Source organism: Acinonyx jubatus, chromosome C2, assembly GCF_027475565.1.
Source record: "Acinonyx jubatus isolate Ajub_Pintada_27869175 chromosome C2, VMU_Ajub_asm_v1.0, whole genome shotgun sequence".
Taxonomy (NCBI): domain Eukaryota; kingdom Metazoa; phylum Chordata; class Mammalia; order Carnivora; family Felidae; genus Acinonyx; species Acinonyx jubatus.
Window position 1 is genome coordinate 63,108,784 of NC_069384.1, and position 72,089 is coordinate 63,180,872.

Consider the following 72,089-nt stretch of genomic DNA (forward strand, 5'->3'; position numbering starts at 1 on the left):
AGGCCAATTAGAGATTCAGAGAACAGAAAACTGTCCACAGCACGCCAATCTCCCCTTGTCCAACACGTTTGTCTTATACTCTAAACACAATGTAGAAGCATAAAAAGGAGTGAATTTATATAAACCATTAGAAAGCAGTTTGAAACAGACCACACAGAGATCACAAAGCCATCATCTGCTGGTGTTGGAATGTCTGGGTGTGTGTGATGAATGCATTTGCAAATATTGCTGTGAAGTAATTTCCTTCCATTTCTGGAGTACTCTAGATAAATTAGATTTCCCTCTAATCACATCTGCTGTCTGTGTAGGAGAAAAGATAGTTTGTCTGCATAAGACACATAATATGTACTTGGAGGGTAGAGGGCAAAGAGGCTTGGTGGAGAGTTACCACATATAATCATAATGGGGCAGAGTACAAACAAATAAAAAGTCATAGGACATTTCTCAAGCAGCTCCTATGCAAAATGACATCCTAAATGTTGCTATGAGAATATTACAGGGTGTGTGCACAATTCACCTGTTGGATGTAAAGGAGACCTTCCTCAAATGGGGCACCATGTTGAAAACTGGCTAACTTAGGTTGAATACTTTAAAGGAACAAATCTGATTTACCATGGTATTAACCCAATATATCCACACTGAAACCAGAAAACAAATGAAGCATTAAGATAGAAGAAAATTTAAACTGAAATGGGATTAATAAAGTAAGCACACATAGCCATAGCCTAAGAAACAGAGCTTGTCTGGACAGTTTAAAAAACTATCTAATCATGGAGAATGATAGAATTTAAAAAAGAGGTATTAAATACAGTGGCCCCTCATGGAGTCAAAAGTTCCTTAATGCAATGTGCTGATAGCAGGTGCTGTTAGTGAACTGCCCAAATCCACTTTGACATGTACCATTTCGGAAAATGTCCACCATGTCCTACTGCAAGCTTTTGTGACTTTCTAAGGGCTTTATGAGGCAGGCTAGAGTTACTGGGGAGTTAACATCAGGGAACAGCTCCCAGTTAATGACAGAACTTATTTGGAAAACAAATACTCTCCTTGACTTTAGGGGGAATGACTCTGAGACTTGTTCCTCACAATGCCCCAACATTCCCAATGGGGCTAAGCTACAGTGACACATCAACACCCTTTATTGGCTTCCCTCCACCCTGGTCATATTTCCATACTCCATTACCCCTTTTTCCTGAAATGATCTACCACCAAACAAATTACCTGAACTCTAATCTTAAGTCTGCTTCAAGAGAAACCTAACTAAAAGCAGGACCTGTTCAGAACTCTGCCAAAAATAGATGATTAAACTACAGAAAGGTCTAAGAATATCCAAAACAATGGTTATAAATCCCAAGCACCAAAGTTCATGCATTTAATTTACAATGAGAACGGCGAGAAATACTAGGGAAACTGAGGAAAATGACAGAAAAACTACCAAAATAGATATGATAATGTATGAGGCATTTAGAACAGAGAAGATCAGGCTTTAGGAACCTAGTAAGATCTGAAGGCATCAGCATAGCATCTCAGAGTACAGTTCCTATCTGCAATGATAGCCTAAGTCCCTGATCATTAAAAAGGTGAACGGCAATTTATGTGCTTGAATACACAGTACAGTTTCTAAAAACATACCTTAAAAATTATTAAAAATGAATAGGTTTATTTAAAAATTAAATTTCAATTGGAGCGCCTGAGTGGCTCAGTCGGTTAAGCATCTGACTTCAGCTCAGGTAATGACCTTGAGGTTCATGAGATCGAGCCCCATGTCAGGCTCTGTGCTGACAGCTTGGGAGTCTGGGGCCTGCTTTGGATTCTGTGTCTCCCTCTCTGCCTGCTTGTGCGCATGCTCTCTCTCTAAAATAAACATTTAAATAAAAATTTTAATTAAATTTCAATTACCTGAAAAACATATTAATGCAGAATATACCACTTTCCTATGACCGGAAAAAAAACTAGACTACATTTAATACAAGTGTGGTATAATTTAGTTAATAGAGTTCAACAAATATAACTCATGCCAACACTCCACCTATAGAGTTTTCACAGAGCTGGAAAGCTGAGGCATAAAATAAAAATAGGAAGCATATTCATCTAATGTTTGAATTCAGTACATATCGAACTGATTTTTCATATTTAAAGAATGATACCATCCACTTCAGCATAAATCTGTGCTTACATTTTTGTTATTGTTGTTTTGGGTTATTTTTAAGAAAAAAATTTTTATTTGATTATAATTGACATACAATATTAGTTTCAGATGTACAACAGTGATTCAATATCCTGTATACATTACAAAATAATCACCTCAATAGGTCTAGTTACCATCTGTCACTATACAAAAGTTATTACAATATTATTGACTATATTCCCTATGTTGTACATCACATCCCATGACTTATTTAAAACAGGAAGTTTATACCTCTTAATCCCCTTCACCTATTTCTCTCGTCTCCCCCCATCTCTCCTCCTGGTAACGACCAGTTTATTCTATGGGTCTGTTTCAGTTTTGTTTTCTTTGGTTTTTTAGATTCCACATGTAAGTCAAATTATACAGTTTTGTTTTTCTCTGACTTATTTCACTTGGCATAATAGCCATTAGGTCCATCCATGTTGTCAGAAATGACAAGGTTTCTTTTTTAGGGCTTAGTAATATTCCCTTGTATCTGTATACTACATCACCTTTATCCATCCATCTATTGATGGATAGTTCAGTTGCTTCCATATCTTGAATACTGTAAATAATGCTGCAATGAATGTATATATCTTTATGAATTAGTATTTTTGTTTTCCTTGAATTAAAAATCCAGAAATAGAATTTCTGGATCATATGGTAATTCTACTTTTAATTTTTTGAGGACCCTTCATACTGTTTTCCATAGTGCCTGCACCAATTTACATTCCTACCAATAGCGCATGATGGTTCCATTTTCTCCACATCCTTGCCAACACTTATTTCTTGTCTTTTTGATGTTAGTTATTCTGATAGATGTAAGATGATATTTCATTGTGGTTTTTATTTGCATTTCCTAGATGATTAGTGATGTTCAACATCTTTTCATGTGCCTGTTGAGTATCTATCTGTTTCAACTGGAGAAAGGTCTACTCAGATACCCACACTTTTAATATGATTTTTTTTGTTATTGAGTTGTAGGAATTCTTCATATATTTTGGCTATCAACCCCTTACTGGATCTATCATTTGAAAGTACCTTCTCCCATTCAGAAGGTTGCCTTTTCATTTTGTTGGTTTCCTTCAGTGTCCAAAAGCTTCTTAGTTTGATGTAATCCATTTATTTTTGCTTTTGTTGCTATTTCCTGAAGAGATTGGTCCAAAGCAAACAAAGCAAACAAAACAATAAACATTGCTAAGACCAATGTCAATGTGGTTACTGGCCAGGTTCTTCTAGGAGTTTCATGGTTTCAGATCCTACATTGAAACCTATAATCCATTTTGAGTTTATTTTTGTATGTGGTGTAATAAAGTGGTTCAGTTTCATTCTTTTGTGTGTATCTAGTTTTCCCAACACTGTTGAATAAACAGACTGTCTTTTCCCCAATGCATGTTTTGCTTCCTTAATCAGATTAATTGAATTTGTAAGTGTAGGTTTATTTCTGGAGTCTCTAGTCTGTTCCACTGATCTATGTATCTGTTTTTGTACAAATACCACACTGTTTTGATTACTACAGCTTTGCAGTATAGTTTGAAATTAGGGCATTTGCTACCTCCAGGTTTGTTCTTTCTCAAGATTTTGTTGGCTATTCAGGGTCTTTTTTGGTTGTATACAACTTAGAATTATTTGTTCTGGTTATGCTTGTACCTTTTGTTTTATGTATTACGTACAACTGAAGTGTATTCATATGTTAGCAGAATAACCATGAGAGTTGAGTATTCTGAAAGGGCCCAGGATATCTCCACACTGATCAATAGTTGACACATTAATTTCTGCCACTAGCAGCCTAGATCTCCGTTTTAATCACTGTTGTATTTCATCTTGCCAGATGAAAATACACCTAAGAGGAGTATCACTTCCGGAAACTTATGCCTTAATGTAAAACAAATAATACTGAATCCTTTGTTTAGTGTCAAAAGGAACCCAATTACAGAAATTAGGGCTCTAACAAAATGGTGATACGGTAATGGGAATTTTCATTAAAAAATTCTTGAAATTGGTTTCCTTATAAACACAGCGTAAGATCATACTAGTGTATACAATTCTGGCTAAAATTCCGAAGTACAGATGCAGAGAAACTTTTCATTAAAATAAAACACCAGATACTTAACCATAGAGGCTGAAAGTGTCTAACAAAGTGTTATCTGTTTATTTCTGTAACAAATGCTAGGATTCCTTTTTGATCTATGTATAGCTGTGTATCTTCATCTCCAATTTGCTCAACGTCTTTGCCCCATTTGCCACTCCTAGTACCTATATTCTAGAAAATATTCTACACTGATTGACTTCCCCCAGTTCCTCAGAGCTTGTCCTACAACAGTTGACCTTATTCATTCTGTGACTATGACACAGGGAAAATCTCTGATGCCACAATACATGACTGGCCTACTCAGACAGATGGCCTGGAATTTTACCAATAACCAAGCACAGGAGAAAGCAAGAAAAAAGAAAAAGACCAAAAGGGAAACCAGTCCATTAAAATCAAACAGTATATAGCAGTACTGAAATCAAGACAGAAAGTAAATCTCAGGTGTCCATCTTATTTGCATTTTTGCAGTGTTAACTTAGGCATTCCTGATGTAATTTACATTTTTCTGAATTAAAAAAAATCCATTCAGTTCAATCATTTTGAAGTATTTATCTGTAACAAACCCTACGTCAGGCAAAAAGGATAGAGCGATAAACAGGTCACAATCTCCACCTCTAAAATGCAGAGGATCTCCTCATATAATATTGTAGAACCAGAAGCAAGTGGCCTGTCCCCCATGCTGAGAGAGGCAGTGTCACCTGAGTAATGGCAGCTCCTTTAGAGTTCACCCTGTGGCTTTCTCACTGCCATAGTAGTGATCCGAACTGCCAGTCAGTCAGAGTGTTTTCTGACTTGTTTCCACAAACTCTGACCTAAAAGACTAGAAATCCTGCCAATAATTCACTAAGTAGGAAAAAAAAATGTAAGACCTGTCCGTGCTCCTTTTAATTAGCTTGGAAATCTGGCAACCAGAAACTCTGTGTTTGACACAGAAAAACAAAGTCTTACTTAAAATACTGTGGGATGCTATGAAACACTGACCAGTCCCTGGTTGGGACGAGGGAGAAAGCTGGGACAAACTATAGCAAAAAGAGGATGAGCCTGTGGGTCCTCTTTAAATTCCTGTGTGCATCTTCCATCAACCTGCACTGATTTGCATGGAGGCCAAAGGCCCCAGAATGGGCAGGCTGACAGGCATCCGAACCACTAGTGCATCTTCTGGTAATCTCAGCAGTCCGTTCTTCTTCAGGTGTGACAAACATCACTCCTCAGAGGCTCTGATGGGCTTCTAGGTTATGTTCTGCATGTGTGTTGAAGAGAATGACAGAAATTACAATAACACACCGTGTCAGCACACTTTCAGGACACTGGTTTCTATTTAATTTTTATTAATCCACATTTCTCTCACTTGTCAAAGAAATGAATGGGTTAAATATTGCATAATGTCCCCTCTACAGGTTCAAACTCTTTATTCCCCTTTTCAATCTATTGACCCACCACCAGCTCAAAGACTGAAAGCCTTCATTAAAATCTCACACATGGTTGCAGAAAGGGGGCTTTTTCTCATACCCAGAATTCAAAGACTCAGGAGGAAAGAGTATCAGGGTTTCTTTTCTAACCTTCAAACCTAGCCTTAAAATTATACATGACCAGCTGCTGTGCTAGATGTGAATGAGAATATAAATAAATACATAATACCTCAGAGACAATGTTTTAAGTAGCAAGACAAAATAGAAATATTTACAAGAATAGTGATGCAAGATTCCAATACCAACTTACATAGGTGCTACACACACACAGGGTATCAATAGTGTGGTTGTTCATTCATGGAGACAGTAAAGTAATTGAAGTTTTTAGGGCACTGACCTTTGTTTTCAGGAAGAGATACGCATAAATAGAGCAGTAATGAGGCAAAGGGCATTTTAGATGGTTTATTTTACTGAAGAAAATCCAAACAGGTTAGAATCCATTCGCAAAATTAGCTAGTATTTTCAATCTGTGTGTTGTGTTTTTTGTTTTTTTTGTTTTTTTTTTTTTTTTAATTTCTTAAAATCTCACCACTCTTCCCTAGAGGTTAGACTGATTACATAGTCCTCTCCACCAGAGCATCCAGGCAGAGCTGTCATGGACGCCTCCCTCCCACTCCACCTCCTCCACTTTGGAAAGAACTGCCTGTGTGTTCCCTGGGTGACAGAAAGGATGGCTGAGATGTCACCCATGACAGGCCTAAGTGGATAGTTTCGGACATCAGTCGCTAATACTGATTTCAGCGTCCCACAATTTGATTGCCTGGATGATTAATGGGATTCTCATGACAGTTTTGTAGCACATTTCTTCTTTTTTTCTTTCACTTTAATAAAAATGGGATTACCCATTGTTAGCATGCTGGGTCTGAAGAGGTAGTCAAGTTGACGACCAAAAAAAAAAAATCCCACAGGTGAAACATTTTGAAAACGGGGAAGGCAGAAAAGCCTGAATCAGCTTCATTTTTTAAGGTGCCAAAGTATAGGGTTCTTCCACTGCTTTGTCTAAGGCCTTTAATTACCTGTCTGCATATGGATTCTGAATGGCTCTGTGCATCAGCCTTCTTTTCCACGAAATGAGGCTAATAATACAGATGTAGCCCAGAGCAAAGCTGTAAGGATTAATTAATAAACCATGATTGTTAAGCCCACTGCAAACACAAAGCATGGTATGAAGATACTTGGTTAGGAAGTAACAAAGTGAGGGCTCCGAAGTACTGGGCAGGGATGCTGCAAGCTTAGAGTCCTAACCACTTCTCCTTTAGAGCACTCAGGTCAATGCAGCCTTCTTTGTTCCTTCACCATGGGAATCTCTCCCTAAGCCCAGACCAGGAGTGCCTCCCCTCAGAGGCTCAATATGCTCACATGCTTCTCTATTCTTCCACCTGCACCTGCTGTTTCTCTGTATTTTGGTTCATCTCGGTTGCTAGCTTTTATTCCACCTTTCTTATATTGATATTCCTCTCCCAACGGTTTCAAAAGAGAAAATCTGCTTTCTACAGTAGGAAGAATTCTCCAATCATGCTCCTCACCTAGTCAGGTGACAGGACTTGAGGGGGTTTCTCTCTTATCTCCCCTGTGGCCTGTGTATGTATGTGTGGTCTCTCGTTCACTCTCTCTCTCTCTCTCTCTCTCTCTCTCTCTCTCTCTCTCACACACACACACACACACACACACACACACACACATACACACACACACGAGCCTGTGGTGAGATTACAAAGATTAACGGGGTAATCTGAGAGACGAGAGAATACCTTCCCTGGGAAGTCATTAATTTGACTCAATCACAAATTCAATCCAATTAAAACAAGTATTTATCATGCAGGTTTTTCCGAAAAGCAGCCACAGTGCAGTACAAGGCAATAAGTCAAGTCCCTTGTCCTCAAGAGAGATACGTACATAGTAACCCTAACATAAACAGAGCCATGGTGCTTTAAACAAGATATAACCAAAAAGAATGAAAGATTTCAGGTTGATAAAAAGAAGGATGGGTAGATGGAAAGAACAGACAGGAGTGAAAAACATTAGGTCTACAGAGAAACTGGTCTGTTACCATCAGGATACTAAATGCTTCCATATTAAGTTATCCATTTTAAAATTTCTCTATGGGTTAATATTTTTCCAGATGCTAAAACTGGCAATCAGGCAGGTAACTTTCCCAAGTTGTCACCGTCAGTGGTACAGCATGAAGTGAAGACCATAGTCACAATATCAAATCTGGGAGTTCTAAACACACTACTCCTTGCAATTATGTAAGAAATGCCACATTACATAAATAGCCATATACAGTATAAATCTTTGAGTGGACTGAGGTGAATACCTTTAGATTAAGTACATTAACTTCATATATGTAGTTGTGTGGTCACAATGGTTACTTGGAAACATGTACGAATAGTGCGACATGAATCAGAGTCATAATACATATCAGAACCAGTAGTTTAGTATGGCAGCATCCACGAACCAACAATAAAGGCAAGTGGCAAAGTCTCAGTGAAAAACCTTGACCTGTCACTGAAAGCCATTGTCAACATCTAAATGTCAGAACACAACTTTTAAAAGGATTTGAAACTAGAATGCATTAGGAGAATCAGTACAACATAGACAATTTATAAGGTAGGACTCAAAGGTAAAGACAACCTGTTATAAGATATAAGGTCAAGATGTTTGCCTGTTTTCAAAGTATTGTTTAGTTAGCTTAATTTTCCATTAAATGTCAAATCAGCAGCCTACTATCTATTTTATAGCAGACAGGGCATCTGAGGTTCTTACCAGCTGTGATTTTCCCTAAGGGTTTAATGGGTTTGTATATTTGTACAAAGTAATATTATCATTATCATAAATGTTTTCTAATTATTTCTTGATATTAATGAAAGCATGTTGTATTATTGATGGATTAAGTACAATATTTATAAAACAGTGATAGGATTAAAGGGAAATAAATATGTATATCTTTCTGCATGTGTAAACAATAAATATGAATTCCCATCATCAATTTTGTGCAAAGTGACTTAGTACATACTAAAAACTTACTAAATACTTTGGTTAACTATTGTGTATTTGGGTATAGCTATAGTGTTTGCTTATCTGTAAGGTGAAGGACTAGGGTCAATCAGGTAGGGCCTGAGGCCTGCAGGAAGGACAAGGATCCAGAAAATGGGCCCAAGAACACTGAATTTTCAGGAAATAAGCAAGATGTACCTAATAAGCTTTAAGATGAAAGGAACATAAACTTTTATCAAGAACAAAAATAAAGAGAGGTGCCTGGGTGACTCAGATGGTAAAGTGTCTGACTCAGTCTTAGCTCTTGATCTCGGGTCATGAGTTCAAGCCACACACTGGGCTCCTCACTGGGCATGAAGCCTACTTTAAACAACAACAACAACAACAAACTTCTATCAAAAATAAAAGAAAAAAAAAACCAAAAAGAAGCCTCATGGGGTGTCATAAATCCACACAGTAAACACTTGTGCACACACATATACATAATTTATATTGCAGTGGCTCTCTAGCAACATTCTTTTGATTTTTGATGGGTGTAGGTTTTTTTCTCTGTCGCATTTGTTGTGTAAGCTCCCTGAAGACAGCAATAAAGCATCCACGTGACAAAGTGTAAAACAACCACGATTTGAAGATAGAAGAATGTGGCTTGGAATTTGGACTCTCCAACTCTCTGCTGAGAGGTATTGGGAGACAGTAATGGTGTGTGTCATTAGCTCATTCTCTTGCCATCATTTTCAATAACTAGGTCAATCTTTTACTGCAACCCAGGACTTGGTTTTGATATAAATGCAAAGCAATTTCTCCTCCCAAACTGAAAAGTATAATACATTTTAAGGCTATGATATGAACCATTCAAGAAACATGTGTCTGCTGATGAGATTTTAAAGAAATTACATCAGTCAACTGATGGAAGTCACTTAAGCAAATAGATTCATAAGACACAACTGAAGTGATGATACAGTTTTAAATCGCAATACTATTTTCAGTCGGCATAGAAAGTTTTTTCTTTGGATTAATGTATTTTAAGTTAAGGGATAACAAGTTGAGAATTGAGAAAATAGGAAAGCTCTCATCTTTCCATTCTACTCTATGAATAAATAGGAGTGTGAGTAGCATAAACTTCTGAATTTCTCATTTGATTAACTTCATCAATTTGATTTCTATTTTAAATAAGGCTGTTTCTAACATACTATCCCCTTTTCCTAAGGGCAAAATTATTGTCAATAACACTCATGGTTCATTATCCTAGTCCTAATAGATTTGTCAAGAACAGAATAACATCAGATAAGGAAAAATAATTTACAGAATTAAATTGGGGAAGTCTTAGCCTCAGTATCAAGGTTGATTTTTTACCAGAAAGTAATCCAAATAGTGTGGACTTTTCAGAAGTTTGCCAGGGTGACAGGTGGCTGTGTAATGAAATGCACAGATGTTATGAGTACAGGAGGCATCTCTGGGTCACCCCCACAAGTCTGAGCCTTCACCTCAGGCCTCCCTAATGTGCAAGCAGCCTTTTCAAACCATCACATATCCCAGAGGATCCAGAATGCCCGTGATCTCAAGTTTGCTAAAGCATCTGTTGTTACTATATTGCACCAGAGCTAGCTTAATGAAAACTGATATGTTGCCAGAACAACATGACAATAAATACTGTTTCTTAACGTAAATGATTTGTTAAAGCCTGTCCGAGCAAGAAATGACCACACAGTGTATTTTTGTAATCACTTATGCTTTTTGCTGTTTCTAGGAAATATAGTTCAGGTTAGTGTCCTATTTCTCTTAAGTAATTTTAGGCCCTGTACATGTTTCCAATCTAATTCAGTCCACAGAACTTATTTCTAATCAGCTTATTTGTGTTCCATAGTGCCTTTATTCTCCATTTGAGTGACTAAGCACACAGAATTCCTGCTTAACAGGTACCCAGGCAACAGGAGTGATGAAAACAGGCACAAATCAAATTCAAGAGGCAGAAAATAGAGCAATCTGGGCTGCAGAAGATAGTCAGATAACCTGTGTGCAAGTTGCTTTTGAAAACTTTACTCAACACCAGACTCAACCTATAAATTTAATCATGATTGGTCAAATTTAGAGAAAAATAGTTAGACTTTACCGTCTAGAGGCTGGGTCCTTTATTCCCCAAATTTAATGAAATCTTAGCCACCTGACAGTCCATGTTAGCTTCACAGAGACCAATATTAGGAAAGGAATAGGATCATAAAAATAAATTACTATAAAGATCTCTAAATAGATCTGCAAATATATTATTGTATTAAAACAACACACTGAAAAAAATGCCCATACAGCTGCTGTAGAACAGTGGTTCTCTGAGTGTAGTCCTCTAACTGGTACCATCAGCATCACCTGGAACTTGTTAGAAGTGAAAATTCTTGGACTCCACCTCATGCTTATTTAATCTAAAGCACAAGGGATGGAGCCCAGAAAACCATGCTTGAATGAGGAGCATCACAGAGGAAAGCATGTCCCTAAATTCTATTCAGAGGCACATTTATCCCAGACTATTTTCACATAGTAATCAATCAAACCTAAGGTTCACTGGAAAATTAAACTATAATGTTCTCATCCTTGATCATATTTGATTAAAATAATAGTTATTTTCTCCACTACAATATTTAAACATTTTATTGACATTAATATTTAGAAAAGCAAAGATTTGGAGTCAGTGGTTTAATTGTGATTACAACGGTAGCAAAATATTTTTCTGAAGTTTATTTATCTATTTTGAGAGACAGAGAGAGAAAGAGAGCGTGAGCAAGCAAGCAGGGGCAAGGGAGGAACAGAGAGGGAGGAAGAGCGAATCCTAAGCAGGCTCTGCACTGTCAGCACAGAGACAGATACAGGGTTCGAGCTCACAAACTGTGAGATCACGACCTGGGCTGAAATCCAGAGTTGGTCGTTTAACCAACTGAGACACCCAGGCACACTGGTAGCAAAATATTTTAAATAGCAAGCATATAAGGCAGGAGCTTTAATGTTTCTATGTAGCTAAGCCAAAACCACCATATCTTTGTTTTTACATACATATCCAGTTTTATATCAAAGAACAGAACAAAAATTACAATGTCAAGATTTTGCAATAACAGATTAACTATCCAGGAATATTGAGGGTCTGGTGTGACTTGATAATAAAATAGGGTGTCATTGTTTTTATAAGTCTCCAGTGGAGTTGAGGTGGAAAGCTACAAGGCAGAATAATATTCTCACTTCTCTTGGGTGTTTTAATTCTTCAGAGCTGCTGAAAACTAGCGTAGAGGCCTCCTGACACTTGCACATTCCCTCCCATCTTTCTCTTCTAATTGCCCTTGGCCAAATGAATAACCACTGGGGCATAAAAAGGAGTCCCACCCTCTCCAAGAATGAATGATTTCCAAATCATAGATAACTGTATTCTGAATTTCACAGTGCTGGAGCAGAAAATTGCAGAAGGTGGAAAGTGCAGGATGAAAAGGGTTCATTCAGAAGCTGACAGTTGGTAAAGAACAGAGATGAGACAATCAGGAACAAGCTAGTCAGATTTGGGAGTAAAGGATGTAGAGAAATAGGCAAGCAATATCAAGGTAGTCAGGGTTGGTGAGGTCAGGAGCCAAGGGAAATGAAAACTGGGAAGGACAAGCACTGATAAAGGAGGGAGAAACTAATGCCACTTCCTTTAAATTCCACTCTAAGTTTATTCTCAAGATTCTAAGTTTAGGTCACTTATAAGATTCTGGTAAGTTAATGAATTTATACTGTAATTCATGTATTAACCTTTATGATCCATGGTACTACCTGGTATGAAGCATTTAGCTACTTTATACCTTTTAGAATACTGGTGTTTACCTGGAACTCATTTTGGCTAGATCACTTGTCTTCCTCCTCCTATCCAGGATGCAAATGAAAGAGGTCAGCTCATAACTTTGGGCCTGAAGGGAAAGCCACACTGGTTTGCTGTGGACAAGATTATGAGTTGCCATACCGAAGAAGCTTAATGGTATGGTCTCTTCTTCCTTCCCCTACACATCCTGGATAACCTGGAAGGAGTCCAGGCCATCAGGGCTGGTTCTGCTTAGCCCTCTGTCAAAACAGTATAGTCTTGTGATAAGCAGTAGATCAGCTATCCAATGGGCAATCTCATCTAGTTATCTTGATGACCAAAACAAAGACGCATTTAGTTCTTTTAGTTACTAAGATCACAAAATCAGATTACTCATTCTAGAAGTGATAGATGGATTCTGTGATTCCCTAAATCAACTTAATAACAAATATGGGGGAAAGGACAACACAAAACTTACCATTTTAACTATTTTTAAGTTTAACATTCAATCAAATGTGTGTGTGAGTGTGTGTGTGTGTGTGTGTGTGTGTGTATCAGGGTATATATATTAAGTATATTTTAAGTGTATTATATATACATATATATTTTAAGTATACCATTCAATTAAATACGATGAGTGTGTGTATATATATACACACACATATATATGCATATATAAACATATATGTATACCATATGTATTTTTATATATATGTATACCTTATATATATTTTTTATACATATAACGAAACCAAATAGTTGCAGCAATGTAACCCTAATCCAGCCCTAGAATACAATCAGATTGAAGGCAGCCTCAGATATGACCCTTTGCAGGACCAGATCCAGAAAGAAAACTCCAGAGATGATAAACACTTTGCCCAAAGGTCTCACAAACACTAGACCCAAGGCTCCTCAATCTCAAACCAATCCTCCTTCCTTTTTAACCAACCTGAGTCAGGATAACACAAAATGAAGCTATAAGGCAATTATCTGATAAATTTGATGGATGTATGAGAACAAACAGGGATAATTATGGCCAGAAAATCCAATTTAGGTCCTCAATTACCTAGACTGTCTACATTGACCAAATAAACTGGATAATGGCCAAAAATGCACTCTACATTGTGTTGTACACCCGGAGCCTAAGAAGCACTTCATTGTGCTTTTGTGATTAATAGGAAGACCCACACCACTGAGAGAACTATAAAGTACAAATCTAAATGGATGCCTCTTACATCAATGAAACATATTTGAAAATTATCCCAAATCTTTTATTTATTGGTAAGTGGAGTGAAAATGCTATAGGAACTAAACATATACACATTATAGAATTTCTCTGAGGTAATCACACTGCCTCTGTCCAGGTCCTTTGTTTCATCAAACATATTATTCCTCCAAATGAGTCAACTATAATTAGGCCAAAGTTGTAAAATGAAAAGAGGACAAAGCCCTCATACTAAAAGCCTCATTCTTGACTTCATTCTAAAAATTATGTAGGTCTCAGTCGTAAACTTAAGATAAACATCAGACTTAGGATGTTTGGTAATGAATGGAAAGCATTAAAGGAAAGGGGCTTTCAGGCAATCCTTGCAAAAACTTTCCTACAAGATTTCATGTGTTGCTTTTTTTTAATGTTTATTTATTTTTGAGAGAGAGACACACAGAGTGTGAGCAGGGGAGGGATAGAGAGAGAGAGGGAGACGCAGAATCTGAAATAGGCTCCAGGCTCTGAGCTGTCAGCACAGAGCCCAACGCAAGGCTCAGACTCACAAACCATGAGATCATGACCTGAGCCAAAGTCAACACTCAATTGATGGAGCCACCCAGGTGCCCAAGACTTCATGTTTTAAAGTAAAAATTATGCCACTCAAATTTAGAGTGGTTTTCCCATGCAGTTTCAACAAGAATAGTGTATTTCAAAATTAAGGTGTTTCTGTTTTTAAAAATAATTAGATTCAGAATGTCCTATGCCAGTATCAGGATCAGAAATGACTATGTGTCATGATTAAAGGCTGAGAAGATGGGCCCAGGGTAAGATTAATTAAAAAGCAAGACACAGAATGGTATAAAGGAGAGCCTATTGTAAGGGGACTCAAAAATTGGGTTCTAACTCCCTATCTAGCTATTTGATTCACCTTCTCTCTGGACTTCAGTTCCCTTATCTCTAAATGAGAAGGTTGACTGGATCAGTTTCCTGCTCCACCTCTGACTTTAAGCCAGGGATCAGCAAACTAAGGATGATAAGCAAAATGTATTCCCCCACTGCCTTTTGTAAATAGTTTAATTGGAACACAGCCACACTCAATCATTTACATATTGTCTGTGGCAGCTTTCATGCTTCAAAAGCAGAGCTGGATAATTGCAACAGAATCTGTATGGCCCACAAAGCCTAAAAGACTTACTCTCTAGCCCTTTACATAAAAAGTTGGCTGACCCTTGCTCTAAGCCATTGACGAGTTTCTGACAAAAGAGAACACCTTGGCATCACTGCTTAACCAAAGTCTAGCTTTTAATGGATTATAACAATTTCATAGGACACTCATAGATTTTCACTAATCCTGTGCCCAATGCCATGCCAAGTAACAGTTCTTGAGGGATGATACTTCACTGTCCTTTTTCAGTCATTCTGGTCATTGATGTTCTGGTCCTTCACTGTAACTTCAATAATAAGCGATGGCAATTAGTAGGGGCACCATCTGGAGGTTTTGCTGATCATTGATAGGGCTGGTGAAGATGGCTTCAGTTTATTCAAAATGGGCCAGTTCCCCAGTTTCAGGGTCAGGCAAAATCCCTTCTCTGTCTCAGAAAGGTGGGCGAGCCAAGAGATTGATACTAGATGAGGAAAAGAGGAAAAGCTGTTGAAAGTCTGTAAAACTGAAAAAGAGAATTGAAGACAGGAGCCGTGGAGCTCATGTATCTTTCATCTTTTTGAGAAGCACAATTGATGTTGAAGCTAAAAATCTATACCCAAATTAGTAGGTATAGGATTGCCTCAGACTGAAATTACATAAATGCCTTAAAACTCAAGTGATGCAAGGGAAGGAAATTCATATATGCTCCTTATTATCCAATATTCCTCCTCACCAAACCTCACTATTAATGTGAAGACCTCTCAGAGCGAGAGAGACCTCTAGGGCAACCTTATCTGTATGCTATACTTCTCTGTCATCCAAGGACTCTGCTAGCTATTCATGCACACAGCCATTTCAGAGTTTGCTTCCTCAATGATCTTTCTACTCGCCAAGATACTAAGACCCTGGGAATACTTCCCCTGCAAAACTCAAGCAGTTGGCATAGATATTCAAGAGTAAAATCTCCACTAAATTGTTACTTGTACAATTTTTTTTTAAGAAACTCAGTAGAAGCTGCATACCATCTTAAAACATACCCCCATTTCTGGCGCTCTCAAAGCCAACATAAAAAAACAAATGGGGTCAAAAATGTCTCCCTTTAAATTAGTATTCAGCTCAGTTAGAACTGTATGCAGCTATATTAAAGAATATCTGTTGTTATCTTTTGAGTCATCACTAGTAACCTGGTGCAAATATATTATCTCATTTAATCCTCAAAATATCTTTGTCGAAGTCAGAATCATTAATTCCACTTGACGGAAAAGGAAACTAAAGGCTGAATGAGTTAAGGGACTTGTCAACTGTCACACAACTATTAAACGATATAATAGGTGGTTGAGTCTGAATCCAGTCTATATTCTTTCCTCAAATCCACACTGTCTTCCACTGATGATTTCTTCTGTCCAAAAAGGTTTACTCTAGTTCCTGAGCTGTAATGCTAACTGGGGACAAAGGTATGGAGCACCTCGGCCTCACCATTCAGCAATCATTCATACTCAGTAAGATCCAGAAGGCAATATCCCAGGGCCCTAACCCCAGTACTCTTTGCCCGCTGCTTGCTTTTGCCCAGGAGCTAGGTCTGGATGTCTGGCTCAGCTTTCTACTTAGTTCAGAGGTCTTCCATGCATCTCCGTTCATTCAGTTGAGTCTATATAATCTACTCAGCTCATGTTATTCATCATCTCCCCCATACTGAAAACAAGCCATGGGGCAAATATCAACGTCTCAACCCTTAGGTGGAACCTGGCCATAACTAAGGAAGTGCTCGTAAGTGCAGAGATGACACCTACACGGGTGAGACACTGGCAGGGCCTCCCCATCCATCAGGTTTCAAGCTGAGATGGCAGCACCTACATGAATCGTGTCCATGCTAAGGTTTAAATCTTGCATGTACATTAAGGACTTAGGGAGCACAAGACTTAGCAAGCAGACACCTCCCTGCCTTTACTTCATCTCCCCCTGGCCAAGCTGCTCACTTTCCCAAGGAGTTTCTCTCTGGTATCTAATCAAGGTCTAGATTGATCTGTCAAAAACTAGGTGTTCTGTTCTAGTTCACTAGAACTAGGCTTGTGAGCTCAGTAACCCAGGAGATGTGGATAACTATGCCTTGGTGAAGGGACTTCTGCACACTTGGTCAAGGCAGGCATCCACCCCAAACCCAGACTGCTGTGGGACTATAGGCCCAAGCTGCTGAATGCATCTGACTAGAAAGAGAATTGAGATTCAAGGGAAAGGAAGAACTGCTGAGTTTGGACCTTTAACAGATTGTGATTTTATATAAGCGCTCTGTTATTTGTCAAAGGGTCTGTTTTCTCTGGCTAAACTGAAATGGGATATGAAAAATCTCTGCTTAAAAAATTTGCATGTTTCCTCTACAAAGCGTATTTCAATCCTTCATTCTAGGATGTTTCTTTATAACTTGGCATAATTTGCTACAGCTCATCATAAATGCTTCTAACATCCCACAGGAAGGACGCAAAGGAGATGCTGGAATTTGTGGAAGAGCTGCGGGGTGATTCTCCTTTCCTTCCCACCAGACTAACTCTCTTTCCTAGGTCTTTAAAGCAGATACAGCAACAGTAAATAAAAAAAATAATAATAATAGGAAAAGATCACCTATTGTTGGCTGTCAACTCCGCCTGCTCGTATTAGAAGACAGTTCTAAGTTTGGATCATAAGTTGTAAATCCCTGTAGTATAAACTCTTAAATGAATTAAGAAACTTCCAAACATGTGGAAAGCATGAATCTATTCCCTTAAATATTAATAAAACTGAGTTTTTCAATCATGATCTTTCAAATATATTAATTTTCTTCTGAATATACTAATTCTTTCACTCTGCATTAGAGCCATTTGTAAACACAGTATCTCATTTATTAGACTGTTGGGTACTTGAGTATAGAATCCATGTCAGATATAGTACCTATATCTACAGTGTTTGATACATAATAGGTTCTAAAGGGGGGGAGGAATTATGAGTGCTCATGATATTTGTATTTACCCTTTCATGGTAGAGATGTCATTTAGGAAATGGCTGTCCATCCAGGTACTACATTCTCAAATATATTCTGAATAAACTTTTATCGTGTTAAGCCATTGACACAGATGTGTCTATTTGCTATTTCATTTAGAGTAACACTAATACAGTGAACACACAATTAACTGGTTAATACCTGAATATTAATATCAGATATTTAAAATTTCTGATTATTCAAATAAAAGAATGGTGACAGAATCAGATTTATCATGAAAGCAAGAAGGCTAAAATTTCAGGGTCCTTCACTAGCACAGCACTGTTCCAAGATCCTGGGGAAATCCCTGCCAATATGTTCAGTTTTTATAAGTGTTTCAAAAGAAAGTTTTTGGTATTTTTTTTTAGGAAAAGACCCTGAAATTATAAAGGCCTCAGGGTCCACAAAAACAGACTTCAGCTCTGGCTCAAGATAAAAGAACATGGTGGTATACAATACATAAAGTATGAAATTTGTACTTGTAATGCACAAAGTATGAAATTTGTACTTGTAATGCACAGAAAGTCGATCTCTTCCACTGAAGTTGACTCTTTTATTAATAACAATGTCACATAATTTAAAGTAGACTGCAATTTATTGTCACATTTTCTCTCATTAGTTTTTCTATGATGCCTTATGCAGAGAGAATTGCCTCATTAATAACTTTGACCAATTGCTTTTGCAAGATGTTGATTATTTTTTCCCTTTGCATTTGACAAAGCTTAGAAATAGGGCAAAATGTCTTTCTTATTATAGTGTTAAGTTAGTTTTAATAATTAGTCAACTATGGATGTTTTAAACATTTCCAATAAGTTCATCTTTGGGCGTAGATAGACACTGCATCATACCCAACTTAAAACACACACACACACACGCACGCACACACGGTTATGAAATGCTCAAAAAAGGGAAAAAGTAATCAAACAATGTTTAATTTAATTCAGCTTTCACATATTTAATATTTTGGTGATTGAGATTATAATCAGAAGGGAGAAATGGTTTAGAAATGGAACAACTCATGCCTGTGGGTAGGAGTTTGAGTTTTGAAGGTGAGCACATACAATGGAATATTTTGCCTGAATCTTTGGTTCTAAACATTTGTGTTTGCTGTATTAAGAAAAGTTTTTCCTAGCAAATTTCTTGAATTTGTTATTATTCAATTTGATTTGCTTCTTCCTTTATCTCTGCCTAAGCTTCTTTCAGACAATCTATAAGGAGAAAGAAAAAAACCATATTTTGCTTCTTTTTGACACAGGTTTTAGTCATTTGTTACCATATTATTGCAAATTCACTTCTCATATCAGAATAAAAAATTAGATTACTATTTAGGAACAAAATTAATCTTGGAATTTTTAAAAGCAGAATTCTTATTACAGGAAATTCAGGACAGCAAAACAAAAACAAATCAAGGAACTAAAGATTAATTCATGGTTGTTTCTAAGACAACATTCATGCAAGTATTTAAATGCACGTAGTAAAAATTGAAGATAGCTCTATGGTTTCTGAAATGAAAGAGTTCCCATAAAAACCAGGAAGCATTCATAGATGTATTCAGAGTACACATTTTAAAGACGGGTTTTTTCAGGAATTGCACAGTAGTGTTGTACTATCCATACATAAGCAACATGGGCAGCAGCTGTAACTTGTTTTCATCCCAAAGAACTCTTTTTAACAGCTGAACATTAAAACATTGAACTTGGCACTGAGGAATCCACACTTACTTTTATTTCCAAGAAATTTCAAGTAAGCTATTACAGAATAAATAATTTGAATCTCTACATTGTGCATCTATGAGTGAAGGTTTTTAATGCTCATACCCATAAAGTACATTTTTATTATGAGTCCAGCACCATTATCTAAATAACAGAAAACATTTCCCCTAAATCTAATTTTGACTCCCTTTCTTTTAGCATAGGCTGTTTGATCATTCAATACTTAACTTTCATCTCAAAGGTGTCTCTTCTTTAATTCTTTACAAGAATACTAAGATACCCTAATTTCACTGGCAGCTTTCAGTTACGTAAACCATTTGATTAAGACCTTAAATGCAATTTAACATTTTCCCTAACTACTTATGAACAGAAGCCAATTGGTGACCATGAACTGTAACATTTACAAGTGCCGCTAGCCTTTTACTGCCCATAGACTCCCCATATCCCTGTAGCCCAGAGATATATCAATTCAAACAGCCAGACAGCGGTCAAGATTGCTTCATAGGCCCCTTGTCTGTAGCACACATTTGTTCTGCGTTCATGAATTTGATGTATAACTGTGGAATCAAAGACGCACATTCATCATAGAAGAAGCCAGTGTTTTATCTAGGAGCTCTAAGTTTGCTGATAAGTACAAAGAAAAGAACAGCACCCGAGAGAAGAAGGGAAAGAAGAAAGATGGCGAGCTAGCAGTGGGTAAAACTGAACAAAGGATTATGGACTGCTACACAGGAGCAATTCATCCAGAATCTGGACTACAACTGTGTTATCTTTCATTATCAAACCTCTCTCCCCTCCTTAGAGGCCTACTGCATGACCTTACAGATAGTAGGTACTCAATCAATATTCACCACCACGAGGTCACACCAACCACCTGTGTCCTTCTCACTTGGGGAATGTGGTGAGAAGAAGGAATGGGTATAAGTGGTCCACATAGGAGAGGCTCTTCCTCTCCACACTGATCTGATTATCTTTCTTGGTGCCCTATCTTCCCTTTGTCCAGACTTTAGTATTTAGCTCAGGCCCATTGAAGTGTCTAGGAAAATTTATTTCCTTTACAGCCCCTGAACAAAACCAGTATTCATTTTCCAAGATGGAATCACAAGAGAAATATGAAAGCTAACTGCACATAGTATAAATAAACATGGTATGGGAACATGAGAGCAGAACACAACGGCCTGACACAGACGAGAGAGACAATCCAGCATAACAAATAGTAAGTTGTGCTTTGCCCGTGGCATTTTCTGGCTCCATCAATAATTATATAATACAACAGTCACTGATTTCTCAGCCCTGGATCAATAATGGGTTTCACATCCCCTCCAGAGCTGGTTGTTGACCAAGGTGCTTGCTCAGACCCCCACCCCATCCATGGCAAAAATCAATTCTTGCCTAACTGCTTGTGTGCTTGGAATGCCAGCGTCGGAGCAATGTTGAGTTTAATAGCAACTGCAGAATTCACAATGATTTCATATCTGGCTACATAAGCCCGTTCAACTCAACAAGTAGTTTCAAAGGAAAGTCCTCAGCCCAAAAGATAGAATACAGTAGAACCTCATAAACATAGCAGCAACCTCAAGTACGTAGCACACTCATAGGCCCAGAACACACTGTGGCTAGATGCCAGAAGTTTTATCTGTCCCATGATTAGCGTATCTCATATATTCTATCAGATGAGCTTGTAATGTAGCATTCTACATACTTAGCACAACAGGATGGTAGTACCACAGTAGTATCTGGGATGCATCCTCTGACTTCTGGTCCCAAAATATTCTACCACATCCCAAAGGACATCAAAAGTCAATTACACCACATGATAAAATGTATTTCTCAAAATGTAAAGAAGCTCCATTTTTTTATGCCTACTAATGTATTTTTAAGCACGGGTATACATGAAGAGCAACACTAGTTGTGTATACTCAACATCGAAAAGAGAGATGTAGTAATCATTTTAATCTCATCAAGACAGATGGTCCAACTTGATAATAGAGATGCCAAAGTAGATTTCCAAAATTCAATTACTCGCTTTGGTTGTCTGCCTTGATTTGGTTAACTAGACAATAGCCCTAACTCGTCAAGTCCTAAAATGGTAGCTTATGAATGAGAGGAAAATTGTGAAATGGTTCATTTTAGCTCTTATTCACACTTCTCTGCAGGGCATCCTGGCATGAAGATGTTAGAGAAACGCATCATACACATTAAGAACCTTCATTTTTCAGTTAAAAAACAAATAAATAAAACCGAAAGAGAATGCGGGGGTAATCCAGGGTCATGAGCAGCCTCAGCATCTCATGGCACAGGGTCTGTATGCTATTCATGGTCCAAGACCTTCTGCTAAGCTGACAAATGTATTCGTGGGTTCTAGAACCATGCCACCAAATTACCCATTCCTTCCCCCTCCCTCCCATTTTTCAAAAGATTTCCCCTTTGTACTTATGAAAATAACTTAAAGAATAAGCCTGATAAATGTATTCACAATATGGGGTTTTCAGGGCAATATCTTCTGATCTTTTCTCCCCTCTCCAACCTCCCCGTCCCCCAAACACTTTCTACCTATAGGTTTATCCTCAACCAGTTAATAGCAACTCCCTTCTTTGAATTCCTCAGACTAAAATCTTTGGACTTCTATTTGACTTCTTCCTTGCCTTAACGGCACATGTACTCCATCATGAAATACTGCCAGCTCTACCTTCAGCCGACATCCGGAACCTGACCATCTCTCACTACTTTCACTCTCGTCCAAGTTACCATCATAACCTACCCCTATCATTGCAACAGTTTCTTCACTATGATTACGGAGGGTGTCAGTGCCTCTACTTTTGCCACTCTCATCCTCCCCCAACAGGTCATTCTCACCACCACAGCCAAAATTATTCCTTTAAAGCCCCCAAAATGAATATGCCACTTTTCTGCTTAGAACTTTCCACCATCTCTGCCTCTCACTAGAAAAACTAAACCCTGACAAGGTCTCTAAGACCCTACACAACCCACTTCTCTAACTTCATCTTCTCTTCACTCCCTTGCCCACTCTGCACCCACCACACTGGCTTCTTATATGTCCCCTGAATGCTCCAGGCATGCCCTGGCCTCACCATTTTTGTAATATCTTTCTCTTCTTTCTGGACCACTTTTTACTCAGATATATCCATGGTTTTCCTTTATCTCCTTCAAGACTCTACCTAAATGGGGGGGCCTGGGTGGCTCAGTCAGCTAGGAGTCCAACTCTTGACTTTGGCCCAGGTCACGAACTCATGATGCATGGGGTGGAGACCTGTGCATTGGGTTCTACGTTGACAGCACAGAGCCTGTTTGGGATTCTCTCTCTCCCTCTCTCTCTGCCCTCCCCAAATTAAATAAACTTAAGGAAAAAAAGACTCTGCCCAAATGTCACCTTCCCTAATCATTTGCATCTCTATACACCAATAATGAAATAGAAAGATATCAAGGAATTGATCCCATTTACAATTGCACCAAGAACCGTTAAATACCTAGGAATAAACCTAACCAAAGAAGTAAAAGATCTGTACACTGAAAATTATACAAAAGTTATGAAAGAAATTGAAGAAGACACAAAGAAATAGAAAAAACATTTCATGCTCATGGATTAGAAGAACAAATATTGTTAAAATGTCAATAGTACCTAAAGCAATCTACACATTCAATGCAATCCCAATCAAGATAGCACCAGCATTCTTCTCAGAGGTAGAACAAACAATCCTAAAATTTGTAAGGAAGCACAAAAGACCCCGAATAGCCAAAGTAATGTTGAAAAAGAAAACCAAAGTGGGAGGCATCACAATCCCGGACTTTAGCCTGTATTACAAAGCTGTAATCATCAAGACAGTATGGTATTGACACAAAAACAGACACATAGACCAATGGGATAGAATAGAGAAACCAGAATTAGACCCATAAATATTTGGCCAACTAATTTGCGACAAAACAGGGAGGAGTATAGAATGGAAAAAAGTCTCTTTAGCAAATGGTGCTGGGAGAACTGGCGAAACATGCAGAAGAATGAACCTGGACCACTTTCTTACACCATACACAAAAATAGACTCAAAATGGAACAAAGACCTAAATGTGAGACAGGAAACCATCAAAATCCTCGAGGAGAAAGTAGGCAACAACCTCTTTGACCTTGGCAGCAGCAGTTTCTTACTTGACAGGTCTCCAAAGGCAACGGGAAACAAAAGCAAAAATGAACTACTGGGACCTCATCAAGATAAAAAGCTTCTGCACAGCAAAGAAAACAATCATCAATACTAAAAGGCAACTGACAGAATGGGAAAAGATATTTGTAAATGACATATTGGATAAAGGGTTAGTATCCAAAATCTGTAAAGAAGTTACCAAACTCAACACCCCAAAGACAAATAATCTGGTGAAGAAATGGGCAGAAAACACGAATAGACACTTTTCCAAAGAAGACATCCAGATGGCTGAGAGACACATGAAAAGGTGCTCAACATCACTCCTCACCAGGAAAATACAAATCAAAACCACACTGAGATACCACCTCACACTGGTCAGAGTGGCTACAATTAACAACTCAGGAAATAACAGATGTTGACAAGGAGGTGGAGAAAGAGGAACCCTCTTGTACTATCGGTGGGAATGCAAACTGGCACAGCCACTCTGGAAAACAGTGTGGAGGTTCCTCAAAAAATTAAAAATAGAATTACCCTACGACTCAGAAATAGCACTACTAGGAACTTATCCAAAGGATACAGGAATGCTGATTCATAGGGGCACATATAACCCAATGTTTATAGCAGCCCTATCAACAGTAGCCAAATTATGGAAAGAGTCCAAATGTCCATCAACTGATGAATGGATAAAGAAGATGTGGTGTGTGTGTGTGTGTGTTGGAATACTACTTGGTGATGAAAAAGAATGAAATCTTTCCATTTGCAATAACATGGATGGAACTGGAGGGTATTATGCTAAGTGAAATAAGTCAGTCAGAAAAAGATATCATATGTTTTCACTCATATGTGGAATTTGAGAAACTTGACAGAAGACCATGGGGAAAGGGAAGGAAAAAAATAGTTACAGAGAGGGAGGCAAACCTTAAGAGACTTTTAAATACAGAGAACTGATGATGGTTGGGGGTGAGGAGCAGGGAAACTGGGTGATGGGCACTGAGGAGAGAACTTGTTGGGACGAGCACTGGGTGTTGTATGTAAGTGATGAATCACAGAAATCTACTCGGGAAGCCAAGAGTACACTGCATACAGTGTATGTTAGCTAGGTTGCCAATCAATTATATAAAACAATGAAAAATAGCCAGCTAGAGACAAGAGAGGAGAAGAGAGGAGAAGAGAGGAGAAGAGAGGAGAAGAGAGAGAAAAGAAAAAAGAAAACAAACTGAAACTTCCCGGGTGCCTGGGTGGCTCAGTCAGCTGAACGTCAGAATTTTGATTTCTGCTCAGGTCATGATCTCACAGTATGTGAATTTGAGCACATACTGGGCTCTGTGCTGACAGTGCAGAGCCTGCTTAGGATTCTCACTCTCCCTCTCTCTGCCCAACCCCTTCTCTCTTGAAATAAATAAATTGTTAAAAATTTTAAAAATATATATGAAACTTCCCCTCACCCCAGTCCAGCATTTCCTAGTTTTTTTCAACACAGTTAACTTCTAATGTACAGTATAACATATTTTTCTATAGTGTACATTCTGTTTTCTCTGATCAGGATGTGAGTTCTAAGAAGTAGTGAGCAGGGGTGTAAGAGAGGTTTGCTTTGTTCACTGCTACAAACCCAGTACCTAGCATAGTGGTACATAGCAAGCATTCAATTCATATTGGTTTGTTAAGTTAATGAATAAGATAAATATCAGGTTCCAGGGCAGGGAGAAGAAGGGGACAACTTGGGGCAAATAAAGCCTTCTTTTATCCTGTTCATCATCTTCAGAGGCACATTCTTTCTGACAGTGCAGAAGGTTGATTCAAGCTACGCAAGTGTTCTAGATAATCTGGCTTCTGTCTTAAATAGATGTTGGAGATGACTGTACACTAAATAATGTTCATAGGCAGGAAAATTTTGAGGAATGGCCACGCTGCTGTTTTCCCTGCACTTGTTAGAAATCTATCAATTGCTTTTTACTATGGTGCTGCCATCCAGAAAGCTTGAGTCAGGAGTCAAGTGGTTCCCTTCTGCTCTAGAGACAAGAGTTGGCAAAAGTCAGGGAATGAAAGACTGGTGAAATGAGGATAAAGTCTGAAAGCCTCACTGAGAGAGAGGATACCTAATACTGTGACTTCCTGCCTTCTCTTCATGAGTCCCTCCAAGTCTGAGGCTTCTACTCCCCTCCCTTCTCTCCTTGCTTGCTGTCCCTGTGATTAGGAGAGGGTGGGAAGTACATGATATGGATTCAACAGTACATTATACCAGGAATTAGGACAGGATGACACAACTTCAGGGCTTTACCAAAGGGTCCAGGCAAATCTAAAGTTTTTAAAAAATTCCCAGTCTGTGTATAAAATTCAAAGAATTCATGATACAAGTACAGCATCTGAGCCATAGTCTTCTACAGCTGGGCTGATAATACAGTCCAAAGAGCAAGGACCAATCACCATAGCTGGTCAACTGGGCAAAGAACAAATGATGAATGTGACCTTCATACTACAAATGCCTGGCCAAGAGGGCTCCTTTTTGAAATATACTCTCAGCCTGTTTGCACAAAAGCAGACTGCTAAAACAACTCTAGCTTTTCATTTTCTACTTCAGGCATTTTTTCAGAACAACATCAACAAAAGGAGCCCCAGTAGGAAGAAGCTATGTACAGTCAACAAAAGTGCTTAGATTTCCGTGTACTCTTTACTTGCTTCCTCAGAGAAAGAGAGTACATGCCATATCTGATCCAAGCAACTCCCTACAAACTTTAATGACAATGCCAAGAAAACCTCTCATGTGTTATAAAGGAACTGTGAGGATGCCTGGCTGGCTCAGTCAGTGGGGCAGGCGACTTTTGATGTTGGGGTTGTGAGTTTGAGCCACACATTGGGTGTAGAGATTATTTCAAAATAAAATATTTATAAAATAAAAGTTTTTTAAAAAAGGAACTGTTTCCTGGGGAGAGGCTGATGTGAACCGAGGACCTTTTATCCCAGAAAATCCACAAATGATATCCTTGTCAAGGAACTTGACACATAATAAATAGGAATACTAATATACATCAATACACCTTCCTAATCAGTTGATATATGTTATTCAAAACAATTTTAGCCATTAGGGGATCTCTAGGCCACTGACAGGGCAAAGAAAGCAGTTAGCTGAATAAAGTAATCAAGCATAGCAACTTTTGTCTCAATGTTAGTCATCCTCACAAGATAAAGAGACCATCTCAAAGTTAAATAGAAGGGCCATTATTTTAGTAGTTTCCCAGGCCACTAGCCATAACCTACAGTTTCAAAGTACTCCCTCTTTTAGAGACTACAGTGCTCAAGCAGATAGGCAAGTCTACCCTCATTCCTAGATTTACCCTGAGAGTGTCCATGAAAACTCGGGGGCTAGGCAATTTCTTTTCAGGGACTTTGGGAGGGCACTTCCTTGTGCACCTTCTGGGTTGAACAATGTGCTCTAAGTTCCAGAGACAACAATCCTGCCTTTGCCACTTGGTTTAAGCTTGGACAGGTTTTTCACCCCAAATGTTAGAAAATCTTGACTCTAGCTTGAACAGGACAGTATGGTGAAATCAATTTTCCACCTTTGAGATGAAAGAAAGATTCATCTTGAGATGAATGAAAGATTATCTGTCACTATCTAGAAGAGTCTAGAATTGCACAGTTATGTTCAAATCTACCCCCCACCCCGAAGGCCCAGAGAATGTCCTATGTTCAAGAAGTGGCTTTGGCAAACAATTAGAACTCGTCAATGGTTACCTGTTCTGACGTTCATCCAGTTTCCCTTTATACTTTGATATTTGAAAATGTTCATCACATTTCCTTCATTTTATGTATCATAATTGTAATTTATTACATTAACTCCATTTGTTCACAGCTTTATCCAAGGCACTTAGAAAATGCCTGACAAACAATACCCCTGATAAAAATAACCAATGGATAGATGAATGGAGAAATGGAAAGCAGAGGCAGCTTCATTCACTCTCTTATTCCCAGTGATAACTGGTTTATCATTTTAGAAACTTTAATAAAATAAAAAGTTGCTGATCCCAGTTCTAAAGCAGGATTACTGTCACCTAAGTCCTTAAGTGTGGAGATAAAAGTTTTTTTCCTCTGTCTGTGCTACTCCTTCTCTGGTTACACAGGTCACACCTAGATTTATGGGTGTAATTATAAAGGCATATGTCACTATGTGCTGGGAATGCTTACAATAAGCCTCTGATGTTCACACACAGGAGATTCCAGTATTTTCTACTCAAATCATTTGGGCGGCATGATGGAATGCACTATGGTGTTCTTTTGAAACCATGGATTTAAATGCCAAGTTGGAATTGGTGGGGGTTATAACTTAGTATTTATGAGCCCAGTTTCTAAGGCATCACTGCAGGGCAATGGGGCAGATCAACTGAGATTTTTAAGGAAAAGTTTATAAAATGTCCAATAATTAAGCAAGTGTCATCAGCAAGCCATAACAGTATCTTGCCCTCTGCATAAACACAGGGGAGATGGCAACAGCTAGGGTGTGGGTTTTATTTTCCCCATGTGTAACTGAGTACCTATGCTATCCCTTTTGAGTAGCCTCAAAATCAGATAATTTCTGGAGGCAAAAAGTCATTGAAGAAGAAGGCTCAAGAAAACCAATTAAACCTAGGAACTATGAGTGTCTCAGGTTCATACTGCTGCAGGAGAGGATCAAAGAGGAGGAGAGATGGACTTAGGTTGCAGGCTGTTTGTAGCACCTGCACATGGATCTAGACACTCCACCACCATGCACTCCTACTTGATAATCTGGCCTCACAATCAGATAAATCACGGCTTCACCACCAATAAGAGGAGGTAGGTCTTGGCCCAAAAAAAAAAAAAAAAAAAAAAAATTCAAAGCCCCACAAACCACACATGTACAAAATTTAAGCAAATGATACAATGTTATTTGAAATGCTTATGAGAGGAATCATTCAGGGACCACTGGCTTAAAAATGATACTGTTTTATACCAGTTTAGTTGGGGAAGAGCTGAATTATCTTTCTTCCAAAGCAGAATAGTCTGTGAAGTAAGACACAACAAAAATTGAATCCTGGCTCCACCACTTATTGATTGGGTAATGTTGGGCAAATCCCATAACTAATCTAAACTGAATTTCTTCATGTGAAGTAACACAGGAAACCATCATGCTTATTTTGCTGTGCCATGTGAGAAATAAACAGGAAAAGCCCCTATACATCGAAGGCATTCAATACAGAAATGCAGTTACATTTATTTCTATTCTATATTGTGAAGCTTGACCTGACAGCATGCAGTCGAACAATTTATCAGTTTGTATTTACTGTTTAAATGATGTTCATTTAGGGAATCCTTTTTCTAATAGTGGAGGTTTGCCTTTGCACCCTGGGCTCTCAGAAACTGACCTAGTAGCCCAGCAAAAGCATGCTAACCTCGATGATCAGATGCCTCATGAGAAGCCATGACGTTTGGCGCTTGGAAGATTTCAGAATCATTTATGGTACCCTTCATTCATAGAAAAGGTGCCCTATGCTACCTTTATTTTTTTTTAAGTCTATTTATTTTGAGCGAGCGAGAGAGCGAGAGAGCACGAGCGAGAGAGAGCGAGAGAGCACAACGAGAGAGCACGAGTGAGAGAGCGAGAGAGCGCGCGCGAGAGCAAGCACACATACGCATGCACTCACCCACTAGTTGGGGAGGGGCAGAGAAGGAAACAGAGAAACCCAAGCAGGATATGTGTTGTCAACATATAGCCTGATGTGGGGCTTGATCCCACAAACCATGGGATTATGACCTTACCCGAAATCAACAATCAGACCCTTAACCAACTGAGCCACCCAGATGCCCCAACCTATGCTACCTTTAAAAAGGGACACCTAGGGGGGTGCCTGAGTGACTCAGTTGGTTAAGGGTCTGACTTTGGCTCAGGTCATGATATTACCACTTGTCAGTTCAAGCCCTGCATCAGGGCTTACAGCTCAGAATCTGGAGCCTGCTTCAGATATTCTCTCTCTCTCTCTCTTTCTCTCTCTGCCCTTCCCCTGCTCGCTCGCACGCGCGCTCTCTCTCTCTCTCTCTCAAAAATAAACAAACATTAAGCAAAAATTAAAAAGGGGCTCCTGGGTGACTCAGTCAGTTAAGCTCAGACTCTTGGTTTTGGCTAGAGTCATGATCTCAAGGTTCATGGGATAGAGCCCTGTCCTTGAGCCAAGCACAGAGCCTGCGTGGGATTTTCTCTTTCTGCCCCTCCCCTGCTCAATAGTGCACGCACTCTCCTTCCCTCTCAAAATAAATAATTTTTTTAAAACATGCTTAGCAGCCTCTTTCCTGGAAGAGTTTTTGGGGGAGAGGGGTTAATGAATTATGTATATTTAACAGCTAAGAGAAAAGTGTTACTTTAACAGTTTAACACTGGTACAAACTACAAAATCAAACATAAAATAATGTGTAATAACACAGTGTTTAGTTACCTCAATAAAGTTTGACCTAGAGTTCATATTTTTCTTCATACTTTTTTGTTTATATAAATATTAGCCCAAGATTAGACAAATGTGATTACCTTTTACAAAATCTGTAAAGGGAGAGGAGGTTCAAAGAAAATTTGACACAAAGGAAGAACCAAAATGGGGTGCCTAGGTGGCTCAGTGGGTTAAGCATCAAACTCTTGATTTCATCTCACAGTCTGTGATCTCACAGTCTGTGAGTTCAAGCCCTGCATGAGGATGCTTGGGATTCTGTCTTTCTGCCTCTCTTAAAAAAAGAAATAAACAATAAAATTTAAAAACTAAGAAACAAAATACAGTAGTGAAAAAGCTGAGAGAGCAAAGCATTGGCACAGATAACCATTGTTATGTATCAGCTATACTTATGCTTACAAATACACATGTGTCCATATACTTATATCTAGTATTGTATATATGGAAGTCATAAATAGCCTAAATTATTTAGTATAATAATATACTAAAATCATTAATACATTTTATTTAATAACAGTCATATTGAATACGTCCTATGTTAATATTACATTGTTAAACTATAATATTTTAAATACAATTAACACCTTTTGAACTCACAACACTTCACTCAAATTAAAAAGGTGTGGTTGTCCTTTTTTGTCCCACTGATCATCTCTTCTTTCTCCTTATTCTATTAATGTCTGAAGAATGCATTTCTCAGACATTTATAAAAGCCATCTGATAGCTGCACTTGTTTCTAAACATGCTGCTTCACACCTTCCACAGGACAGGTTACTGATTATTTTTGGTTTTAGATGCCATCTGTTATAGCTTCTGCTGGGCCAAAGATCCTGTTTATGTCAACAAATAATTAAGCAAACGAGGTGACAATGATGAGTTTTTGAAAATGATGTGGATGTTCGTGAAAATGATGTAATTCAATATAATGTTTTATTTGAAACAAGAGCTGAGGTGGGGAGGAGTGTAGTGGGAGAAGGGATACAGATAAGAGGGTGTCGGCAAGGCCCCCCAGAGAATGGGGGAGTGATCTAGTTCACAGGATGAGGGACTGCCTTCAGGTCAAAGGACTTACACACACCCCTTCATCAGACCACAGAGGAAAGAAGGTCTTTCATAGAGTAAAGAGAAGGCTAATGCAGGTCTCCCTGTGCACTAAATACAGTATTGCCTATTGTGTGACAGGCCACAGAGAAAAAAAAAATGTATCTCAAGGTCTCCGTGCAGCTGCAGAGTAGTTTCTAAAAGTCCGTGTTCACTTGACACTGAACTTGACTTCAGAAAACTCTGCCTCACTCCCAGGATACTGTCTTTCATTTAATTCATGGCTCCATGATGCCCTTGCATACTTAATAAGGACAAGATTCCAAATTAGAGCATTCCTCACATATCCCTTTAAACCACTTTTGTAAAATTATACCCAGAAAATATGATTTTGTCTCAACCGACAAAATTTGCTAATTCTGGAAGCTTTTAAAATAATGCTTCTTGTTTGTAAATTCACAGCTTTCTTGGATTTTCTATAATTCTAATAATATGCAGAGATAGACTTAAACCACTGGTATTATAAATACCACTGGATTTATTATAATTCTGATAATATTGAAGGGATAGATTTAAACCACGATTACTATCAGGTGGTAAGCCCAGCTATTCACAAAAATCATGCCTCCTGTATATGGCAAGATTACACTTGGTTCAAAACAGGCTTCTAAATATTACTTCTTCAAAAAGTCCACTGTGTTAAATAATGCTTCATTTAGCCAAATGATTCTGTTATAAACACATTTATGGCAATAACATTAATTATAATAATACTTGTAGCTCCGTAAAAATCACCCTTGCACCATTTGCCTGAGCAACCCTACGGAGGAATATCTCATGGGCATCAATACCAAGTAAACACAAAAACAAAGTGTTAATATCCTGACTTATGAAGAGTGAGACTTCCCTCATTGGAAAGTTTAATAAAAATGTGTTGGTTGTATATAAAGTTTATAATGAAAAAGAATGAAATGGTTGGGCCATTAAAATTAGAAAGACTAATTTTAATACACTGGGGGAAAACATGGAATAAATACTTACGCTGCCATTCTACTGGGTTAAACTCCTAATGTCTGGAATTCCTAACAACAACCACGAAGCCAGTAGCCTTAGAAGACAGGAGGGAAAGGAATTTAGTGACCATAATGGACTCCACTCCACCCTAATCACCTTCCTTATTATTCCAGAAGCAAATTCTGAAACTCTAATACGTAGGATGATCACACGTCTTAGTTTGTCTTGGACAGTTCTAGTTTTTATCTATGGCCCAGTGTGATTATTGATAAAGTTCCCTTTCGTTCTCAGAAGCGCCTCAGCTTGACCGATAAATGATATGGTCAACCCTACCAGGAAGCCATCAGACAAATGACTGAACTCCCTTCAGAGTATTCTGACACTAAAAGGAATGGATCACTTTGTTATCTGTTGCTGTCATTGCTATTATTTAATACCAAGAGAACAGCATTGGGTCGTTGCAGATGGGAATCAATAAAAAGCAATGCTATAAGCCTTCAGGAGGTGAACAGAATCTCATTGTGGGGAGAGGATTTCACAAGTGAGCAGCATTTTATGTTCACGAAGACACAGTTGATTGTCCAGACTCCATAGCAATACTGTGGCTCTGGCTTAGTATTTAACTAGTAAGTGCCTACAGAATACATAGGGCAATGAGAGTCTCCTGCCTCTGCACTGACTCCTTGTACTTCCACAACATGTAGGAATTGTTATTCTTCAATTGTTCAATCGGCAAACTTTTATTAGAAATCGATTATGTTTTAGCCTCCTGTTTATCCCTATAGAATATACAAGAAGCTATGGTACTTGCCTTTAAACAGTTCATATTTTAAATGATGATTCAAGACCAAAACCACATAATAACTAAGAGTAAAACTAGGTGGCTCCAACTCTTACAAGTAAATTTAGAGTGACAGAATATTGAGAGAAGGGCTACTGAAGAATAAAGGTGTGAACATAGGCCAAAAGGATGCAGAGAGCTCCTGAAGATGAAGAGGACAAGTATAATTGTGGGAAAGAATATGTGTGCAGAGGGGCAGCGGCTGAGAGTAGGCTTGTTCTGAAAGCTGAATAGATATTGCGGAGCCATATTCTAGATCATTTAGAAAATTTGAGTAGGAGTGTTTAGACTTGATGTAATATATCATAGCAATGTTAAACTTATCTAATGTTCACCATCTCCATTTTCCTCAGGTTTTTCTACACTGAAATTCGAGACCATGCTGGCACAAGAAAAGGTACCAGATAGGAAAAATATCCAGCCTCTTGTTATTTTCAGTCCTAAAGAACAGCTACAGTTAACAAAATACATGTGGCCCAATAAAGTGTGCATTGATTTATAATTAAAATATTTCAGAAGATTGCTTTCACTTCTTTGAATACACCAAAGTAAGATGTGTCCTCAGTCTGGGCTCAAATCTCTCACTTCTTCTTCTCTTACTTTCCAAGGTCAAGTATTAAGGAGACAACTTCAAGATCAGGTGCTTACACCCTTTCAAATATGCAAAGGCTATCATTCTATTCTATGTCTTAACCTTCATCGAGGTCGCTTTCATCAAGACTCACTTGTTCCATGAAGGTACTTCCAAGTAAACCTCCCTGCTTCCCCTCACCGAAATCACTCCACTAAGGTATCTGTCAATCCTTCCTCCCCAGATCGTTGAATGCTTCGTGTTTTCTGGATCGCAGTAATTAATTGACGACAGGCATATTTTAGTCATGTGAATCTGTCTTCTCTTTCCTCTTTTAGACTGTGATCACTACAAGGGCAGAAAACCGTCTTCTATTTTCTTGCACTGCCATCATTATGTATTATTATTTAGCATTTAATGAGAAACAGTAGTTTATTGTAGAATATGAATCAGTTTCTCACAGCTGAAAGCAGATAATGGCCACAAAAAATAGAAGCATTAGTACTAGCCAAAGGGATTACAAATAATAAGAAAAACTAACTATATGTAAAATTTTGAAGCAAAAAGACAGTAAAAGAAAATACACTCTAAATAAATGGGGCAGACTTGAAATCAACGACTACTCAACAATGGCTAAAACAGTGAATTCATTTTTCTAGTAGTAAACCAAAGCACAGTGGACAATTAGGAAGTAACGAAGACAGTACTAAAATAGCTATTGATGAAAGGCTGGTATGAAAACTCTTGGAACGACTAAACATTTACAAATAAGGACCCCCCTGCTAGAATTACTGAACACAGCACAGTGGGACAAACTAGGGGGAATTGGGTAGGCTTTTGAAAGTGAAATTTGAGGGCTAAGAGAAAGCATAATGTTACAACAGTTTCCAAACAGAATTACTGAGCTAGTCTACCAAAGAAATAGTGGTGAGTGCCAGCCCCGTGCAAAGTAAGTCATCTGAAATTGTTTCTCGGATGCCTAATAACATCTCTCCATGGTCACCCTTTGTCCACTGCCCCTTTGACCTGACCCAACACACGGACCACTGCTTTTTAGCTGTCCTAGCTGACAAGGCTACCAAAAGTGAGTATCCCTGCAGGCTCCCGCACCCCCACCCAGACCGTCTTCTGCTAAGACAATAGCTAGCTAGGTATGCTGTTAAACTAATCTTTGAAGATTAATTCAGTTGATGACTACAACATGTCAGGCACTGGGGAGGATGCACAGCTACATACAATAGGAGCACAGCCCCTCAGCATTCAGCAGCTGGATAAAGACACGTGTTCACACTTAGCACAGTCCCCTGAGAAACTGGTTTCAACTCCTCTGTCATATTCAAGGTATTTGCTCCAGATTACTGACCTTCCCCAAATGGCCACTTTTATATAGTCTCGACTAGGGAGACTTTTTTTTTTTTTTTTTTTTTTTTAAGCTAGATGGTTAGGCTCACATCTCAGGTTACACCTATGGTTTCTTCCCTGCTCTTTGCTTTTCACAAACCTCCCTAAGTGCTCCACTGCTTGTGTCCTTGCATTACACTTCACTGTTGTTATTTTTATCATCTGTATTGATATTATGATCCTGGGTAAAATAGTCATGACAGCTATAGAAGTTTCAGGGGTATACTTTGTTTTTTGTTTGTTGGTTGGTTTTCATTGTTTTTTTAACGTTTATTCATTTTTGAGAGACAAAGAGAGACAGAGCATGAGCGGGAAAGGGGCAGAGAGAGAGGGAGACACAGAATCTGAAGCAGGCTCCAGGCTCTGAACTGGCAACACAGAGCCTGACACAGGGCTCGAACTCACAAACTCCGAGATCATGACCTGAGCCGAAGTTGGACGGACGCTCTACTGACTGAGCCACCCAGGCGCCCCTCAGGGGTATACTTTGTAAACAACACCAGGTTTTGTGACAATGGCTTGTCACGGCAGGATTTTTCTAGCAAAAAGTCCAAGCTTATTCACAAGTGACCCAAACAAGTCTGAATATGGGACATGCCAAATGGCAAAATGAATGCCTAAGAAGAAAGCTAGGCATGACAAAGCTAGAAAAACAGCTAAAATTGAAAGTTTTAAGTGGGAAAATTATTTCATTAGTGTAACAGGTATAGATCTCTTTTAGAATTGGAAACCACATCATCAGGGTGTTTGAAGACTTTTTTTTTTTTTTTTTGTGAGAGGTAACTGTCCTTTGAATTTGTGAAATTTCATTTGCAAAGTAAAAGAGAAGATTTTTTAGAAAAACAAAATGCATAGTTATTCCGTACTTCAAAGCGGATGATATATATGTGTTCTCTTTCAAATGACAACTTCAATCTATGAGGCAATCAACCAACCAAAGGTTTTACTACATTTCAGCACTATGGACAAGATAGGTAGAGAAAATTAGAAATCACGGTCCCTTCCCTCCAGTAATTTATAATATATCAACAAACTTTTACCATGGCAAACCAATGCACAAATAATCCACTGCAAAATTATATGAACTATACATACAATTAATAGACGTATAGAAATAGATAAGCACAATTCCATCAACATATCAGTTTTTTTTTCTAAAAAATGGTCAGTTGGACAAATGAACTAATGAATAAATGAACAGATTATGGTGACTGGGTTGTCTTGAGGGATGGGTAGACTCTAATGAACTAGAGCTAATGGAGGAGTATATTCACTGTGCATGAATTTATCAGAGCTGGGGCCACAGGCAGGAAAGGGAATGGGAGAGGAAGGTTGTACTTTTTTTTCTTTTAATTTTTTTTGACGTTTATTTTTTAGACAGAGAGAGAGAGCGCGCGAGCAGCAGGGGGGCAGAGAGAGAGGGAGACATAGAATCTGAAGCAGGCTCCAAGCTCTGAGCTGTCATCACAGAGCCCAATGCGGGGCTCGAACCCACAAACCAGGAGATCATGACCTGAGCTGAAGTTGGACGTTTAACCAATTGAGCCACCCAGGCACATCATGGGAGGTTGTACTTTCAAGTGGCCAACATTAATAGAAACAAGCATAAATGGAGAGAAAGGTCAGAGGGTGTGAAGCACACACATACATTTCTTATCATTATTTCTTTACTCCTTAGAAAAGAAACCCTGAGTACAAATTTATGTTATATAGTAAGAATTAAAGTATTCCAGGGTAACAGTTTGCTGAGCTTAAGAGCTTAAGGATAGGAGTACCCACTACAACACAGAAAAAAATAATAGGACTATGATAGACAATCTCAGTCCTATTTTTTTTGATGTTTTCTTGTTTTTAATTTTTTTTAAGCGAGTGAATGAGTAAGGGGGGGCCGGGGCAGAGGGCAGAGACAGAGAGAGAATCCCAAGCAGGATCATTGTAGTCAGTGCAGAGCCCAACATGGAGCTTGAACCCAGGACCTGAGTTCATGACCTGAACCAAAACCAAAAGTCAGATGCATAACTGACTAAGCCACCCAGTCTTTTGTTTTATACTAATTTTTACTCGTTTACCTTTATTTTTTAAATTTATTTTTATATTTGAGAGACAGAGTTCAAGCACGGGAGGGACAGAGGGAGACAATATTAATGTGAGGCTCAATCCAATGAACCCTGAGAAAAGGACCCAGGCTGAAATCAAGAGCCACTCAACCAAGTGACCCCCTAGGTGCCCTCATTCACCTTTCTGATCCCCCAGTCTTTCCCTTCATTCTTTTTCCCTCCTTTTACTCTCTTTTAGTCTCATCAGCTTTTATCTCTTTGGGTTATTTCTTGGTTCACCTTCAAGTTTGTTTTTGAACTCCATATCCTTAACCACCGTCTACTCTATCTGCTGAGATTTTCCATTCTCATTCTTTTCTGATCTACAGACCCTTCACCCATTTATGGCCAAAATGCATAACTTCAAGAGTTCCACTATGCAACAGTCACGCATAATGCTAACTAGGAAACAGGCAGATGTTCCACCATTTTGGAGAGCCCAGAGTTGTAGCCTTCTTGTTTCTTTGCTTCTGCCAGTATAATGTAGTCCTCAAGTGGTATTTGACCTACACATTGTTGGTGACAGCCTAGAAGATACCCAGATACTCATGACTTTCCAAGGCCACATACTAGAGGAAGGAAGAAAGGAAGGGAGGGGAGGGAGGAAAAGGAAGTGAAAAGAGAGAAAGAGAAAAATAGAGAAAAGAGGGAAAAGAGAGAGAAAGAGAGAAAGACAGACAGACATGGAAAGAGGTACTTTACTTCCTGGTATGTGTGTATCTTCATTACTCTCATCCATGGTTTATATAACAACCCATTATCCATCCACTCAGAACCTGTTTACATTTCCAATCTTTCTACTCTTGGATGTAACAAGTTTCTCCAATTCACGTATTGGTAAGTAAAGCCTTGTGGTGCTATAGAAAAGGAACAGAACTTGGAGTCAAAAAACCCAGGCTTCAATCTTGACCTTCCATTATATTACCAACTCAGGAAAGCCATTCAAATTACCTTAGCCTCTGAGTCCTCATCTATAAAACAAGAAAAAAATGTATACACTTCTACCTCATACATAATTGCAATAGCAAATAAGTTAAAGGAAAATTCTTAGAACATTCAAAAAATTGTATAAACACATTTGCGCTTCTTTTAAGTTTTGATAGTCGCTACCTAATTTGTAGTCTATCGTCACTGGCTTTTTAAAGTATTTTAAAGACTTTTGTCTCTATTTGCGTTTTGAGATGCAATGGCCAGACTTCAATCCCCAGAAGACAGTTTGATACATACTCAGAACACCATCAGAATTATTTGACAAATGAACTAAATATCCCATATTATGATACATCATTTAATTCAAGATTAAGGTTTGTGTTTTTATTCTCAATTCCCTTCTTGATTAGTCAATATACTCAAGGGTTACTTCAAACAACGGTCTATAAAAATGTCTATCTTTTATAGGACTAACAGATAACTAGATTTATTTTTCAATAGGCATGGCTTTCATTATTTTTTCCTAAGTGAATTACCTTTCATTGCCCACATTGAATATCATCTAGCACTTTTCTGCCCACTCATGCAGGCTGGCAAGTTTTCCCTGCAGTTTATCTCCATCTGCTTGGCATTTCACTACCTGGAAGAGCTTAGTGTCATCTGCAAACTTGGATAATTCACCATGCATTCCCTCTTCCAAATCATTTATGAAAATGTTAAATAAGACAGGTTCCAGGGCCAATCCCTAAGAAACCAAACTGTTTTTCACTTCTCCATTCGGAAGAACTCTCATTTATCTCTAGATTTTTTTCTTTCATCTTGTTAAAATAAGCTTTGTACAATCACTATATAATGATATATGTATATGTTTCTTATGGGTTCTAAAGCTCCTTGAGGTTTGGAGATACAAAATTATCCAAAATGTGTTTTTTTTCCATAAAAATCTTAAGGGACAGCCAACTTGAATAACAATGAGGAAGCTGAGCAGATAGGACTCAGGACCCTTTGGACTCAACTTGCAAAAACAAAACAAAACAAAAAAAACCTTTGTTTTTATGTACCTTATACGGCAAGACACCAGTTTGTGAGCAAAAAGAAAAATCATTAAAAAGAAAAAAATATATATACATATATATAGCTTTAAAAAACCGCTAGTTCAGAGGAAAAACTTTAGAGTCAGGATCCCAAGATTTGTCTTTGCCCTGTATTCTTCTATGTGACACCACTGTATTCTTAGATGAGTGACCTAACCTTACTGATATTCTCGTTCAGCTGTAGAGCAGGAAAAATAGCCTCTAACTTGTCTCTCTTGCATACACCGTGGGGATGAAGTGCTATTGTGTATTTTGAAGTAGATTACAGCATTCATAAGGAAGGAAGGTTTTATAAATGGACACAGTAGAAGGTGCAAGGATAACAGCACTATTAGAGGTAGTGTAGTTAAAATATTCAAAGGGTGTGAGCTGAAAAGGGAAAATAGAAACATCAGGAGGCAGCTAATATAATGAGGAAGTGAATATAGTGAGGTACTTTGCCTGTAAGATTAAATAGAGAAAATGGGAGTGAAAGAGACAAAAGGAGAGTACGGTCAGAGTAGAATACTGGAGATTAGTATTTCTGAGCAGGGACCTAGGAGTGGGTGGCTGTATTGAAGTTGAGGTCAAGGATGTAGGATTGAGGAAACCCAGGTCTTATAAACTAGTATACTGTAAATATTGTTCAAAAATACACGTATCTCCTCAATGGAGGTGGAAAAGAAAACAGTGAGTTTGGTCCCAAGGTCTTCATGACAGCCATCATGACAGCCACGGATGGGGGACAGCCATCATGACAGCCACGGATGGGGGACAGCCATCATGACAGCCACGGATGGGGGACAGCCATCATGACAGCCACGGATGGGGGACAGCCATCAGACAGCCACGGATGGGGGACAGCCATCAGACAGCCACGGATGGGGGACAGCCATCATGACAGCCACGGATGGGGGACAGCCATCATGACAGCCACGGATGGGGGACAGCCATCATGACAGCCATGGATGGCTGTGCCAAAGACAGTACAAAGTAATGGCAGTTGAACTTCAAAGGAAGACCTCAAACAGGATGGAGACAGCAGCCTGAGCCAGAAGATCACCCATCCTACCCTGCCCACGGCTCACAGACTCCTAGGGAAGGGGGTAGGGGTGAGTTCTGTACTTACAGGAGTGCCTAGATTCAAGCATGGAGATTCAGGTGTACAAATATTCTGTTCAAAGAATATTTGACCACACAGGAGATTCCATTTACAAGAGCATAAAGTTTTCAGAGGGCCTAAGCCAAAAAAAAAAAAAAAAAAGAAAGAAAGAAAAAAGAAAAGAAAAAAGGAAAAAAATCTCACCTCTAGTCACAGGGGGTTTGATTGTGGCCCAAAATGAGAACCCTAGATACCATGTCCCTTTGTCTCAGTAGAGACAGCTGCTTCAAAGTTCACAAAGGGTCCTACTGTTCTAGAAAGAAGTGGTCTACATCTAACCCAGGTTTATTAAATGCTGTTAGACAATACTAGTGTCCAAGTCAGAGATACCTTCTGATATGGGCAATCCACACATTATAATTCAATTCAAAGAAGTCCAAACCACCCCCAATGTTTTGGCTATCCTATGTACATGAAGTACCAGGATCCCTATTAACTCATCAGCTTTATCTACTCTAGCTTTGTTATATGGTTGTACTAAAATCTTTTGTTTTTTAATTTTTGAAGACAGAAATTTGCGTTTTAAGTTTTGATATTTTCAAATTGTCTTTTAAAGCCTCTGAAACTCTATCTCAATCCCTATTTCCCATCACTTCACAGATTTCACCCAGAACAAAGTGCTCTACAAATAAGAAATGCTATTTCCCACATTATTCTATAATAAAGTGTTGACACACCCTGAAAATATGTCCAGGACATTTTGCCTTCTTATAACAGGAAAAATAATTCAATTTAAATGTTATCTCTAAAATTCCATTTAAAGTGAATATTAAAGAAAAAATTCCACTCTCTTATTATATTTAGAAATAACCTAGCTTGGGGCACCTAGGTGGCTCAGTCAGTTGAGCATCCGATTCTTGGTTCATGATCTCACAGGTCATGATCTCACGGTTCATGAGGTCGACTTCATTTAAAATAAAATAGGTATTTTCTGATTGCTTTGCAATTAATAACCATGTTTGTAGTATTTATTACTTATTTGGCGATATTTAGCAAAATGTCATCAGAAAAAATCAGCAATGAATCCATTGAAATATTTGTTAAAGTGTGTTCTAAGAAACATCAGTCCCTCGGGACGCTTTGGAAAATTTTCTTATGGTTTAAGAAGTTTGGGAAATACTATATAATGCATGGTCCCATTGGGGATTTAAATAGATACATTAATATTATTCAAGGCTTTAAGAATCCTCACCTCTAAGAAGACTAACCCCTTGGCTTCACCCAAAGCCCAGAATTGTTCCAAATGTCTTTGACCATGAAAGCTATTCTCCTAGTAATACCTATTAACCTCCTACACAAAGAGTGTTGTTTGAAACACACCTCAGAAATTGCTGATCTCTGGTATACAGTGTGGTGGCCATATAATATAATTATAGTGATACCTATAAAAGCAAGAGTAATGGGAAACATATTCTGCTGTCCATTCAGTCTGTCCACGCACTCAGATGTATAATTAAGCTGAGCTAGAGAGCTCACATACAACCAGATAAAAAGGGAGAGAGACTGATATCGCAATGTTCTGTTCAGCCCCAGGTTTTTACACCCTATTGATTTAACTGTGTTACTTGGAGAAAAGTATCAGCACACATATATAGGTACACACATATACATAAACCATTTAGGGGTCTAGAAAACAGGCAACACTAAATTACTTCAAATATCTTTGAGAACCTTCTCCCTGCTAGGAATTCCACTGATAAGAGAATAGAACATACATCTTTGGTGTTTCAGAGTCCAGTGTCCAAGAGACGCTTGGTGAGAAAGAACTTCCCCAAAACACGCTTCTCCTGAAATCTAACAACCTCTCAAATAAATTACGAACACCAAGATGGAATCTTTAACATAATCAGAAGTGACTGGGTGTGATTTCAATTATTCTTTGAAGGCTACATTTCATCTGACATTTTGCAAAGAAGGGTATGGTAAAGGAAGAGAACACATATGGAGAGACTACTGAAATGGCTAAGTAAATTTTGGTGTGGAACACCAGCTATAACATTGTTCAACATAAAGATTTTGATTTTATTATTTCATATGAAGTTATGCAAATAATTATATGTGGATTTTCTACTGTGGGTCAAAAAGTAAGTGAGATAGTAGGAGATTTTTTTTTAAGGAAAAGATTATCATTATTTCATGGGAGTCTGTAATCTAGTTAGAAAAACAAGATATATGTCCATAAAACAGGTAACAACACAAGGGAGATGTGATTAACTGCCATGATAAATGACAGGTGATAAAGATAGCAGGTGCTATAAGAGGATTAGAGAAAAAGAAATCAAGTTTCCCTATTTTCATGGATATAAAACATCCTAAATTATAAAATCAACCTGATTTAAGTGGATTTAACTTGTCATTTTGATTTTACATGTTTAAGGTTTTACAGAATTGGGACTTCTCACCAGGTAGCCAGATAGAGAACAGAAAATGCAGTTCTGTCCCTACCATCTGCCGGTGACTTGCTGAAAATCAGGTGACTGCACGTATGTGTATGTACGTGTATATATGCGTGCGCGCGCACACACACACACACACACACACACACACACCACCTGATTTGAATTTCTGTAAATGCTACACAATTTGTATTTGCACTGGGGCTGAATATTTTGAGAGTCTCAAATGCAAGTAACTGTGAAAATACCTGGTCTCATTATCTAAACTTTCAGTCTGAGGTTTAGCCATCCCTGAACAACCATGGCCCAGCGCTGAAAGTAAAGATGTATCTACATAAGCACAAATTGTAACAATAACACTTTGCATTTCTGAAACATCTTCTATTGAAATGGCTCTTTCTCAGCACTGTTGACAAGCATTAATTTAACCTCACAAAAGAAAGATAATTTGCAAGGAATAGGTTAACTGTCTGGTTTGAGAAAGCACAGCTCCTAAAGTCTGTATTAAGCACAGCCTTTCTCACTGCCACCCAGGGACTTGGCACAAGCAAAAACTACTTGAATTCCTTTTAAAATTTCACTTTCAAATACTGCCACACCACCCTAATAAATTAGAACATGCGGTCAGTATAGACACAGAAAAATACTCCCAGAAATCCTTTCTTATGTGATTCTGCCTTTGTTGTTACTATCATTCACCATCTTCCCCAGGCCTAATAAAGTTTTTGTTTGTTTGCGTTTTTCTGTGTGTCTGGACCCACTGACAGGAAAAATCACTATATAGAAGAGACTAATGTTCCAATGTGAAAAAGTAGGTTCAATTACAGGATAAAAACAAAAATGAAGAAGGTCTGAAACCTCACAGGTAAACTTCTTCATTAGAATTTGTCTGCCAGCTTGTTAATGAAAGTAGTGATTATCAGCGTATGGTAGGTCAGAACAACAACAGTGGTGGGTCAGAAAAATTTGTTAACAGTGTCCCTATCACCAGTGTCCCTGCTGGAAGTCAAGGGAATTAAAAATCAGAATGTCCTGAAGCAGACAGAGAAGTATAGTTCTGTGGAAGAGAACAGCAAAGGAGACAATTCTCCTCAGCACTTGGAAAACTTCATCATTCACTTCTTTTGTTCAATTGATAAGTAGTTGAGCATTTTACATAATCAAGGTGCATTACTAGGTGTAGAGGCACAAGTCCTCAAAAACAGGTAATACAGCAAAAACAAACAAAAAGATCCAAAAAATAAAAACCAATAACAATGAGAATATGAATATATTCATTCATGCAATATATTTATCCAGGATAGGCATGGCCAGAAATTCTTATAAGTGGTGATGCTTTGGAGGTACCCTGGGGAACTTCAGAATTTAGCTGGGGTGGCTTCTGGCTGTCACAATAATTGGTGGATCTCCTAGTATTAACTGTTCAGTATCCAGAGACACCTGACATACGTCAATATTCAGGACAGTCGGATTAAAGAGTAACTGTCCCAATCCTGCATGACTTTCAAATATCTCATTGTAAGTTCACATGGGTAAGAAGTTGTTTCATAATGCTTTGAGGTTAGAACCTATCTCCATATTGTACCATTGTACAAAGAAGGATGTACAGTTTTAATAGAAATGGAATTCTGAGTGCAAATATCCTATTAATCAAAGAAATATTTCATACTACTTGGTTGCAAACTTCCCAACAGCTCAACTCGGTTTTGGAAAATCACATCATCAATGGCTATGCCATGGCACTTGAGCCAACTAAACAATGTGCTATGTGTGCTACGGCCATGGCCAAGTGATGCCATGAATGCATGTATGCATCTGCTGATGCAGTCAGAAAGTCATACCTGAGCATTTACATATTGATAAACATGGTGCTTGATGCGATTAATTTTCCTTTATATCTTCTATTATAGCTAACCATCACGTGAATTTTCAAATATTATGTGTATAGGTAGGTTACATTTTAGATTAGTTTCAGCTCAGGATAATAAAAGTATATTATATATTAGCTGTTATAAATAATACGCCAGAGTATTTATAATAAACAGTATTGTATATTTTTGTATAAATAATAGTGAATATTATTAAAAAGGAGGTGAGCCTGTGGTACACACTGGTGACAGGGGCAGAGGGAGGATCTTTGCAATCACAATGCCAACAGTCTGGTTCAAAAAACAGGCGTGAGGCCAATAAGCACACAGGTAAATGTAAAATCGCAAACAGTTCTAAGTGTTAAAAAGGAAAATATGGCCACGAATTGAAAGGGAATCGCAGATAACATAATTTGAATGGTACAGGGCCAGCAAAGGCTTAACCAAAAAGAAAGACCTACAAGATGTCTAGGAGTTATCAAATGGAGAGGGGGTACACAGGAAGCAGAGGGCAGAGCACGTACAAATACACACAACCACAATGTAGACAAGAAAGGAGTTAAGCCAGGGTGAAAAATCAGGACAAACACATAGGAAGAAACAGCTTTTCCACATCCCACATTTTTCCGTGTATTATTCTCCCACACTGCTAAGTGCATTTTCCTTTAAAAGGGATTCAGATCTCTGCTCAGAATCTGTTTAATGGACCCCAAATTTCTTCTGAGGAGGAAAAAATATAAAGTGTCACTAGAGTGTATGTATCCCACTTAAATGCCTTGAGATAGATTAAAGTATTCCAATATTTTCTCTGGGTGAATGCCATCTGAATTGACAAATTGGGATTTCCACTCTGTTCTCCACATTTAGCATGGTATTGCCTAAATGTTGAAGCAAATGGCTTCTTGCCTAAGGGTCTGAAAATAACAAAGCCAGGAATACGCACGCAGGGCTCCCTTTAGATCACTCAATCAAAGAAAATATTAAGTAGCACTGTTTTCATAACTACCATTGTGGGGAAACTTTGGTGTTGAGAACGAGGCTAATTCCCATTCTCATAATGCAATGCAGGGGAGAAAATGCACTGAAGAGGATTTGTCTGATAAACTACAAATATACAGTAGGTGAGTCCAATCAAACATCACAAGGCTTCTTTACAAGAAGTGTTTACATAAAAGAAAACCATTGACTTTTTGAGGACAGTTATCTCCTCCTTTTTCAATCTCTCACCCACTTGGGATAGAGGCGTGGGGAAAGTACAGTCAAATGAGAACTTGGCTATGAATCTCCTTTCTGACTGTAGAGTACTGCAGAAAAGCTAGGAAGAGGGAAAATTCTCAAGGTGTGGGTTGAGAGCCTGGGTGGCTCTGTTGGTTAAGCCTCCAACCTCAGCTCAGGTCATGGTCTCACAGATTGTGAGCTGGAGCCCTGCATCAGGCTCTGTGCTGACAGCTCACAGCCTGGAACCTGCTTCAGATTCTTTGTCTCCCTCTCTCTCTCTCTCTCTCTCTCTGCCCCTCCCCCCACTCTTGTGTTCTGTCTCTGTCTCTCAAAAATAAATAAATGTAAAAAAAGATTTTTTTAAAATAAAAAGACTTGATTAGTTATGGCATATCTGACACATAGGCTAATGGGGACACGGATGGGTAGGTATTTCCTATGCACATACCCCCAACAGCCTTTGCTGCCACTCTCCTCCCTTGTAGGTCAGTTTCTCTGCCCCATTCAGTTTGTCAGTCACATTCCTGTTCTAATAGGTCAGGAAAACAAGAATTAGGACCTTGACCTATTTCTTTGGAAAAGCTAAAAATCTTTGCTTCCAAAATTAATCCTATGAGACATGGAATTGCTATCATACTTTTCAACTTGGAGAGAGGCTTCATGGTTAACATTTTTTAAAAAATGGTTTTGAGCTGTATATGATATAGGTCTTGGAAAATCTTTAAGTTGACTGGAATTTCAGGTCATGAATGTGTTTTTTGGTTTTTTGTTTCTTTGTTGTTTTTAAAGTTTTATTTATTTTTGAGAGAGAGCCAAGATGGCCATGAGTGGGGAAGGGGCAGAGGGAGAGGGAGGGAGAGAGAATCCTAAGTAGGCTCCACCCTCAGCATGGATCCCAGCGTGGGGCTGGTTCTCATGAACTATGAGATCATGATCTGAGCTGAAATCAAGAATAGGACACTTAACAGACTGAGCCACCCAGGCAATGTGTTTTTGAAAACAAGAACAAAAACTTAAATCCTTCTGTTTCAACAGAACCTCCATAATATAGGTAGATACAGATATTTTCAGAAGCATCATTGCTTTGTATTTAATATTTGTGAAATAAGAAGTATAAATTCCAAAGTTCTAGTCTATAATCTCAACATGGGATCTAGTCATATCAATAAAATAGCATACATCTACAGATGAGGAGGGAGGGATTAATTACACTAAACTTAAAGAGGTTCTATGATCTTCTTGAAAATAAAAACGGGTGTACGAATCTATGTGTGATATGCCAGGGTCAGCCTACAGCTGCCTGGAAAGCCTTTGGGCTGGGAAGCTTCTGTTCTCCAGGTAGAACCTTAATACTATTTTTTAAGTCCTGGGTTCCAACGTGCTTAGAGTCTGAGGTGGAAATTCTACATTCAGATTCCAGATATATCTGATGACATGGATGTTAGGATGCCCATTTTGAGGATTAAGATGAAGATTATGTAGTCCACAGGTTGATAATGAATAAAAGCCAAGAGTGAAGAGAATTCATGTTTCATGTTAACAGGACTTCCCACCCATGCTTCCTAACTGCTGACTTAGAGCACTTCTTTGGGAGTAGTACAATGGAAATTGAGGTATCTGTCTCTGTGCCTCCTGATGTTTCCTTTGCCACTTATGAACCCGTTACAAGTAAAACCTAACACCATGACCACCAGTCCAAATGGCTCTTATCTGCTGTCCCATGAACCTATTAGAAGTCTAGGTTTCTCACATCACGAATGCACATTATTCCAGAGTCCTAATACTAGTCACATTATTGGGGGAGGGGCATCACCCTAAGAGAGGTTAAAATAAAATGCTCTATAAAATGTAGCTTCACTTGGCCATTCTATTTCGTATTAGAAATCCCCTCATTAACACTGGCAAAGTAAGTATAGACCTCTGTTTCCATGTATGTTCATTCATGTTCTACCATATAATCATCATCATGCACTCATACAAACACCTGGTCAATCTAAAAATTCTAAGTGGAACCCCACATCCAAGGCCCATCAACACAACTGACAATATTCTTTGAGAGGCTCTGTTAATGCATTTTTCTGTACCTTGTTATTCATTTGATGATCCTAGGAACTTTCTGCACTAGCTCTAGGCAGTTGTATCTGAGTTGCCTACAATGCAAGCATATCCTCAAGGCTAACTAAAACTGAAAACCAGCAACTTAAAATTTTCCAAAATGTCACAAAAATGCCTATAGAATTCATTTCTTAAAATAAGTATGTTAAAACCCGTTGTTAATGTTTACCAAAGAAATCCATCAAAGCACCATCTCTTTGGTCACATTACACTCTGAATGTCAATACAAATCCCATATATTTGCTTTAGATGGACATATTTTTATAATCTTCTGATTGATCTGATACTTAGGAGAGACATTAATAATGCTTAAAGACCCCTCCCACAAGGATTAACTTTATGACATCTGGACAATGATGATATATGGCTTTAAAGTAAAAATCTTGCCCAGTGCTTCAAATTTGCAGAAATCACTATCGAGAGTACACTCAAAAAGGTGAAATTGCTTTATCTGTTGGGATACTTGGACAAGAAAATGGAACACCGACTAGTATTAGCATTACAACATGTTTCTTCTTCAGTATTTAATGATTTCTAAAGGGAAGGAGAGAAAAATTAAATTTCTGAGTTCCTTAGTAAAACTGACATATATGCAGTTGTGGCTAATATATTTTTAATAAGATAATGTAAAAAATAATCAGCCCCTTCTGTAACAACAAAGCACAATTGGTTACTTTATGATAGAAACAATTAAGAAAAATATCCTAAGACCCATGTCTTCATATTAAAATCAGATTTGTCAATTCCTAAATAAGTACCATAGAGTTCTACAGAATGTCCGTTTCTAGTTTCTAAGAATAACATGGCTTGTTGTCATGGAATTGATGGAGCCCTATCTAGGGACCAATTTTATTCAATATTTTCAGTGATCATCCTGGGAAATCAAGAAAGAACCTTGAAGAAGTTATTAAATACATTCTGATGTCCTGAAATACTATCCCTGTTCAACAGATGGTAAATGTGTTCGAAGGTCCTAGTTGCAGCCATTCAGGAATTGCTGTATGCCAATCATTCTGCTCCAGGAGCAACTATACTGTTAAGATATGCAGGAGATCATGGGCTTCAGTTCAGCCTGCACAATCATCTAGACTGACAGTCAGCCTAGAGGCACTTAGGTCTGTAGGAAATTTAGCGAAAGAGAAACTGCGAGGGGCACATATTGAAAGCTATCTTGAATTCAGCTACAGTCTAAAAGGACAGTGAGCAGCATTATATTAAAAGCACAAAGTATGCACACTTTTGAAAAGGATGCAACTGGGCACTATGCACTATTATTTTATACATATGCAGTACAGCAACAGTGTACAAGTTGCCTCACAGTGATGCGACTCTAACTCTACAACAAGTAGAACACATCCTGCTTCGAGAACATATTTGTCAGCATTGTTTCTCAAAGAATTAAGATCAATATTAATGGGTTCCCAGCATAGAAATTCCAAAGGCATCAAAGCTCTTATTCCTGAACTTCAGCTTAGCATCTGAACAAAGACAGAGGGAAACCTACAGGCAATTGTTCCAAGTTTTTTGTGTATGTGTGGCAGGAAGAGCAAACATTAGCCAGAAGGGGGAGAATATGCAAAGCAAGAATGAAACTGAGTAACAGGGCTCTTAGGGGGCAGGGGGAGTAACAAAGATTCACTCCTTTAAAAACAATGAATTCTGATGGACTTTTTTGCTTATTTGTTGTTTGTTTAGCAAAGGCAGCATACAGGACATGAAAGAAAAATGAAGCAAGGACGAATGAAGATATATCCATCTAGTCTGCTGCTTTTACATGCTTTCATCCACCCTGCAACACTGGAGGAAGGAGCTGTGGGGAAGGGCCTGCTTATAAAAGAAAGAATTTTAGGATTTAAGTAAATTGGCGAAAGACCACACCTGCAGAACAGTTTATCAAAGGATGTGGTTCTTTGAAGTCAACTCTTACACATGACCCCCTCCTCCCACCCTGCCATGCTTCCTCTCGATAGCACTGGTGAAAGCAACAATTCTTGTGGGAATTCATCATCACTGGTAAATAAACCAAGTGTTGAAGTCTGGAACACCTCTTTCAGGCCTCTTCCTTGACCCCAGTCCTACCCTCTTAAAGCAGTCACCAAGCCATCATCAACTAACGCCTTGGATCTTTAGAAACGTGCTTGAAAATCACTGATTTAGGGACACCTGGAAGGCTCAATTGGTAAAGCGTCCTGTCTCGAGGTTTGTGGGTTCAAGCTCCACATCCTGCTCTGTGCTGATGGCTGAGAGCCTGGAGCCTGCTTTGGATTCTGTGTCTTCCTCTCTTTCTGCTCCTCCCCCACCCGCTGTCTCTCTCCCTCTCTCAACAATAAACAAACATGAAAAAAAAATTAAAAAAAAAAACAGAACATCACTGATCTAATCTAATCCAATCAGATGTAAGACAATCTAATCCAGAGTTGAGGTGTGGATGTACTCAGCCAGTACTCAGCCAGTAACAGAGCGCTAACATTTATGGCCAGGTCTCCCGGTTACTGTTTTTTTTTTCTACACCTCAAATTAAAGAGGATTAGATGCTGTGTCTGGATAGGGGTGTGTGGCAGCACTAAGAAACGGAGCAGAGCCATAGATTTGATTTGTTATGGTTCACATTAGGAGGACAATGAAATAAAGTTCAAGGACGAGTTGGTGGCAGCTGACTCCAAAGCCCATGCTTGAAAGGTCATACTACCACATCACACTAGGAGCCCTAAATTAAACAGTAACTTTAATCCTTACCAGTTTGGTGAGTTCATTTATTTTTCTTTACTAGCCAAATTTAAATTTTTTAAGCCTGCTATTATTGGTCTACATTTCTTGTTTTTTTAAATCTATTCGTCTTTTGCATTTTTTTATTACAGGATTTAAATACATGTGTGTAATATTCACATAGTTTGTTTTTTAATTCTGAATGGTTGCATATTTTATGATAATAAATTTTTTTCTTCTTCAACTTTAATCTTTCTTTTTCCTATTTTTAATGCTTTGGAAATCTTTCTAAATCATGAAAGCCTATATTTTTTTCTCGTGATCTTTTTTTTTTAATGTTTAAATCCCTGCTTTATTTGAAATATATTTGCTATGAAATGGGGGGCTAACTTCATTTTTTTTCTAACAGTTACCTGAGAACTGAATGATCTTTCTTTTCCCCATTGATTTGTAATGCCTGTTACATAATCTTGGGCAAATCATAGAATGCTCAGTTTCCTCAGCTATAAATGGGAATTAACAAAAGTCTCTCTCATAGTTTCTGGGAGGAGTAAATGCATTAATACACATAAAGTTTAGAAAATATTTTAAGTAATATATGAGTGTTAGCTATCACTAATTATTCTCAAATTATTCTCACCTATTTAATTAACTTCAGAATAACTGGAAAGTTTGAGCTATTACTTGTAAATTTGGTAGGAAAAGGCATACGGGTTGCCAAGTAAGCAGGAAAGAACATTTATAATAGGGGATAATGGACATGTCTCCAGTTATGAAAAGAGAAACTTATGTCTTACAATTTGTAATTCTTCATGTAAATAATGCTAATCCTCATTAAAGTCTGTTACCATAGGCAAAAATATATTTTGTTTTTCTTTATACTTTTTGTTTTGTTACCTGTTTTTTATGTAGAAAAAGTATTCATTTTTGTAAGTAGCCAAATAACAACAACAACAACAAAACTTTTGTTACTAGTTCTAATGATATATTTATTTTTTTGTAACTGTTGACTCTCTCAGGTTTTCCATGTACCATCTTTTATGTAAAAAGAGATCATTTTGTCTCTCCCATCCAGCAGCTGTTTCATAGTTCATTAGCTTAAATTTTCTGGAATACATCAAACAATATTTCTCACAGCAAACGTCTTTACCTTCTCATTTAATAAAAATGCTTCTAGGTTTGTATTGAGTGACACTATTCATTGATTTCCCTTAACTTGCAAGAAAATTTAAAGTTTAACAAGATATTTTAAATGTCATCAAGTATCATTTTGAGATCTGGTAAAGTGAACATAAAGTTTTTTCCTTTAGCTAACAGTGGATTCAAGAAAAAAAATCTGTATTAAATTATGTATTCCTAGAATAAACTCCTCTTTATATATTTATTCGATTTAGTATTGTTTTATTCAGAATTGTTGTATCTTTACAGAGCTTTCTTGATGTTGTTTTGTCAAGTTTTGGTATCATGATTATGTAGCTCTATAAAAGTAGAGAGACATTTGTTTTACCCATAATTTTACTTTTCTGTGCTTTTAAAAAATTAATAGATTTAACTTTACCTTAGCATTTTCAAATAAACTGCCTATAAAACCATGCAGAACAAGGACCTCTTAAGAAATAATTCTTTGGTATTTCAGTTTTTATTTTTAATATTCATAAATTTAATCTTTGAATTTTGACAATTACAATTTCCTAAGAAACTCACCCCATGGGATTTAAGATATATTCTACATTGTCTGTTATTTCATTCATCAGTAATATTCAAAGGATCTCATTATTTTGACATTTATTATGCAGACTTCTAAGTAACAAAGTTTACATAATACTAAAAACACTATTTCATTTTTCAAAAAAAATGGCAGCTAAAAGGCATCAGAAGACGTTATTTTCTGAAATTTTACTGGGTTACTTCCTTAGATTCACTGGTAGAGCCTACAGTCTTTTGAAACCTATTTATGAAACATTTTGAATGTTCTATGGCTTTTTTTTCAAATACTAAATGAACTAGAAATTACAATTCATATATAATGGCAATACTGGAATTTTAACATATTTTAAATTAAAATGATTTATATTCATTTTAAAACCAAATTCAATTAAAATGAAATAGCTGGGTAATGTTACTTTCATAAAAATGCATTAAATCATATTCTTTCATTAAAATATTTTATACATTTTGAATACAAAGTGAAAAACAGAAGGAAAGAGATAATAAAATGACAGCAGAAATTAATTAACTAAAAACAAATACTAAGGAAAATCTTTGGATAAAAATCAACATAATAGACAAATGTCTAAAATTTTCAATTAAAAACAGCAAACAAAATATTTAACATTATGAACTATAAGGGGGCTACAATTATTGATAAGGAGATTAAAAACTTTGTAAAGTCCTTTTGGATACATTTTAAATCTTAAATTGGATGAGTTTCTTAGGAAATTATAATTATCAAAATTCACTTAAATTGATAAATATTGAAAAAAAATTGAAATTAAAATAAAGAATTAGGGGCACCTGGCTGGCTTGGTCAGGCAAGTGTCCAACTCTTGATTTTGGCTCAGGTCATGATCTCAGGGTTCATGAGTTCAAGCCCAGTGTGGGGCTCTGCACTGACAGCAGAGCCTGCTTGGGATTCTCTCTCGCTCGCTCGCTCGCTCTCTCTCTCTCTCTCTCTCTCTCTCTGTCCCTCCTCCACTCACTCACTCATGTAGTACTCGCTCTCAAATGAACTTTAAAACTGTTTTAAATTTTTTTAAGTTTATTTATTTTGAGAGAGACAGAGACACAATGCAAGTAGGGGGAGGGGCAGAGAGAAAGGGAGAGAGAGAATCCCATGCAGGCCCCATGCTGTCAGCACAAAGCCCAACCTGGGGCTCAAACCCATAAACCAAAAGATTATGACCTGAGATGAAACCAAGAGTCAGACATTTAACCTACTGAGCCACCCAGGCTCCCCTAAAAAATGAATAAATAAAGAAATAAATAAATAATAATATTTTTTTTAAAATATCAAAGAATTAGCTCTTAAAATAGTCTTGCTCTACATGGTTGTATAGGTGGCTTATTTGAAAATGTTCAAGTTGTAAGGCCTTAGTACTCATTTCTTCAATCTCTTCATTTTTTAGATGAAGAAGTTGTAGCATAATTAATTAAAGGTCTTAACCATTCATCCAGATATATTTGGTGTGGCCAATGTGTTGGACGCCATGTTAATATTAGGACAGGGAGGATGTAAAGGCTAAGATGAATAGTACATGGCGATTGTATTCCAAGTAAGTGCATTATGGTGAATCTAGCAGAGCTACAGGCAGAGTCCTGTGAGAACACTTATCACTCTTGTTAGAAATAGACACAATGAAGAAAACCTATCTGAAATTGTTACTCATTTGCTCATCTGTGCATTGTCATCTATCTCCCAACATTTTATGGTGAGCTGCACAAAAAAACCCAGAGCCTCTTTCACTACCAAATGCCCATGAGTAGAACATTTCCTGGCATATAGCAACAGCTCAATGAATGTGTGCTGAATTAATGCATGAGGTGATTCGTTGCCCTTAAAGGCTACATGGAGGCCAGTTGTACTACTGAGGTAGGCCTTGAAGATTAAATATTTCATCCAAAGAGGATGGGGCCATATAGACTTCAAGACTGAAAAATGATGGAGCAAGGGGTGTCATTGGAATGGGAGATCTTCATTACTGCTGTAGTTTAAATGGTGTAAGAGCAGAAAAAACGAGGCTGAAAGAGAAGGGGTCTTCTTGACAAACCTCAAAGTGTTGACTTTACCCTCCCATCTATTCAGGAAAGGGTAAAACAGATGCATGGGAGTTTTAGAAAACTCACTTGGGTAGCTGTTGAGGGAATGAACTGTGGACACCTTTTAAGGTCACACTGATGGTTACCAGTGGAGCTGCCATTGGAATAGCTTTTCCTGGTGCATTGTCTCGTTTCAGAGAGGCACACTTTTCAATTAAGACCGAAAAAGGGAGAAAGTCATTCATTTGGTCAATTGAGGGCCCAATTTTGTAAGATTCCTGGAGGTTTATCTATCATTTTGTTTAGAAAGGTGAAAAGAAATCACTGCAAATAATCGGTGTCAATGCTCAGGTCCCAGATGTTTAGGGTCTTCAAAAATAAAAGGCTTGAGAGGTGCCTGGGTGGCCCAGGTGGTTGAGCATCCGACTTCGGCTCAGGTCATTATCTTGAGTTGCAGTTTTTAAGTTTTAGTCCCGCATGGGGCTTGCTGCTGTCAGCTCAGAGCCTGCTTGGGATCCTCTGTCTCACTCTATATATCTGCCCCTCCCCCTGCACTTGTAGGCATGCACTTACATGTGCGCCCTCTATCTCGAAAATGAACATTTAAAAAAAAAAAGAAAAAGAAAAAGATAAAAGGCTTTTTAACAGGAAGGTATGGGGATTCCAGATAGCAGACTGATCAGTCCTATTGTCTCTGCATGAGACTTTATTTTACTCTTACTTTGTGATAATTGGACTTACTTTTGAAAAAAAGAAAAAAGACAACACATATAAACTTTTTTTTAGAAGTTGAAATAATTTTTATGTCTAGAGTTTGTTTGGCAGGAGTTTGGGTGGAAAGACAAAGGGATATCTTCTAATACACCACAACAATGTATAACCCACTGAATTGGAGATGGTGTCTTTATAAGCCTCTGTTTTAATTAGTTTTTAATTTATACCCACCCTCATCTGAAAGAATTTACAAAGCTTTAGATGTCAATTAGTTTTGGTACCTAAAAAATAATCAATATTCATTCAGTTTTCTATTGCAGTTATAAATTGCTTCTGAGAACTTATCAGCATCCATATAAAGTAGAAAAATCTTACAATATGAATCTCTATAAATCCTATTTGGGTGTCTTCTAAACTTTCTTTTCTGCTGTAGCCAGTTAAAATTAACCCAAATGCAGTAGCTGGGCTTCACTGCAGTTAACTTAGGGTTGATTTTTTTTTAATGGTATTATAGAATTTCTTCAAGAATTATTGTTCAGTATACTGGAGTTTTGAGAAAAAATATATTGGATTATGTTCTCACATATACTAGGAACTTATGTCAGTGAATCACTTTACTAAGAAAAGGGTATTTGAAATATGGACAAGAAAAAAATTAACTCCAAGATTTTCATTAATGGACATCATCAATTTCTTCCACATCCTGAATTTTATTTTACTGAATCAGTGTATTAAAATGTACAAATCAACTTAGGTATTGCATTGCTTGATAATTATCTAATATATCTGTCTCCTTCACCAATAGAGCATGAGTTCCTTGAGGGCACAAGTTTCAAACAGTGTTTTGTCAAGCACTCAGTGCAATATCTTGGATAGAGTTGGCACTCAGTAATTTCAGTAAATAATTTCAGGCAGAGAAAATACATATGCCCTCATTTTAATATTTTAGCACTGGAAGAGACCATCAGAATCATGCAGTCTAATTCCATTCCACCGTTTTAATGAGAAAGAAATTCCTGCTCGGAGAAGACAGGTACTTTCTGATGAGCACAAAGCTCCCCAGGTCTTCTGACTCCTATTCCAATTGTTATGGTTTAAAAATTTTGAGGTTTCTGAGTATTTTGACCCTGCTATCTAGAAATAAGTTTCAATATGTGATATATATCAATTCAATGTAAGTTCGGGAATCCAGGTACCAGGAATCCAAATGACAGACATATAGAGAAATGACCACCAAGTCAGTGACACATGTGCTGCTCTTGATCACCACCATGGTGTTTCGCCACGAGAAGACCATAGCCTCTAAGTCACCTTCAAAACTATGGAGATAACACAATGAAAACACTATTTTTCACAGACTTCTTATATAGTATTGTAACCTGAGAATAAACTTTCCCTTTGAATGAAAACATGAAAGATACATGAAAAATAGATGTGTGCTGTGGCAGAAACCGTTATTTACCAAAATGTGTTTCCTCCTCTTCCTAGAACACAGCTGGGCCACATTTCCCAGTGTTCACTGCACTGAGGTGTAACCATATGATTAGGTCTACTGGATGGAATGTGTTCAAGGGACATGAAGCACTTCCAAGATTCTCCCTCAAATACTCTTTGCCAACTATTCTTATTTTTTATGGACAGATACAACCCCGAGGGCAAACTTCTAAGTCAAGTGTTGAGGCTGTCAGAAATACCAGCAAACTGAGTCCTGAATAACTGAGGATCAGAGGCTGCCTGTTGACCTGAAATTCCCTTGGGCTATGACAGACATACTAGTCTTGTACTCAACCTCCAGGTATCATGGGGGGAGGGAGACTACTTGTTACAGCAGCTAGTGTTACTTTATTTTTCATTCTTTTGTCATTGTGTTATTTTTATCTCAAATTTCTGTGATGGAGGAAAACACATCATTCCAATTATCTAGGAAACTTCCTAATCTGGACTATGCAGTGAAAAAAGGAAGACTGATACATACTTTCCCATTTTCAGCACATATATAAAATCGAACATAGTACAGTCTTCATTGAGTATTTTCATGATGAGCTAATTAAGGTCTGATTGTGCCTTCTCCCATGAGGCAGTCATTCTCAAACGTTAGTCTTCAGCAAAGTCACCTTGAGAGCCTATCAAACCAAGTAAGTGGGACTACTGGGCCTTTCATCTAGAGTTTGATTTTATTAGGACTTGGATAGAGGCCAATAATTTGCAACAGGTTCCCAGATGATGCCTTTGCATCTGGTGTAAACACTACACTTTGAGAACCATAGCCATAAGTCTTCTAAATTAGTCCAAGACCTATTTTACCCTTTACTTTCACACTCTTGTCATAAATAACCAATGAGTGCCCTCTAAAAGTAGTACACCTGCTTAGCAATACACCTGATGCAACACTACAATGCAAAGAACAGCATCTCAAAGCAGCTGCTTAGCTAACAGGAGGGTATTTCTCATTGTCAAAATTATTGAAAATAGCACTCTTCTTCCCATAATCTGTCTTGGGGTAGAAAAATTAGCTTACGTGTATATGAAGTCCTCTTTATGGAACAAAAGGTAAGGTGAAAACTCATTTGAAGATGAGAGGAGTTATTAAGAGGAAAAAAATATTTGTAAGCCTGAGTCCTATGTGCTGGCTGAAGAATAAGGCATCATCGTTAAAGATTTACTGGAGGGATAAATAGAATCTCACCCTAGCATGAGAGGAAGCGGCCAGCCAATTCCCCAGCAGAAAATCCATCAAAAGTTGTTACCAAAAAAAAAAAAAATGAACTTCAGCCAAAAGTGAAAGGCATCTTTGTACTGTCAAGCACAACTTTGCCTTCCAAAATCACCGAGCTTACTTTACTCCACTTTGGCAGCAACTTTCAGAGCACTCCCATTTGTTGATACTTTGTCTGCAAGGCAGTGGTACCAGCCCTGAAGTGATGCTCCCAGCCACACAGCTGTGTGGGACAGGGCATGCACAGAGAATGACAGCAAGATGCCAGAGCAGTAGCTATGCTAGGACGTGGAGTGGGACCTACACAAGCCAGCAGGATGAAGTCGGCCTTCAAAGATCCACTGAAGCCAAACTTCAAACACAGTGGCAGAGCTGAGGGTTGCTGGGGAAAATACACCGACAGACAGGGAAGTCTTGTTTACAAGGATCTGGGAAAGGGAAGCCTTTTAAAGCAGAAGCTTGGGGAGACACGGATTCTAAGAAGCAGAGCTGAATCAACACTGACAGGGCTCTAAACAAGCAAGCACATCTTTATTTGGGAAGGCAAGGGAAGGTGACATGTCAGTCTCTTTAGCTGAATTAATGGAGAGGAATTCTTGTCCGCAACAATGCTCCAAGAATCACAAATTGTAAATTTAAAAACGAAGATACTGTTAAATGGATGTTGTACCAAAAATGATGGGGATGTTCAATAAGGGCCTAAATGTATATGGTGCTTGATGTCTTTTCAAATGATACGTTATCTTATTAAATATTCCTAACAATGCTGTGCCATAGGCAGAATTTGCCCTCTTTTGCATATGATAAAACTGATATTCATATCCAAAATTTCCAACTTCACTCACTTCTTTCCACTTCTGAAATCTTTACATCCTAATCCAAATTCTGTATCTAATTTAATCTCAACCACACATTGTCCAAGGAAAGTGAATTTTGCTACAACACATAAAAGGGGGCGGGGCTTTATTCCCCACAGTATCATCTGAAATCTTCTCACTTTAGATGGAAAACTTTGGACAATTTCTTGGCTCTAGCAGAAAAATAGTATCTGTTGGGCTGAATGCTGCCTGGAAGACTGACCCTATTCTCTCTCTCTCTCTCTCTCTCTCTATATATATATACATATGTATGTGTGTGTGTGTGTGTGTGTGTGTTTCCTTTCTCTCACACACAATGTCAAATACTCTCTGCTATAGCAGGTGGTATGAAAAGCTGAGCCCTTGAATTAAAAAGCTACCTTTCCAGAGCTTTGCTCTATAAATGTCGCATACCTTGCCTCACAGGGTCTAAACTACCACACTGCACTAGCCTCTCCAGCATCAGCACCCCTGCCACCTCTGTCATTATCGCCACCATTCTCTCCCATACATCTCTGCAAACAGCTTAACATCTACCAGAGTTCATTTAAGCCAGAGTCGCCCCCCAGCACAGGTGTGTTGGTTAACCTAGCACACAAAAACCACTTAGAACCATAAACGAAGATCTAGAACGTCTGAAAGTCTTCTGAAACCCTCATTAGTAAATAATGATTACGTGTGGGGATTCTTAGAAAGATGGACAGGTAATCATTATCTCTTTACAAAATCATTCCCTTAAGAACAACATTCTTTATCCCAAAGCAGTGTAGAAGAGTTAAGTGTGTTGACTCTGGAGCCAGACTACCTAAGTTCAAAACCCGGCTCTGCTACTTTTGAGCTGTGTGACATTAGGCAACTTACACTTCACTTTACCTCATGTTCTTTATCTATAATATGCAAATGATGATAATAGTATTACTATTAGAATTAAATGAGTTAGGTTCAAACCACTATTACTATTATAAGCCATTATTATTATCATAAAATAACGCAACCCCACTTTGCAGAAACTTTCAGGACTTTCAGATATCATGAAGCCTCTGCCCGCAATCTGTTATTCCATTCCCAGCAACTGTAGTCCAAGTAGACTGGTCTTGTGCTATTAGAATTCTGTTCTGATTTTAAGAGTCCACTGCAGTGAGACCATTCCAAACCCTTTTCTCACATGGGGATGAAGAGTGAATTTCTAACTAGAAATCAAAGACAGTATTTAAAAAAAAATGTCACTATCTCCTTTGATCTATGAAAAGACAAATTCTGAGCTCTCATTTTGTGTCAGACATCATTTTTGAAATTTCCCACTGTATTAATGTCTTCTAGAAGGGAGGCCTGATGCTTGGTAATGGGACATCTGGAGGGGCCTATTTGTAGGAGTAACTGAAAAGTTATAAGAAATTTAACCATTAAGACAGGATTCAGATCATAAACCTGAGTTAACCTAAACATAATAGTGAGGATTTGGGGGGTAGGACTTGGGGGGGAAAGCTAGGATTTTGATGACAGATGATGAAATCTTTTTCAACCCAGTTCCTTAAATTCCTATTTGAGTCTTTGGAGTTCTGAGATGTTGATGGAAGTTTGGAGAGGGGGTATTTTTATTCCGTAATTTTTTAAGCCACATTATTGAAGTATAACTGATGTGCAAAAACACTGCACATGTTTAATGTATACAGTGTGGGGAGTTTGAACACACGCATTACACCTCTGCATCAGCATGATCAAGACAACAATCCATCACCTCCAAAACTTTGCTTGTGTTTCTTTGGGTCTTTTTGTTTTGTGGGAAGACACTTACCATGACATCTACACTCTCAATCCTATTTTAGAAGCACAATAGAGTATTGTTAACTACAGGCACTATGTTGTATAGATCTGTAGAACATATGTATCTTGCCTAGCTGAAACTTTATACTTAATGAACAACTCCTCATTTGCAAAGGGGGCACTTCAACAGAGGCATGAGTTTTGAAAAACTGAACACAGAATATTGAAAGGCCACTACAGCATCTGGTCTAATCCCAAACACGGTTCAAATAGAAGGTACTCTGCCTAATTCAACAATGTGACAAATTATTGGAACACGTATGGGTCAAACATGAATCAGAAGGAACTGTAGAGGTAACAACAGGAGTGACCTGGAGACCATGGACAGGAACAAGCAGAGTAGAACCAATGACAGTGAGAAGGACTGCAGTAGGGAACATGCACAGAACAGGCTATGTAACTTCTTCCACCATGCTCATGAACCAATCACCCAACTCTGTCTGACTGAGTCCAAAGTAAGCCACAAAAGCCTTAAGATATAGTTCTCCTTGAGTTGCAGTGACCACTCTGGAATATTATGTAAGATGAAATCTATAAAGCCATATCTTCTCTGGGGATCTCCTATAATATAGGAGAGGGATTTGAAGATTAGAGGTATCCTAAATCTGAAGACAGAACCAGAACAAGCATTGTTTACTACTATTATAACTTGAAAAGTCATAAAGGGGTGGCAGATTTTATAAGACATTCCTATTCTCACCTTCTCACTCCTTTTGTGGACAGCCATAAACACTGAAGAATGCTTCAATCAAATCACCATAGGAATCAGTGGCAACTGGACTAGGTTTTCCTGTAGATAATTATATTGCCCTCATAGGACTTAGATGCCATTGTTTAATGTTATCATTAAGTCCACCTTACCAATTAGTGGGTTCTGTGAAGTTACTATATAATTTAAAATTTACCTGGATTTCAATGTATATACGCATTATAGAAAAAAATACAGACAAAAACTTAGCTGTCTTTGAAAAGCACTAAAACAAACAAACAAACAAACAAAACCAGCATTGGAAAAAACTGGTTAAAGTCTCCTCCAATTCCTTCTCACAGGTAAAACTGAGTCTCAGTGATGCTAATTAACTTTCCTAAATAACACGTGTGGCAGAGCAGAAGCTGGAAGCTTGATAACTCAGTTTTTCCTTAATACCATATGGACCTAGGAGTTAGTGACAGGACCTTAAGGGTCACTCTGACTAAAGGTAGGGAATCAATTGCTAGGAGCCCATGTAGGATTCTGGAGCAATCCCTTGGAACAGGAGACAGTAGTAGCTGCAGTAGGAGTAGTGATAATGAGAATATAGAGAATTAGACATTCTAAAAATATTCATGGGTGCTCAAGGAAGGAGAACTCATGAACAGAAGATACAGCATGTGAAATAAGAAGATAAAGTATCCTAGGGTTAAAAACATGAACATACTGACTTTATTAGAGGTTTGTAGCTGAGAATTCTAAACCTAAATAATTAAAATGTTGCAACTAGCAGATACAAAAATCTGCCTTATGACAATGAAATTAATTTGGAAATGAAAACCAAAGCAGATATTAATAAGAGGTTTTTTTTATTGTTTAATGTAGACTATAAGAAAACCACAGGATTTTAAAAATGTGTGAGGGTGGGTGTGTTTAATAGGTCATATAACTGCTCCCTAGGACAGGTAATTCTAGAACGAATAGGAAGAAAGGGGGTGGGGAGCAGGACTATACAAAGCAGCTTCAGGAATCAGCTGAAGCTAAGCTACCTATAACAAAACTCAACCCCACATCCTAGTGGTAGTGGGAAACCCCAAGAAAAATCACAATATTTAATTTTAGAAAAGAAAACAGGGACAAAATGACATCAGCCCAGAAAAACTACAAGTAAAAATGACCTCACAAGAGGTCATAAAAGCTGTTTAGAAATGCTATAACACCTAGAGTAAACGTAGGTCCAGGGGAGTAAAAAAGAAAAGAAAGAGGTTGGAAAAGTCCTTTATTACGAACTGGCTAAGTACCAGAGATATTAAAAGGCAGAGGAAAAACATAAAAATAAATATATAGAAAATATAAATAGATTTAAGAAAAACAAGGAAGGCAGAAAAAGTGTGGTAGTTCAAGTACAACTTAGGAATTATGGGAGTCCAAAAAAAAAAAAAAGAAACTAAGGAATAGCACAAAATAGGTCTATAGAACCTATTGTAAGTTTTCAAGTGCAGCAAATGGAGGAGATGGGGTGGAGAATTACACAAACCACCTGACCACAGGAATGAGAAAGCAGACCTAGAGTAATCAGGCAAAGGCCAGGAAACCAGATATTCTGCCTCAGACTGTCTCAAAAGTGTTACCTGTTTCAAATTTTAAAAGGACAATCAGATCAAAGGATGCGGATATGTGACCTTTGAAAACAATTTGACAAAGCAGATGTAGATGAGTCATCCTTGCTGGATGGCATCCATGTATAAATTCTAAAAGGAACTCAAAGGTGGGACCTTGAGATTGTAGATCAATGTAGATAGGCTTTTAAACTGCAACATTTTAGATAATTTGAGATTTGCCAAGAGACATCCCCACAACCAGTCATCAAAGAAGAGCCAGGGGGAACTCCCTTTCAGGATCAAGTGATATCCCAGGGAGAAGTATCGAACAACTGATTCTCTGTCCCTGCCAGAGAAGTCACAGAGAAGAGCACAGGGCCAGGAGAGAGATGATCATGGCTTGCTATACTGTTGACTAGCATTTTATTTCACTTAAATTCCTGAACCTTCTAAGGTCTCAGTCTCTTCATCCTTAAAAGGAATATAATAAACCCTACCAAAAATTAACATAAAATAAAATACAAGTTATTTTCAAGGAGATAACATGAGCACAACTGTCAAAATACAGCAGCAACTAGTATTTTTAGAGCTTTCACTACAGTGCCAGGCACTGGACTAGATGTTACTCATGCCATCTTCCTACTGCAGGTGCTCAGTACCCTGAACTTGCTTTCTTCCCCACAGAGTACCCTTGGGGCCCAGGTAAATTAATGTACGTGAGGGAAAAAAAACTGCATACAGTTTAATCATTGTGAGCATACAGGTACCTATGAAGAAGTCATGAGATTAACAGGCATGTAACCATGAACCAGCAACCCAAGATAAAATACTGGAGGAAAACCAACAAGGTTTCTGAAAAATGCACTAACACTGGATTAATACGCTAGTCCATGTCCTAGGGTTGCTAAAATATGCTATGTTCATGAAGCAAGAAAAAGTTAATTGTGGATGGGATCATATAGTATCTTCCTTATTTTAAAAATAAAACCACTCACCAAAAAAGTATATTCAATAGGGCACTGATGAATAAGTAATGGTATGAGACACTATGCAACCATTAACGAAGATGTTGTAGGTGAATATTTAATAGAGAATAACATTTCATGATAGGCTATTAAAAGAAAAGAGTAAATCACAAGGTATATATAAAACCACGATCCTAATTTTCTAACTTGAATATAGATGCCTGGGGTGGGAGGGAGTCTGTAATGGTATACAAAAAGGAAAGCTAATAGAGGTTCTCTAGCATTGAGCATATGATTGATCTTTCATTTCCTTCCTGTGCTTTTCTAGGTTTTCTCAGTTTTTTTTTTTTCCAACGTTTATTTATTTTTGGGACAGAGAGAGACAGAGCATGAACGGGAGAGGGGCAGAGAGAGAGAGGGAGACACAGAATCAGAAACAGGCTCCAGGCTCTGAGCCATCAGCCCAGAGCCCGACGCGGGGCTCGAACTCACGGACCGCGAGATCATGACCTGGCTGAAGTCGGACGCTTAACCAACTGCGCCACCCAGGCGCCCCAGTTTTCTCAGTTTTCTACAATGAGCCCATTTATTTGTAAGAAGAAACTTTTAAAAACACAAATGATTCTTTAAGCCGTATCAGAGAAAACTGTAGTTTCACTCATTCTAAGAATATAAAAAAAAGCAAGCTTTGCTTTGGAATGCAATGGGAAGTACTTCAAAGTTCCTTCAGTGTTGCCAAGGTTTATTTAACAATATTTTCTCACCATATATTATACAAGAACAGAACTAAACAGATGGTCTACATCGGAAACCCAGCAATCTAGGAAAAGCTACCCTCACTACCTACTCATCATATATTATACACTATATATTATACACACAAGCCCTTATTGCCTTATCAATAACATACATGCTTAAGTCTTACATAGACCCCATATGTCTAAGTCATCCTACAGGACACACACACATATATCTATGTGGAGGTCTACAAAATGTGACGGGAGAGATATTTACACTCAGAGGACCCTACTGACTTTAAAAATTAAATCCCTGCCTCACATATTTGTACATTTAACACAAGAAAAAACAAATAGCTTGGAATTTGCAGCAAACAAAAGCAAGGCTTGAATTTGACTCTGTATTATGTATGCAAATGGCATCTTGGCATCAATTTAGTCTTCCAGAAGCAACATTTCCCTTATGTCACTTCCTTCCTGGACCAATCAATGGCCCTTTATTTCTCTCAGGATCAAGTACAAATGGCTCAGCCTGGCATCCAAGGTTCACCCTGAGTCTTCAGGCTTCTTTGTCAATACTTTCCAACATGAACCCCTTAACTCCACTCAGGCTGAAGTCCATACTATAACCCAAACACAGTACAAACACCCCTTCCTCAGTTGCTTTGTTTGTATTCTTTTCCTCAGAGGAAGCATCCTTCATCTTTTCCCTTACCCCTATAAATCCTTCTATCCTTCAGTATTGTCTTAAGGCCACATCAGTGATACATTCTCATCCTCTGCTTTCAGTGATTTTTTGAGTCTATTTTCCACCTTATCATATTTCATGTATTACTCTTTAGCAAAGTATTTAAGAATACTAGATTCCCATTAAATACAAACTGAATTATGCTCAAATGTCCAGTGTTCTGAAGTTTCATAGAAATATGGAATAAAATGTACCCCCCCCCCCAAAGAGCTAGGGTTAGGACTTTAGTCATGACCTCTATGTAAGCAAATGGTGCTACCACAAATTATAGAAAAGTTTGGTTCTTTTTTTAATATGGCCATGCAATAATAAGGCAATATGGTCAGCAAGACCCTCTCCTTGAAAAGACTGTTGGGAACTATTTTTTTGTATGTGTTCAAATGAAATAAAGCTGCATTCTTTAAAAGACATTTAATTCATCTATCTTGCTAATTAAGACTATACTTCTCCCCAATCAGAATAAAATCATAGACTTGTCTAATTCTTTGAGTTCAGAGAGACCTTAGATATTATTTCCAGAATCAGAGAGTAACTTCCCCAAGGCCACAAAGATGGTCAGTCAACAATTTTTTTTAATTCTCTAAGTTATTTCCATTTATACCACTACTTAGGGTAAGAACCTGGATTTGGAGACAAAAGCCAGGCTTAGAAGACGAGCCCAGCTGTACTTGGTTTAAGCCTCTTTCCTCAGTTGTAGAGTGGAAATAAGAGCATATGACCTCCCAAGGTTGTCAGTAATAAGCGATAGGTAATACACACACACGGCCATTTTAAAATGTCCACTTTGTATCCTCAGCATAACTGCCATGATTTGTTTGCACACTTGTGTGCCAGAGAACCTCACTCCATCAAGCCCTGAGGATTCTGCCCTGAATCTCCCAATGTATTCACTCTCAAAGCCACCACCTTAGGTAAACCATTATCTCTATTCCCATATACTAGAAGCCTCTGAACTGGCATCTCCCCACCACCCATTCTTTTCCTTTTATCATACTACAGCCAGAGTCCTACTTTAAAAACTCACACCTCTTGTGGCACATTCCTCCTTTAAAACACTTCATTGCCTTCCCTAAGTTTTACACCTTAGACTAAAGCCCACATTCTTGCAACTCTCCTTAGGCTCCACAGTGTTAGGCTTAGTTCACCTATCCAGGTTTACCCTTTGGCATTTTCCTCTTTGGTCTTTGCACCCCTTCCATTCCTTCAGTTCCTGGAATATGTTCTCCTTCATACCTCAAACCAGGCAAGACTCCTCTTTGCTGTGAAAGCACGCTCTACCCCTCACTCCCATAGCTAATTCCTACTGGTCATTCAAATTCAATTACATATCAATTCCTTAAGAAAGCCCTTCCTAGCTCCCCCAGAGTAAGGCAAGTCTCCCATATAGTCCCATAGTACCCTAAACTCTCCTTTATTGTATATTACAATGGTAATTAATTTGTTATCCTTTAAGTGTCTACTCCTTTGCTATAAGGTTCATAAGAGTGTTTGCTTAGGCTTAATAAATATTTATGGAAGGAACAAAGAGAGAGGGGGAGGACTATTAGTAGTTTCCTGCATATCCACTCACTTTCTTACACACTGTACCTTGTATAAACCCAAACCAGCGGACATGCCCACCCATTCTTCATACTGCACACATCATACAAACAAAAATAACTTTAAACCCACAGAATGCCCACTCTTCTCCTTCCTCCTCAGCCCGAACCACATTATTACCTAATGGGAAAGATAGGAAATTAAAATTTCAGTAACAAAACCATAGTTGTTACCAGGAGCAGTTTCAAGCTTGCATCTGATACGCTAGCACAGGTTTGGATCAGGTCAGTGGAATTTATCTTATCTCTGCTGTATGAGGCAGAAATCAGTTTCTCTCCGTTCCTGTTTAGATGGAGGGTCCCCAGTGGAAAGCCAGCCTGGTCACTGGCTGCCTGGACCCGCCTGACCCAGCCAGAATTCCTCTGATAATTGGTTAGGGACAGCAAATCTGGGTTTCCTCCCAGCATCTTGCTGCCTCTCCTCAGGAGACAGAATCACGTATCTCCTCTCCTGGAAGGAGGATACAGCTTCTGGGGCTGCAGGGTAGGAGGAAGGAGAGATGACAGCAGGGAGAGAGGTAAATGCTCTTCCTGCCACCCCTGGGAGTACACAGCTGCCTTCTCAAGGAGAGAAAAGGGGGCAGGTCCCTGAATCAGGGAAGACATTTGTATAAATTCTTCTTGCTCCCTCAATACTCAGCATTCACTCCATGTAAAAACTAAGTTGTATTGTTGATTTAAATGTACCTAACCCTTCACTTGAAATAAGACTATAAAAACAGCCCTATAAATGGTGCCCATAGATAATCTCTTAATATCATTGATATTTCAGTGAAAGACAAACAGTAATATACACACCAACAATGCCAGTATATTTCCCTGTATAACTTCCTTTTTTCCTGGCTTTTTTCACACTGAAATAGGAAAGGAGGAACACAGGAAAAGAGAAGGGATGGAGGTTATTTGAGCAGCAGAGTTCTGGTCTGCTGACACCCTCAGCAAGATCATTAATCTTGGAGATTCTCACTCTCATTTACTAAACAACAGTGATTCACACAGAGTTACACAGCCACAGTAGCAAAGTTAATTGGAATCTAGATCCCCTAACATTTCTTCCTTCCTTCAGCAATTCCTCAGTTCTGCAAGCTAAAATATTAAGTGGGATTGTTGTAGGCTTATGAAAATGGGAAACAAACAAAGGGTGGTTAGCATGGAATTAAAAGTGGACACATGTTTTCCCTCAATTTTTGTTTTGCTTTGTTTTGTGTTTTGGCTTAAGCCCTTCGAGCAAAGTGAGAAGAAGGCAGAGGCAGCTTATGCAACCCTATATCAATACTGGTATCTCTCCTCAGCATTAAATTAGCACTGGGAGCTCAATATGGCTCTCACCCAAGTCCAGAGAAAGAAAGGATGGAGGCAGGGAGAAAGAGATAGCTATGAACACTGGCAAATTCTGTTCAGTCAGTGGCAAGCAGCCAGATCATTCCTTTTAATTTAACTCTTTATCTTCTCCGGCAGAAACAAATAATGCATTTGCTTAAAGCCTTATAACTTTCAAAGCATGTGAATGACATCCCACAGGCACCATTTTCCCAATTCAATAAATTAGGAAACTGAGACTTACATGAGATTATGGTTACGTTTTATCAGGAAATTATTAGCAGATTCAGAATCAGAATCTAGATTTTTCTACTGTGTATCTCAGTGTTCTTTTCATTCAACCATCTTCCCTACTAACACTGTCCAGACTAGCACTTCTTATGTTGGCAGTATTGAGGTTTTTAAAGAATAAAAAATGAAAGAGAATAAAAGGAAGTCATAGGTGGTGGAGGGGTAATGGTATGAAGGGAAGCATCAGATAAGGAAAAAATAATGTATTTTAGGTTATTTCAAATACATCAAGCATGGTAGAAAGGTATGTGATGAAGAAAATTTACTATGTAGGAAAATATGATAAATACAATCTTCACAGTACAAACATTGTTATGTGTTCAAAGACATGTTTGGCCTCAGGATCTGACCACAATTCTGTAAAATGAATTATAGTCTTCTGGGGTTAACCTGTGGACAGTTATAAAATGAAATAAGAAGAGAAATCCTAAGACTTTCTGGTCAATTACTTTACTTCTAGACTGTACTGTGCCTTTCTCGATTAATAAACTACTCATAAAGAACTCCCAAAAGAAGATATTGTATACATTTTTCACCAATCATCATGGTAATGTGAGCCTAGGGTTTGTCTTATTATTAATAATCATCATTGAAAGCTTTGACAAGGTATATTCAACCACCTATAATATCTAGAGAAAGGTAACTTTCAATAAAAGGGTAGAGTCTAAGTTCCTCAGAATGTTAAGATAGATATATAGATATATAGGTAGATAGGTAGGTAGGTAGGTAGATAGATAGATAGACTTAATGCGTGAGGTCACACATTTCCTTGGAATGCAAGTGGCTTAGGAAAAAAACAAACAAACTATTTCTCCTGTATCTCAGAGGGACCTCACAGCAGTCAATGGTCCAGGAATCTCTGCTAGGATAATGATTGTGGCAAGGATATACCATCAGCATTCCTATCTAGCAGAAACTCAGAACTGATGTATGGTGCTTTAACTCTTTTTAAGTTACTTGGGTGAAATTTGAACTTTACATTTTTACTTCCTAACCACTTGTTATTACCTAATTTCAACACAACACATAACTTGGACTCAAAAAAAAGTCATTTCTTGAAGGGTCTCATTTTTAGTCCTTGTCAAAGGGAGCTGGGAAACACCACTGGAGAAGTTTGCCAACACATTTGCATTAGAACTGCTTGGGAAGGGGGTGGGGAGAGTCCCTGGGAGCAATTTAGACCCAGCTCACAAAAGATGTTCTTTAAAGGGAGCCTCATAACAATGAGATAGAATGATCACAACCTAGGCATTTCTGCTGGTCTCTCACTGAGCAGCTGCTGCTAGGCTCCCCTTAGGGGTTGGCCATGCAGCCTCTGATGCCCTGTAACTACACTCTTCTCCTGGCCACTCAGCAGCCCAAATCTGGCTGCAGGCGGAAGCCAAGTCGACCTTCATGCCCAAATGAACCAGAGATGGGGGTGGGTGGGCCAAGTGCAGTCCATCTCTTCTGCAATCCCCAGAGGGCACACAGCTACTGCCATTCCAGATGCCAAAGGTAGGAAACAGAGCCAACCTCAGGGAAAAGTAGTGGCTGCTCTCTGGCTGTGGAGCTTGAGAAAGAAGGGACAGATGCCACATGACAAGGACACCCAGCCAGATCCGAGCCAATGGAACAGGGGCCTTAAATTAAACCAAGCCCAAGACGGAGAGTTCTGAGGAGTTTTTGTTCTTGCTTGTTTGCTTGCTTCCCTTTGCCTTTAAAAAATTCCACCTGAACTCTTTTTTCCTCTGCTTTCTCACGGGTACAAGGAAATGTGATTATAGTGTAGTCATGTGCTAGAAAACTTTCTTCTGAGAACCTATAGCCTTTACCTAAGGAGCTGTCATTAACATAAATTACATTTGCTAGTGTATCAAGGATAAAATCCAGCTGGGCCACTAACCATGTAAACTTCTCACCATTTTCTCATTGCTTAGAAGTTATAAATTACACAGACCAATATCGGAAAGATGAGGCATGGAGTGCTATAATCAACTACAGCAAAGTACTCTAGGATATTTGGATAAAAAGTGCAAGAAAAATTATAGGTCTTTATTCATATGTAAATAAATCTTGACTAACATTTTATATCCTCTGTTTCAAAATGTTAATGATCCTTACATCATTACCAAGAAACAGAGCCTAATTATTACTGAGAACACACCAATATAGGGGTCTGACTTGCCCACGGTCACAAAGTAAGGGCATAGACTGCACAAGTCCAGCTGGACTCACAAGTCCAGCCCAAGTTATTCAACAAATACCCATCCACACAGCCTCAGATACTCACATTAGAAATTTCTAAACAAATCAAGTGTACTTAAAAATGAACAACAGCATCATCTGTGGATCCATGAACATATCCATCCATGAAAACCACAGAAGTAACTATGCTGCAGGAGGGAGATAGTAGTCAAGAGAAGGAGCTGAATCAAAAGAGTCGTGGGCTCTGACATTGAATAACCCATGTAAGAGAGGGAACATGTTGTGAGGCAGCCAGTCCAACCTGCCGTGATGAAGACAGAAGAGTCGTATTTGGCAACTGTGATTGATGGCGGTGTTTCCTGGCCTCGTCAGACCACAGTACCTTCTCCTCCTACCCCATTACCCAAAGCTACTGCTTCCTGGTCTGTGCCAAACATCGAGGGACCCCAAAGCTTAAGAATTGGGGCCACCTCCCATGATTCACCAAACTCTACTGAGCAAACTCCTAAAAACTCCTCTTTGGAAAAAAAAAATAATATATATTCTCTAGGAAGAAAAACCACTTACTTTGCCCAAATGATACCAGATACTCTATTTCAAAGAGTTACCATTATCATTAACTTTGCTATTTCTAAGAAGCCTATAGAGCTTTATTCGGTTTTAGGTGGAAGATCTTCTGAAATCTAGAGATCGGGTTTGGTGCTTCATCAGACCTTTCCCATCCTTCAGAAGTACCATCTGACATCAGCCCAGCACTGTGATCTGCCCTTCACTCGTATGACCCCCATGACTGCGTTATGAATATTCTACAGTTTTATTCAAACCTAAGAGAAGCCTGTATTAGTGACTTCATTCTTAGCATTTTATCTGAAGAGCTAAGTTCCTAGAGCTAAATGGAATAGGAAGGGATTAACCTCTGCTGCTGGCACAGTACAGTCACGATGCTAATGTCTCTGTATGAAAAAGCTGAATTGCAGTAATATCTGAAATCACAGAGAAAGTCCTGAGAGCTCTGGAGGAAAAAACAATTCGAAGGAATAAAATATTAAAAGCCAAACCTGGTTTTGGATTCTATTTTTCATGTAGGCATTTTTAGTAGAGGAATTATGTATTACAAGAGCCCGCAATTTAGATGGCAGAGGAATGGGTCAGTGAGTTCTAAGATGAAGTTTTAGGACCTGTAACTTGTAATTGTGTTATAGGTGAGTTCCATCTGCTCCCCAAAGCTTAGTTCAAAATTTAACTTCAACATAGTGTTTATTCACTTGAGATGCTTCATCTAGTAAACAGGCAGGGAGTCTATTCTCTTTTCATTTGGCGAGAGGGTTCTACAGCTACACAAAATATCCCCCAGCAATGAAAAATGAAACCCACAAATGTAACATTAGCAACCAGCTGTCAGAAGAAAATCAGGAGTAGGATCGTCAGTCTGGTCATTTC

The 72,089-nt window shown here is 38.2% G+C and overlaps 1 long non-coding RNA gene across 1 annotated transcript; it reads left to right on the plus strand.

Moving 5' to 3' along the window:
• Nucleotides 1-7,954: 7,954 nt before the first annotated feature.
• LOC128315187 (uncharacterized) lies at nucleotides 7,955-33,618 on the plus strand. Its single transcript, XR_008297678.1, has 2 exons — nucleotides 7,955-8,338; nucleotides 33,462-33,618. It is a non-coding gene; the product is annotated as an uncharacterized LOC128315187 (long non-coding RNA).
• Nucleotides 33,619-72,089: the final 38,471 nt, after the last annotated feature.